Genomic DNA, 72,089 nt, shown 5'->3' on the forward strand with positions numbered 1-72,089 from the left:
GCAGCTTCCCTTAAACTAAATAAAACCTTTCTGTGCGCCTCCTTCCTCTTCGTGGGAACTCGGTTTGAGACAAACTGCTTACTCATGACCGATCTACCGCAGTGACCTGTCAGCCCCGCGGCATGCTGGGAGGCCTGCAGGCCCTCTGTGCTTCTTCATTTGTGAGCAGACATTTGGTCGCTCTGCATTCTAGTCTGCAGAACCAAAAAACCCAGAGAGCTGACTGTGGGAGGAGCCAGGTGAGGAGGCGGGGCTTGATTCAATTGAATTCAATTTTATTTCTGTAGCCCAATATTTACAACAAAGTCGACTCAATGGGCTTCATACTGGTAGTTGTGTAATAAACATGAATCACAAAGAACATAAAGTCATGGAATTCCATAGGGAGTGAATTAAACTAAACTAAACTGGTCATCCCTGTCCTCAGACCCTCCTCCTCTGTAAGGAAAAACTCCTGAAAAAAAGTAACAGATTCTGGGGAAAAAGAAGAAACCTCAGGGGTGTGGTGTCAATGCAGCACCTAAAGTATCGCGGTTTTGATTCTAAAACCTGTCGACACGTAAAAACAGCGTCACGTCAGTCAAGGGGAGGGGAGGCGGGACATGTCCGGCATCCAGAAGCTCATTGGCTACCGAATAACTTTGAGTCTTACGTCAACAGACCAGTTTAGAAGGCTAGTTTTTCAAATCTTTTATTATATCAAACGATCAAACTTGTACTTAATGTAACCGGAGGACGTCAGCACAGTCAGATGAGCTACAAACAGCAGCTGCTCGTGAAAAAAATGTTAGAAAGTAAGATGATGCATGAAAAACTATCGGCATTTGTTGTAAACAATGTTCTCCTGTGTTAGCCATGCTAGCTAGCTCAATGCTAGCGGCGTTTCCGGCTCATTTCAGGACTCTTACGGATTACACAACATCGATTTTTGACGACAGAGTCAGGATCGGTCATGTCAAATCTGGGAATAATTGCCCGTGAATTGTCATTAGGATTTGTCAAATATTTTTTTCAAGAAGTACATTAATGTATAACCTATAAGGGTTCTCAACATTTCCTTAGGGATTACAGAATCAGAGCAGAGAAAATTGTAGTAGACCAGCAAAAACATGCTTAGTATGATTTTATTCCACTTAAAATTATTCTACAAATAAACATCCATAGAAAGATTAGTTATTTTTAAATTAGGTGGTTAGGGTTAGCTTCTGCAACGTCCCTCCTCCCCTCCCCTTGACTGATGTGTCGCTGATTTTACGTGTCGACAAGTTTTTGAAATCAAAACCGCAAGAAACAAAAGTGCAACTTAAAACGACAATTTCAGAATGATGAAAAACAAATCAGCAGCTGAGAAATAGGATTATGCTTTGGGTTAGAGCTTCTGGTTGCAAATTCTGAGTTTTGGTTCTCAATTTATGCATTTTGATTCACGGATTTGGGGTTTTGATGCGTAATGCTTTAGGCGCTGCATTGACACCATACCTCAGGGGGGGTCCACATGAAGGAGGGATCCCCCCCCAGGACGGACAGGCCATGTACCAGATTTCCTAGAGAGGATTAGCTTATCTAACTCTACAACTACATGTTTGACGCCAACAGACTGAATAAACTCATTAGGAAAGCAGGGTCTGTCATTGGCCTCAAGCCTGCCAAGCTGGAAGAGGTGGTTGGGGACAGACTACTGGCTAAACTGGGGACCATCATGGACAATCCTTCCCATCCCCTCTTCAGGGAGGTGGACAACCTGAGAAGCAGTTTCAGTGGCAGGATCATACACCCTCGCTGTGCCAGAGAACGATACAGGAAGTCATTCCTGCCATCAGCCATTAGACTCCACAACTCATCTGGCAGACTCGGATGTACATGAAAATTCTAGTTTCTAGTCACAGACTACACTTTTCAAATTGTATTTTACTCAATTTTTGTCCTGTTCTACTCTCTGTATTTTTTGTGTCTGTGTTTGTCTTTACCCCCCCCCCCCCCCTTTCCTTAGTGCTGCTACTGCAACTAAATTTCCCTTCGGGGATTAATAAAGTTCTTCTTGAATTCTTGAATTCTTGAATTGAATAGTCCAGCAGACGATGGAATTGGGGGACAGCTGGGGGCTCCAGACAAGGCAGAGGGGGGGTCCACAGCCAGGTGTGGGAGCAGAGAGGAGGAACACGGTCAGGAACAGGAGCGGTTTTGATCTTTAGCAGAAGTGTGTTCTTGTCATCTCAGAGCGGTTAGCACAGAATTCTTCCTATGTGACCACAAATGGTCAGATGGGGGCGGGAACCGAAGCGGCCACGCATCTGTCCATTGATCCACCAAAGCTTCAAAAGAACAGGTCCAAAGATCGGCTGATGTCTTCTGTGGATCTGTGGTTCCTGGTGCTGGTACTGAGCCGCCATCAGGATTTGGTCCACGTGGGGGGGGGGGGGGGGGGGGGGGGGGGCTGGAACCTGGACAGGTTGGTGGTGAAGCGCAGACTTTGGCTTCGAGCTGGGTCAGCTCTTAAAGGTCCCACCAGTAGATAAATAGAACTTTTACTGATCTCATGACGGGACATCGAGGAACTCGATTCGTTACCGTAGCTCAAAACAAACAAACCGGTCGACCCATGATCGTAAGATTGCAGGTTCGATTCCCGCCTTGCACGCCCATGAGTTGAAGTGTCCTTGGGCAAGACACTGAACCCCACCTTGCCTCTGGTGGTAGGCAGGCGCCTGTGTTTGGCAGCAGAGCCACCACCAGTGTGTGAATGGGTCTGTGACTGTAAAGCGCCTTGTCCTTGTAGGAAGAAAGGCGCTATATAAGTATTCGCCATTTACCAAACAAAAACGAGACGACAATAAACAGCCCTACGTGTCCAGGGTCCATGCGGTGTTGCTTTAATCCGCTTTCTTCGGTCTGTGGATTAGCAGAACCTTTCAAGAACCCAGTCAGAGGATGATCAACAACCTACAAGGCCTGACGTGGTACTGGTTGGGTTCTGACAGGTCAAAGTCAAGCTTTCAACTCCAGAACCTCACCTTCCGGACGCAAACATGCTGCAGTTCCTGCATCCAAGGAGGCAGAAGAGCAGCAGAACCTCTGACGTTCCACGTGAAGAAACCAGGCCGGACCAACCAATGAGAGCCTGGAGAGCAAAATGTGGGTCGAAGAGTACAGAACTGAACCAGGGGTCAGGATTTCTCTTAAACTGCGCTTCAACATGGAAGTACACGGAGCCGTTAAAAGACAAACCGCAGAACTTTGCTCTTTTTCTTTTGCTTCCTCTTGTGGTTTTACACTTTTAGACGTTTAGCTGCTAAAAGTGTTTTATCTTTTATTTTGAAAAGAAACAAATTTCAAACTGAAATAATGAGGCAGTTCTGGAGGAGGAGGATGTGTTTCTCTGACAGAACCGTTTGGTCTTTGTGGGTTCTGGTTCGGAATGATGTTTGGTGATGTTTCTGGTCGACTAAAGGTCTCTTTGTTCTTTCTGTCGTGAACGTTGAATGGAGAATCGCTGACTCAGCGGTGACTCTGCTCCTCTTCATGAAGTGTGAATGATGACTTTGCACAACAAACCCCTCCTTCTAATGGTTCTCTCTGGTTCTCCTCCTCCTCCCTTTTCTCCAGTAAAAGCCTGGAGATCAAGGTTCTGAGGGCGTTAAACTTCAGCGCGCCTCCTGGCTGCTCCGCACTGTGACCTCGGAGGAGCAGGAGAGCACCTCCTCATGTGTGCGGGTGTGATTCCCACAGTTGTCTGATGTTCCTTCTTGGAAAACGTCGACTTTTGACTCTAAAATGAGTCACTTGCAGAGTTGACTCAGGGAGGGGCAATCATAAACTACCCCTGCTCCCCCAGCCATGTCTAGGTGAGTGCTCAGTGCCCCCGCTGTGTTTGTCTAAGCAGATCCAAAGCCAACAGAGGCTGTCAGGGGTGGGGGGTCAAGCAGGGAAGGGTCAGAGTCCAAGGGCTTCCCGGATGAACGACTATCTGGTTGTTTAAGCTCCGGACCTCTGGCGAATCACTGAGACAAAGACGGGAGGCGTGGCCAAACTGTGGGGGCACTTTAGGGTGGGGGGTGACTGTAACGGTTCGACCTCATGCAGCCGTTCAAAATCTGTTTTTTTACTTCAAACGACTTTTTTTTATCTTCCCTCAAAATCCAACGACTGAAAGAAAACGATTTTAAATGTACAAACTGTCACCACAGCAACCAGAAAAATGGACACAAATCACCCATGCTGGCAACATCTGCAGCTTCTGCAACTTCTGCAACATCTGCAGCTTGTGCAACTTCTGCAACATCTGTAACTTCTGTAGCATGTGCAACATCTGCAGCTTCTGCAACTTCTGCAACGTCTGCAGCTTCTGCAACTTCTGTAACATCTGCAATTTTTGCAACATCTGCAACTATTGCAGTGTCTGCATGGAAACATGCCAGCATGAGTGTGGCACAGCAAAGCGAGGTCTTACAGCAAAACATCAGAGGGTTAGTTAAAACTAATCATTCAATGGTCTGAAGATAGAAACGTCTGATTCGTGTTTTATCTCTGGTCTACCAGAAGCTGAAGCTGAAGCTGAATGATGAAGATTATTTACTTATCCCTTGTGCTATCATAGATTACCCCCCCCCCCCTTCCATTGAGGTGTTCTCCCTACCATGACAAAGGTGGATAAAGGTGGAAAGATTTCATGTAATCCATGGACACCAGTGAAGATCACAAATCACTGAAGAAAAAAGGTTCAGAGCACTGTCTAGTGGGTCTAGATGACCCAACTCCCAATGTTAAAGTGCATAGGATAATACAAGGGTTACAGAAACAGCAAATTAGCTGCAAATAAAGAAAAATTGGCAAACTCTGCGGCAAATAAAACAAAAAGGAGACTTAGTGCAAAGTTGCCTTAAACTGTGTTTTTAATACAACTGAGGACTTAGGAATGACTAAAATGCAGCAATAAGCTAAATCTGAAACACAGTCTTTAATAGAAACAGAATAGAAGCTTTGTTGTAATGACGTTTAAAAACAGTTCAGGCACATCAATAGAACCAGCAATTAGAAGCAGATATAGATGAACTAGATCAGCTCTGAGAGCAGAGAATGTGCAACACCAAAAATGAAGTGAATTCAAATCCTTTCCTCAAAGTTTGACTCGGCGCTCCGCTCCTAAAGTCATCTCTGTCACCGAATGTTTTTAGCTTTCCAGGAACTTAAAGATTCAGGAGAATTTACAGCTTTTTGTGTTCAGGTTTAATAAAAATTTAACAACTTAAACAAACTTAAGAAAACCCAAAACGGCCAAATGACCAGACAGAGGAAACCAGAACCGCTGAGGCAGCTGAAAGACTGTCAAACCATCAGAACCAGAAGATCAGAATCCTGTGACGGACACAGTCAGAGATGAAAAAAACTGTCAACGTGTCGTCTGTCTGTCGATATCTTTCCTGATTGACATCGGTGTGTTATTCTGGACAAACAGGAAGTGTTCCTGACCGGTGACGGTCCGGGTTTCCTGAACAGAATCACCAATCACCACGCCATCCTTCAGCTGTCCATCAGTGCGTGGCGTGCAGTGGCGTGAAAGTTCCATGAATGTGAAGCAGTCTTTCATGGCGGTGGAGCCTCAGTATGTTTGAAACGCCCTCTAGTGGTTTCCCGGTGAACTAACCTGGCTCCAGTTGGTTCCATTTTTAGAATCAGCCCTAAAATGAAAGGATAGGTTTCTCAGCGAAGCATGTTCATTTTTGGCTCATTGGAGGGACGAAAACGCCCACACTGCCACCTAGTGCTGGGAGTTTCAGGATTTTTTTCCTCGAAAACCAGCGGCTTGAGTTTCTGCAGGACATGTTTCACAGAGAGAAAGAGGTTGAAAGTCAGAGTCCTCCGGGACTCCGGGTTAGGAGGAAACACTTTAAAACTGCGTTTGGGTCGGATCCAAAGCGGGATCGCGGCTGACAGGTTGGACCTTTTCCCTCAGTCTGGACTTCCAGGGTTTGGGTGCAGCTTCGTTGCCTTCTGTCACCCTGCACGTCTTCCTTGCGAAGAGTTAACAGCAGTGAAGGCGCTGCTGCTCTGCGTACATGTGTGTTTGTGTGTCGACTGCTCTCCGCTGTGATTGATGGCATTGTTTAAAGCCAGGGAGGCTTTGGAAAGCTTTGCCATTGTTTCAGCTCTTGGCAGGGAGGCTTCTCAAGAAAAACAAAAGTGTGGAGGAGGAGGACGAGCGAATATCAAGAATTAGAAAGCAAAACAAAACTTGTCCTCACATTCTAGAGGCCAAGTCCGAGCCTGTGATGCTGAAAATGATCGTCGTCTGCTGAGACCAGACGGTGCAGAAACTAGACCCCCACGTCTCCTCATGCCGCCACCGACCAGACCACAGCTATCTGTGCCCACCCCACCCAGCCGGGGAAGAGACCGAGCAGGAGAAACAAAACACACACCAGGAATGTACCAACACACAAACATGGCGTCCGCCCAGGCCTGCACTGTTATTCTTTACAAGATGTTTGGGGCCCGGTTCTGGTCGCCTGGCCCGACACAAACCACAGGATTCCTGCCACAGAGCCTCAGGGAATGTTTTGTTGTGTTCTGTGTGTCCAGTACATGAACACATCAGGGGATGGGGAGTGGGGGCGGCCCCCGGAGGCCTCGTCAGCATCAGCCGAGCTGTTTCCTGCGCCTTCAGTTCCCTCAGGTGGATGAGTCCTGCCACCTGGCCCGCTTTCAAAGCCTGCAGTCATCTGCAGAACATGGCCTTCACTCTCCCAGAACCAACCGTGCAGCTGTGCCAAGAGTCTGCAGCAGCTGCGCCAGGCGTCTGCAGCAGCTGCGCCAGGCGTCTGCAGCAGCTGCGCCAAGAGTCTGCAGCAGCTGCGCCAGGCGTCTGCAGCAGCTGTGCCAGGGGTCTGCAGAAGCTGACATTTATGTATGTTTGTATATATATATATATATATAAATATATAAAACTATGACTAACCAGCCCCATTTCTAGCTATAAATAACTATAGTGAAGTACAACTACAACTTACCATAACTATTAGTTACCACAAAACTAATAACAAACTATGACTTTAACTAACCATAACAATTAAAAATCACAACTTGCATAACTATTGACAGTATCTGCCCTATCTACCCCAACTGACCACAACTACACCATACTATAGGTAACCATAACTAACTGTAAATAACTGTAACTAATCTCTTGAAAAGAAGATAAAGAAAAAAACGTAACAGCTTTAAAGAACCAATCAGAACAGCAGGTGAAATCGTGGCACAAACAGGAAATGGAAGAAGAGGATCTGTGTCACAGTCAGGCAGCAGTGATGATGCTCAGCCAGAACTGAACCCGGAGACTACTAACAACTGTGTGATCAGCTGAAGGACAAAACCCGGTTCTGGACTTCTTCATGGAGTCGTGTCTCTGAACCGGTTCAGGCTGCTGAACAACACGTCACGTCACTTTCACACAAACCTCTGCAGAGGACGGCATCTGTCAGAGGAGAAACCGGACCGGAGTGATTCAGTGAAGCTCTTCCTCCCCCAGATCCGTCCATGTGAGCGTTCGTGTGGCGAGCAGACGACCTAATTGGAGACAGGTGAATAATTGGTGGATTAAGGCACGCCCTCTGTCTGGATTGGCTGGGTGTGGAAGAACGAAGTTAAGTGTGATTACCTGCTCATTACGCTCACAAATCCCCCCGCGGTGTGTTTAGGCTTATCCCGGCTCGCTGAGCTTTATCCTGGATTCCTGCTGGTTCCCCACCGCCAGACAGCGCCACCGCCGTCGCTAGGAAACAAAACAGGAGGCTGGACCCCCCCCCCCCCAGATCCTCGGGTTGGATGCAAAAACACGACGGCCAACAGGAACCCCCTATCCTCCATCGCGGGGTACACCTGCTGGACAGCTGATCTTTGTCTGCAGGTAGATCCTGCTCTGCCGTCTGCAGATGCGACTCAGAACCGTGCAGTTTGTCACGTTTGCTTCTGATACCAGCAGAGGGTTTAACCCCCCCCCCCCCCCCCCATCAACAGTTTACATACATTACTGCAAACAGAAACAACTGACCTGAAGTAGAAACGCATCAGAAAATGAGGATCCTGTAAGGAACGTGTGAAGAATCATGTATGACAGATGATCCTGGAGGATCAACCATCTGCTGTGGATAAACGATGAACCTTTTCTGATGTGGTTATGAAATAGAAACACCTTCACGGTCACTCCAGCTTCAACATGGAGTCTGTGAGGACACGACACGTTCTGGAGTCCAAACATGAACCTAACGGTTTCATGTTCATGAAACAGAAGATCATCTGAACTCCAGACGAACACGCTGGAGATGATTGACGTTCATGGAGGATCATCGAATGGAACCAGGTGAAGAAAACGAGCAGAACGGAGAACCAACCAAAGACAGAACCCTCCAATAGAAAACACACGTGTGTTCAAACACACATGTAAATGATGTGTAAATTCTAACACACTCGGGTCACTGCGAAAGATCTTAGCACATCAAATTGAATCAGTTAGTTCAAAAGGGGCCCAAGTCCACAATCTTTCAAAATAGAGATATTATATATTCTATGGTCTTCAAGGGAAAAGCTATCTGATTATGTGCAAAAAAGTCCCAAGTCTGTTGTAATGTATTGACTATGCTTGACATTTAAAATGCATTAATGCTAAATTCCTGGTCTTGGGCCTCTCTTGCATGGGTTTAGCTTTATCCCATAGATGGCAGCACTAGTTATCCAATATGGCAGCACCCCTGTTTAATTCAAGAAGGGCCCAAGTCCAGAGACTTTAGTTTGCTAGCCCTCTGAAGTTATAAAAGTGAGGAGCTTCATATTATAGCATTTGGAAGCTATGAACTGGAGCTAAATCTGGGTAAAGTATGAATCATTTGGTGCAGCCTCCCTTTAAGCTATGCAATTAAAATCATTTCCTGGAAAAACAAACCTCTTGGACTTGGGCCCCTTTTGAACTAACCGATTCAATTGTAAAAAGGTGTGGAGGAGGAGAAGTCAGGTTTCATCCGTAACGGTTCTGACCCGTAGTCCAGTCCTGCAGAAACGCTCTGTGGTTGTTGTCGGATCGGCACACTGAACGTGGTCATGATATCAGAACTCTGAATATGGGATGGTTCAGTACGGACCCCCCCCATCACATCAGATGTTTAGTAAATTCTTGGTGGACTTGAACACCTTTTAGCCCCTCCCCTTCAGGGAGGATCAGGCTCTGACACGTGGCGGCGATCCTCTGAGGACGTGACTCGGGTCAGGTGACCGACAGATGTCTAAAGGTTTCGTGTTCAGAAGTGGGTTTCCTTCAGAGGGTCACCAGTTACGTAAAAAGCTTCACGCGACCCCCCCCCCCCCCCCCCCCCCCCCCGCCCCAAGTCGGGAGGATCCACAGAGTCCATTTCTGCTGATTATCGGTGAAAACTTTGTCCCGGGTTGAGTTTTCTGTGCCACCATCAGGCAGACCAGGACTCTGAGGGGAACATGTCAGCATCCACCGGTCAAAGGAAGCAACCACCCAGAAAACCATCATTACATCACAGATGTTTGCTCAATGGCACTACGACTGTGGAAAAAGGCAGTTTAACCCTAAATCCACAGATTAAAAACAGCTAACCAGAGCAGACTCTGGGCCCGCTTCATTTGTCAGACTGGCATCAGTGTTTCTCCAGACAAAAACACAGAAAACATCAGAGGTTCTGCTGGTTCTGCTGGTTCTGCTCAGGCGCACAGCAACAAGTAAACTGTAAACGCAGAACGTCTTGAAGTGGAGAAGAAGAACAACAGTTGAGTCTGGCGTCTGACGGACAGACAGACGAGGAATTCCTGCTTTTTCATTCCTGTTCTCACACAGACATAAACAAACATCACAGCAGAAACCACGACCCAAACCCGGCGAGGTTCTGACAGAGCAAGGCACCAACCTCACCTGATGTTTCAGCTCGTTAGGAGAACTGAAGACATCCCAGACTCCCATTGGATGAACGATGGACAATAATGGGAAACGCAGATAAATCCAGTCCTTTGTTTTTATTGTTGATATTTTTGCCTCACTCACTCAATGTGTTCCTCTCAGACCCAAACCAGTCCAGAAACCCCCGATTACCAAGTCTGGTTTGATTGAAAGTTCTTCCTAATGTCTTGGTTCTTAAAGCATTTTGGCATGATAGAAGTGTGTCAGCTGGTAATGGACCAGGACCAGACCTGGATCAGACCAGATCCAGACATGATTTAGACCAGGACCAGACCTGGATCAGACCAGAACCGGACATGATTTAAACCAGGACCAGACCTGGATCAGACCAGAACTGGACATGATTTAGACCAGAACCAGACCTGGATCAGACCAGATCCAGACATGATTTAGACCAGGACCAGACCTGGATCAGACCAGATCTAGACATGATTTAGACCAGGACCAGACCTGGATCAGACCAGATCCAGACATGATTTAGACCAGGACCAGACCTGGATCAGACCAGAACTGGACATGATTTAGACCAGGACCAGACCTGGATCAGACCAGATCCAGACATGATTTAGACCAGGACCAGACCTGGATCAGACCAAGTACCGGACATGATTTAAACCAGGACCAGACCTGGATCAGACCAGATCCAGACATGATTTAGACCAGGACCAGACCTGGATCAGACCAGATCCAGACATGATTTAGACCAGGACCAGACCTGGATCATACTAGAACCAAATCTTTGCGGTTGAATCCTTTCCTCCTGATGACGTTTCTCTGTTTTGTTGACAGAAATGGAATGAAACTACTTTGAAACTCCTTCGTTCTGTGATTGGTTCCGTTTGTTTACATTCTTTGGTACCATGATCATGAATTAGTCTGTTTTTAAACATGTTGCTGACCGTCTGAGCACAGCCGCAGTTTAGGATGTTTGAACTCTCGGTTTGCATCATTTCTAAAACCCAAAGTCCTGAATTTGGTGTGAAAACGAGATACAGGATTTCCAAAATGTTGCGACGGCGCAGTCCTGCAGAGTTAATCACAGCGCTTCATTCATCACACACCCACTGGCTGCACGCGGCGTGATGGGACAGGATCTGCCGCTGACAGGCTCACCTTTCAACACCCACACTGTTTACAGAGACACATCTAGAGAAGCGCTGCCACGGGCGCTGAACCCCTTCAACCGGTCTCCCCAGGACTGACCTCCTGAGCTGACTGGAGCTGCAGCCACAGCAAAGACACTCATCAACAAAGCCAGCAAAAGCTGGGGAAGCTCTTCAGGCTGTCCGTTCTCTCCCTGGGACCAACGGGGACACACTTCCTATTTGAAGCTGGTTTAAAAGCAAAACTGGAACCAAGTCCTGTCACTGTTTAACCACTAGGGAACATTTTACAAACTCAGACTGTTTTCATTTAAAGATCAAATGGTCTGAAGCTGACGGTCTGATTCTGAACGTTTTCATCTCCTGTTTTTCCTCGTCATCATTTTTTGTGATTAAAGTTTGGTCAAAATGGGGCGTAGCCTTATGACTAACATGTCACCGTGGAAACCTCACCTCTAAAGCGCCCTGGGTGGGCGTGTTCTAATGACTCACAGACATGTTTGGCACACCCATTAGCAGAAAAAGTAAAAGGTTTGGTGATGTCATTTCCTGTTGAAGTCAGGTCAAAACAAACTAAAGAGTGCTGTCACCTCTGTCCATGTACAGATCAAATCTGACAGGCATTTAACCCTTGTGCTATCTTAGATGACCCCCCCCCCCTCCATTGAGGTGTTCTCCCTACCATGACAAAGGTGGATAAAGGTGGAAAGATTTCATGTAATCCATGTACACCAGTGAAGATCACAAATCATTGAAGAAAAAAGGTTCAGAGCACTGTCTAGTGGGTCTAGATGACCCACTCCCAATGTTAAAGTGCCTAGGATAGCACAAGGGTTACCAGAAAACTTATTAAAGTAGTAGATTTAAAATTCAGTCAGAGGGATTCAGTCGATCACAGACAATCTACTGCTTCAATGGAATCAACCCGCATGAATACAAATCCACCCAACTGATAAAATAGTATAATTATTTCCTCAATTATCTTTAACTAAAGAATTTTAGGACTTTTTAACAAACGCATGTGTTGATTTTGTGCCATGGCCCTTTCAACCCCCCCATGGAGAAACCTCTAGAACAGAAACTGGGCTGCAGGTGGATCTGTGACAAAAAGAAAAACAACCAAAAACTGGACGTGCACGTCTACGGGGGTCGAACAGATGCTGATACGGCGGTTTTCAGCGCGGGATGCTGAGCTGATAACTGATGGTCAATACGCTGCACTTTAGCCTCGCAAATACTGGTGAGTTCTGGAGGGGGGGGCTCTGGAACGTGTCAGCGAGGAGTGCCGGTGAACAGGTACTGAGAGGAGGCGTGCCTGATACCCATTCCCCACATGCCTGTGGATGACAGCAGCTGGAGGCGGGGACTCCACTGAACCCAATCAATGTTTAGTTGTTAGTGTGTCTGTGTGTGTGTGTGTGTGCGCGTGTGTGACTCTTAAGGTCAGGAATGTTTCTGCCACGCCCACGCTAAGGTGTAAAGTGATACCTGGCAGGTTATTTTTTTACTACTAGTAGCAGTAGTGAAAATAGGATTTTATCAGGAAAAATAAAAAGTTAGGATTTGTGTTTCTTTGCAGATGATTTTGATCAATGTCACATGAGTTCATCAGGCTTAACTCCTGCTGAGTTACATTTCTAATCAAACAAAAACAATAAATGTCATGAAGATTTTCAGCTTCAAATGTTTTTTTCTTAACTATGTCAGTTATTTTCACTTTTGTCTGAGTTTCTTTTAAGCTTTTCTTTTTAGCAGATGTTGAAAATAATTCAGATCCTAATCGTTGATTGTCCAATAAACATTTCTTTTTCACTTTTAAGCATATCTTTTTCCTTATTTAGATAATGTTGCATCTAGCATTTCCTGCTTTTTACATGTAATCATTTAGTAGTCGTGTATTTTTGGTTTTCTGCACATCAGTGCTGAATTAAACGATAACACTTCATGGTTACAACAGATGTGATATGTGATTATGCATGTGTTGGATGAGAGGGATCAAGAGCTTCAGTTTTAAATTGTTTTTACCTCCATTAAAGAGCTTAACTGAGTAATTTGAAGCCCGTTGAGATGACTATTGTTGTAATATTGGGCTATATAAATGCAATTGAATTGAATAAATACTTGTGGCTCTTTTGGTTGAAGGCTGATTCACGGATGACACCTTTTCTTCAGGCTTCAGCTCTGCCAGCAGAAGACGAAGGACGTTTTTAGTGGTTAGCATTCACACGTGTGTGGAGGCCATGCAACAAACTGAAAACCTGTGGGTCAACCCTGTTTTTACCCTATAAGCAGGGACAGGCTCCAGCAAGCCCCAAGACTGCACAAGACTAAGCAGAAGTATGGCTATAGAGAACTGTAATCTCTTTGGCGATAATGTCTACATGTTTTTACCTAATTTCACCCAAACTCTGCCCATTTGCTGACCCCTGTCTTTTAGCTACACACCTGCAGAGACACACACTGAACAGGTTTATTCTCTGTGTTTCTGTCAAATGTTTTTCCTGTGGAAGTCAAGACGAAACTTTAGTTTTTCAGCCAGAGAACATCTGTGCCATTCCATACCATACCATTCAAAAATTATGCCTAACCTCTTCAATTGACCTTTTGATCAACCAGAGGTCACAGGCTTTGACCCCTGAAGTTACCCACTTAATGCCTAACTTAAGAAACTCTGATTCAAACTCAGGCAGCGCTTCAAAATCTTACAGCTTATTGAATCTGTGTAACCCTTGTGCTGTCCTAGGCACTTCAACATTGGGAGTTGGGTCATCTAGACCCACTAGACAGAGCTCTGAACCTTTTTTCTTCAATGATTTGTGATCTTCACTGGTGTCCATGGATTACATGAAATCTTTCCACCTTTATCCACCTTTGTCATGGTAGGGAGAACACGTCAATGGAAGGGGGGGGGGGGGGGTCATCTAAGATAGCACAAGGGTTACCCGATCTCTGATCAGCTCTGGTTTAAAGGTGATGCCTCAAATTTGAGCCACAACGTTGACACAGAGCATCATCATCAAAGAAAACCAACTCAACAGAAAAACTTGGACTTATCCACTGTGTTCAATATAATTCTTTCACCAATTCCAACAACTTTTGTCTTTCTTCAGTGAGAACTTCTATCAGATGCTTTTATCCAGAGTGTGAGTTTAGTTGTCATCTACAGGGACACCATGACCTTAATGATCTGAACCCTTAAGAATTGATTGACAGGCTGTTCAACCAACAAGCAGCAACCAGCTTCCCAGTAACTCGACTGACTGAACTGCGTTTGGCATCATGTACGTCAGCAGAATTTTGCTGTTTCTGAAAAGTCTGTGTGATTTCCTCAAAACCAGATACAAAAATGTTTCCCTTTGCTTCAGTGGACACTAAATTTACAGATATAAAGTAAATTCCCAGTTTCATCAACAACCCTAAAGAAACATATGTGCAAACTAATGTCTCTTCTTACACTTATTCTCTGTTCTTTTTTGTCAAAAAGTTTCACCAGTTTGAGAAAGAACCATAAATGTGACTTAAAAAGCAAAATAAAAGTCCTCATAACGGTTATCACTATCAATAGACCCCACAACTACACACAGACACACACATGCAAACACAGACATAGAGACTCACACACAGAGATCTACACACAGACACAAAACCCCCACAGTTGTTCCTAATAGGACAGACTCAGCTCTAACCCTCTGGTTGAAACGTAACCGTGATAAATTGATGAACCACAGTTGGGATTCGTCGATAATCCCAAATCTGACCAGGATTCCTTTGCATTAGGACTGCTGGTCTCCATTAAGAGTTTGGTTCTAGCGAAGTGATGATTTTACCAGATATGGGTCCCATCAAGGCATAAAAACAGGGATACACACTGACTTTGCAGTGGTGGCTCTGTCTGGACCCCGGACATCATGCGGTCCCCCGTCTGGCCCCTGATTGTGGCCGGTGTGGGCGTGTGGCGGTGTGTCATTTCCAGCGCTAACAGCGTGGTTGCATTGCCGTGGCATTGTTGTCAGTTTTCACTCTGCAGAGCCTGTAGTCGCTGTGTGGCCAAACCGCTGCAGATTTAGAGAATCAGTTAAAACAAGCTAAAAATAATTTGTAAAAATAGTGAAGCAGCTCGCAGTGAAAGCAGATGTTTGTGTTGGAGAGCAGTGTGGGATTGCTCTTGCTGGTCAGCTCTCCTACCCGCCCACGAGTGTGTGTGTGCGTGTGTGTGTGTGTGTGTGTGTGTGTGTGTGGCCGTGCAGGGTGAGTGGACATTCTTGAGGTGGAAATGATCACCATAAGCTTCTTGGTGGTTCTCACAATCACAGCTGAGGTTGGTTGAAGGAGTTGTTGGTGCATGATGGGAGGGGGAACCTGACAGGTAAGACATGTTTTAGCATAAAAACACTGGGGTGGATTATATGTCATCAGGGACTCATGTTAGCCCCAGTAAGGTGGGCAGGTAGCTCTGTGTTAGTATGTAGCCCATCCTCTACCCTCCATGATAAGAGGCTACCATGGCAACCAAACAAGTTCATGGAAAAAGGTGTTCCCAAGTATCAAAAAGGGGGGGAAAAGTCAAATTCTGAATGAGATTCCGCTAACACAAACAGCGCCACCATCAGGCAAAGGGTGGCATCACAGCTTAAAGCTATTATTACTGTCTTCTGTGTTTCTACAAACTGTGGAAACACAGAAATCGTGTTTCATACAACAAACTCCTCCCATTACAAATCCAACGCAGAACTGGCGTGTTTGTGAAGTGAGGAACCAGCATCTTCATGTTTCCATTGACTTTGACGGCTAAGACTCCTCCTGACCCCAGAGCAGGACAGACCGCCTTAGTGAACCGATGTAAAGATGCTCTCCTCCTGGGAAACGGAAGAGCTATGATGATCAGAAACGTAACCCTTGTGCTATCTTAGATGACCCCCCCTTCCATTGCCGTGTTCCCCCTACCATGACAAAGGTGCATAAAGGTGGAAAGATTTCATGTAATCCATGGACACCAGTGAAGATCACAAATCATTGAAGAAAAAAGGTTCAGAGCACTGTCTAGTGGGTCTAGATGACCCAACTCCCAATGTTAAAGTGCCTAGGATAGCACAAGGGTTAAGCTGCTGTGGTCCAGATGCTGGAGAAGTCCTGGACCCGAAAACAAACCAGGGTTTCTGAAAGCGTCCATCATCCGAGCAGAGTGGCTGCAGCTCTCCTCGGCCCAATGCTCGGCCGACGCTCCTCCCCGCTGCGTCGGCTGTAATCCGAGTGAAGCTGATGACACGACGGTCTGCGGTGGTGGAGCCAGAGGCCCGTTAGCGGCGTAGGAACTGCTGGAGTGTGTAAACTCTGAGGTTTGCTGAAACAACAGGCGCGGGTCTGCTGGGAGCCCGGAGTTTGACCGCAGGGAGGTTTTAATGATACTGTCCAGGAGACCATTCAAACCAGAGCCTGGGGGGGTTTCAGTGGGAGGAACAGCAGGTGGGGGGGCAGAGAAGGATGAGCTGAAGGCTCACGTGTAGCGTTCCAGTCAGGTGGAACCGTGATGGACTGGTCCAGCAGATCCTTCACCCGCTCCGTAGGAGTGCCTGGTTTGTGTTTCCGTCCCTGCTGGGATGCTCCGGGAGCTCTGCCATCAAACACACATTCAGCATTCCTCTGCATTTACACGAGTCCATACGAACCCCCCCGCGGGGTTTCAGCTCTTACATAACGGAGGAGATGAGGAGTAACGGAGGCGCATTCACCAGAAAGAGAGGACTCTTCATCACAGCTGGGAGCTTCAGATCCAAACCAGAGGAAACCTTCACTAAACTTCTGCTGAGTCAGCAGAAATCTGGTAACCATGACGACAAACAGCTCTTTTCTGTGCTTCTTTTGGACACGATGCATCTGTCTGTCCGTTGTGTCTGCAGAGTAACGGCTGCCTGTGAAAACACCATCAAGGTTTTCCTACGACCCTGAAGGGTGACCTTCTCCTGACCTTCACCGTTCAGGAGTCCAAACTGTGCTTCAATCTGCTGAGCGTTGGTTTGTTTCTACTGTGTTGATTTTCTTTGAACCATCCATCCATCTCCCTCCGCTTATCTGGGACCGGGTCACCGGGGCAGCAGTCTAAGCAAAGACGCCCAGACTTCCCTCGCTACGGCGTCTTTCTCCGGCTCCTCTGTGGGGACCCCGAGGCGTTCCCGGGGCGGTCCAGAGATTTAGTCTCTGCAGTGCGTCCTGGGTCTTCCCTGGAGCCTCCGTCCAGTGGAACATGCCCGGAACACCTCCCCAGGGAGGCGGGAGGCGTCCAGGAAGCATCCGGACAAGATGCCTGAGCCACCTTAACTGGCTTTTCAGGATGTGGAGGAGAAGCGGTTCTACAGCTCTCCGCAGGTGACTGAGCTCCTCCCCCTACCTCTAAGGGAGCTCCCAGCCCCCCTATGGAGGAAGCTCATTTCAGCCGCTTGTATTCAGGACCTGGTTCTCTGGGTCATGACCCAGAGCTCATGACCATAGGTGAGTATTGGAACGAAGATCGACCAGTAAATGTATAGCTTTGCTTTCTGGCTCGGCTCTCTCTTCACCACAACGGACCGATACAGCGACCGCAGAACTCCGGACGCCGCTCTGGGGGGTATTCCAGAAAGCAGGTTATGCTACCTCCCACGATAAGTTTGAGGCTAAGAAAGTTGATAACCTCAGCTTTCGGTTCCAGAAATGGAGGTATGTTTCAGGGTAGGTCAAGTTACCATGGCAACTCATGCTCTGAACATAACCTGGTCTGGAGCAGGTTTAGTTGAAGGTTAGTTTGTTTTCAGAGAGGTGAAGCAGCATGGTGTGTCCATTTGAAGATGATTTAGTGGATGAAGAAGCTCAGATAATACTTTTTCCACCATGAGAGGGTGATAAGACCATATATGGATGCTGGAAAGAGAAACTTTTTTACTTTGATCTAACGTAATTATTTGCTTCAGTTAAGATAAATCATTTTTTTTGTTAGAAATTTTTTTGTTAAAAATTACACGTAGTTTTCAGACAATTATTTTCCTTTCGTTCAAATTAATTCAATTAAGTAGGTGTAACTTTGATGCTGCTGTTAGATCGGCACCGCAAGGGATTCTGGGATATCATTCCCTTTGCCTGTCTGGACGGATTTGGGTTTAAGTGTGGGTTTTTTACAAAATGTGTTTAGTTGTATAGCTGTTTTACTGTGTTTCTTCGTGTTTGGCCGAGCTATTTTGTCCTACTATGCTTACGTCTCTGCACCATGAGTGAGAGTGAAGGATAGGATGATGAGTTTATTTAGCACCCCTACAGCTAAGTACTGTTATGACAGTGACGGGAAATTCTTTAGTGAGTTTTTGCACTCTGTGCATTTTTTTTCCGTTCTTTTTATTGTTATAAAAATGAGCATATCTGCCGGCTCAAACTTAGACATATGAAAGTTCAAGAAATATAAGTAATTAAGATGGAAAAAAGATTAATGGAGTAATGTGACATTTAGTTAGATAAATACGTAAATTTGAGTTGTATAAACAATTATTGAGTTTGAATTAATTTAACTAAATTATCTTTCAGCCGTGTTACTTTTTTGATGGACTTATAATTTCTTTTTTTTTTTTTTTTTTTTTTTTTTTCCAACAGCTAGGCAAACAGATGAGAGCTGAGGGCCTCTTGTGTTGGACATATTTTATTTTAACAAGAGGGGTTATTCATCTTCAGACAAACCAAAGGTATGTCTGAATAAACCCCTTTTGTAATTGAGGCCAAAATTTATTAATTTCAATCATGTTTGAAAATCTTTGGTGTTGGACCGGACGGAAAAGGAAAGAGGGGAAGAAGAGAGAGGGACGTTAGAGAGAGGGGGGGGTAGGAGGGTGATAATAGGAGGGGAAGGGGGGTAAGACCATGAAGCAGCATAAAGCAACAAGTTTACTGGTTGTTTATCGTTACGGTACGGTTCAAATGTAGTACAAAAAGGGCGGGGCCTGTTCACACACACTCAAATATTATCAACACACCTGCTAGCCGCAAAAATGTCCACATGTCAACATGCACACAAAACAGATAGTGTTCACGAACGCATACCTATGCCTTTAAACCAACTAGTGTGAAATCTTTCATTCATTCAATCATGCAAACTATTAGTGCAAAGGTGAGCTAACACCTGTGCTCAGGTGAGTGTTTATAGTCTTCTAAAATGGATGGTGGAATGTGAAAAGAAGGAGGAGGAGCGCCCAGCCACCCCCACACCCATACCCCCGCCGCAGCAGCAGCGGCAGCCGGAATTCCCCCAACGCCACACGGGAACAGGCAGGGAACAACCGCCCCCCGGGCGACCAAGACCGCCACCCAGGCCAGGGCCAGCCGGACCGCCGCGAGGCCCCCAGAGCCAGAGAGCAGGGAGGCGCAGAGGGAAAGAGAGCGCCGCCCCAGCCCAGCCAGGAAAGCAGCCCCCCGCCGCGCCGGAAGAGCCCAACGCAGGGCCCCACCGGAGAGGGACAGCCACAGCCCCAGACGAGCACCCCACCACCACCCAGGAGTTCCGGGCATCCCCCCGCCCCGACCCCAGGTACGAGCCAGGACCCCCCAAGGGAGACCCGCTCCGCACTCCAGGCAGCCACCCACCCGGCCCACGGTTGGTCCAGGTAGGAGCAAGGCAGGGGCCCGCCGCCCCCGCCCAGGAGGGGGGAACCCCGGGGAAAAAAGGGCGGCCCACAAGGGATGTTATAAATATGGCCCGACCAGGCTCGGCCATGTTGGAAGTTTGGCGGGGCCCAGCGCCCAGGGGCAAGGACCAGGACCCACCCCCCAGGGACACGAACACCCCCGGCTCAGGTGTAATATGAACCCCCCCACCGTGCGGAGAGAGCACCGCCGGGCCCAGGGAGCCGGCACCCAAGGGACACGGCCGCCATCGCCAAGGGGCCCGCACCCCCCACCAGGGAAGGGGTAGGGGACAGATGGACCCAGGTCCCACCTTCCTTGTAAAAACGTGTGTGCGTGTATGGGTGTTTGAGAGGGTGTTTGTGTGCATGTGTGTGTGTTTATGTTTGAATGTATATATTGAAGGGGGAGGGGTGTGTGTACTAAGGGGGGTGCAGTTAAAATTGGCGAGTAGGGCACTAAGGGGACATCTCCTGATTACTCACAGTGATGTCCCCTCACCCTCCACACCAAGGGGCCCTAAATGTCTAAGGTACGGTTAAAATTGGCGGGTAGGGTGCCAGGAGGACATCTGCTGCTTGCTTGCAGTGATATCCAAGCACCCCCCCTACCAAGGACCCTACATGTCTAAGGTGCAAATAAAACCGAAAGAGGGGGGGCCCACTCCATACGGCAACCATAGGAGGGGGGCCACTCCCAAGTAGCCCCCCCCCAAGGCGCATCGCAGGCTAGACCCCCCACCCCCTCACCCTAATATGAGGTTATATAAGGAAGGGGGTAAGTTGGGGACAGCTGGTAGACTGTCCCCCGGTGGTCAAACAGCCGTCCCCCAGCCCACCCCCAGCAAAGGGGCCAGGGCCACCCAGCCCAGGGGCCCACCCCCGGAGGCGCCGACACCCCAGGCCCGGCACCACCCACCCCACACAGAGAGAGAGGAGCCAGAAAGCGTCGCCCCCCCCCGGAGCAAGCCCAGGCCCCCACCCCCAGACGCCGGCCCTAGAAGAGCTCTGGTCAGGCCTCGACGGGACCGAGGAGGCCAACCGGCCGAGGCAACCACTGATTGCCTCAGCGGAGACCCCGACCCGCTAGCCCCCCCGACCCGTACTAATAATGGGCCCCCCCTCCCCCCCAGAACGCCCCCCCACAGGACAGGGCCGACAAGCCCCCCACCCCACCCCACCCCAGACCCCGCAGCCGAAGCCGGTGACACCCAGAGCGACCGGGGGCCCCGAGAGGGTTGTCCCGTCCCGTCCCAGAGCCAGGGAAGGGCCGATCCCAGCCCCAGGTGCAGATGGGCAGCCCATCCGGCGCCGCTGGGCCCCCCCCACCCGAGCAGGGCCCCCCGCCAACCCCCCCCAGCACAGGCAAAGGGACCACCCCCCCAAGCCAAGCCAGACCACCACCCCACCCCCCCACCACGCACCCCCACACCCAAGCCCAGAGGACCACGCAGCGCCCCAGCCCGCCCCACCCAGGCACCGGACCCGACCCCCCGACCAACGGAGCCCCCCACCGCCCCCGCCAGGCACCGGAAGCCCCGACCCCCACCCCAAACCACGGCAGAAGGGCAAGGAGCAGCGACGACCAAGCCCCCCACCCCCTAAGTCATGGAGTCAACCACAGGAGACCAGAGAGACTGAATTCTTTCAAAGTTACTTGAGCTTTGGGCTGACATTTTTTCCAAGCTGATATGATCAAACAGCAGATTTCTGTGTTGACTTATGTTTATATTTTTCTTGTTTTTCCAATTTATTGAAATAGTTTTTTTGGCAATACAAAGAGTTATGAAAATGATAGATGTTAATCCTTCTTCTATATCGATGGCACTCATGTCACCAAGCACACAAAGTGACGGTGAGGCAGTGATTGAAACCTTAAGCCAGACTGATAGATCGGCACATACCTGCTGCCAGAGAGCCTGGACAGGCGTGCAGAACCATAGTGCATGCATGTAATTGTCGGGTAGATTATTATCACAGTGCTCGCAAATGTCTGAGTTACTGAGACCCATCTTGAACATCCTCTGTCCAGTGTAGTAAATTCTGTGAAGAGTTTTGAGATGGATTAGCTGCAGATTTGGACTTTTTGTCAGTTTAAAGGTGTTTAGACAAAGTTCTGACCAGAAGCTTTCATCTGTGCTGATGCTCAAATCTGCATCCCATTTTTTTGTTGGAAGGGCAATATTGTTATCTAAATTACATAAAAGTTTGTATATTTTGGAGAGAGTTCTATTCATTGAAAAATTAATCAGAGTGGTAACTACATCTGGTAGCTTTAAATCGTCGTCTTTAATTTTATACTTTTTAGTAATACTTGATTTAAGTTGCTGATATTCCAAGAAGTTATTTATTCCATGTTTGTCTTGAAGTTCCTGGGGAGTTATGAATCTTCTATCAATAATTACGTGCTCTAGTTGTTTTATGCCCCCTGCTTGCCAAGCTGGGAAGTGAATCATTTTTTTGTTAATAAGGATGTCCGGGTTGTTCCAGAGCGGTGTCATTTTGCACGGTTGAATTGATGATTTTGATATTTTGAGAAATTCCCACCAGGCTGTTAAGGTGGCATTTATATTAATGCTTTTGAAACAATCCTGTTTTTTAACTGTTTGGCTAATAAATGGAAGATCTGACAGGTTGATCTTTCCACATAACGCCTGTTCCAAGTCTAACCATGAGTTGGTTTCTGGATTATTTTTTAACCATTTTAAGATGTATTGTAATCTATTTGCAAGAAAGTATTTGTGGAAGTTAGGTAATTCTAATCCTCCACAGTTTTTTGCAGATTTTAAAGTTTTTAGACTAATTCTTGCAGGTTTGTTGTTCCATAGAAAGCTTGATATGGATGAGTCTAATGTTTTGAACCATTTTAATGGCGGTTGTGTGGGAATCATTGAGAAGAGATAATTAACCTTGGGTAAGATTTTCATTTTAACCGTGGCTACCTTGCCCGTAAGGGACAGAGGCAGTTTGGTCCAGCGTGTTAGATCGTCCTGTATGCTTTTCAGTAATGGGGTGTGGTTTAGCTGCACCAGTTCTGATAGTTTGGGGGAAAAGTAGATACCCAGATATTTGATATTTCCTGTTTTAACTGGAATTGTGAGTCTTTGTTCCATATTCCTGTTGAGTGGTAATAAAACAGACTTATTCCAATTAATGGAATAGTCTGATATGGAGGAGAATTCATTTATGATCATTGCTGTTTCATTTACAGAATGTAAATTCCTTAAAAACAGTAATATGTCATCCGCATAAAGACTAATTTTATGATGGCTGTGTTTGGTTTTTATTCCTATAATGCTCTCATTCTGTCTTATTGCTGCAGCTAAAGGCTCAATGAATATAGCAAAAAGAGAAGGAGAGAGTGGGCAGCCCTGTCTGGTTCCTCTTCCAAGAAAAAACCTGTTTGAAGTCTGTTTATTAGTTCTAACTGATGCATTGGGGTTGTGATATAATATTTTGATCCAATTGATGAATGCTTCTCCAAAACCAAACTTCTGGAGGGCAGCAATAAGGAACTTCCAATTAACTCTGTCAAAGGCTTTTTCAGCATCCAGCGATAGTACCGTCATTTCCTGGTTTTTAATGGTGGCAAAGTCTATTATATTAACTAGTCTACGGACATTATCATCCGAGTGTCTGCCTTTGATGAATCCAGTCTGGTCGAAGTGAATTATGTGAGGAGTGATTTTTTTCTATTCTCTGTGCTAGTGCTTTGCAGATAATTTTTACATCTGCATTGATTAGAGAAATAGGGCGATAGCTTGAAGGACTAGTGGGATCTTTGTCTGGTTTTAGAAGAAGAATTATGTTGGCTGAGTTCATGTTAGGTGGCATTGATTGGCTCTCATTAATAGATGTGACAGTTTTATAAAACGTTGGTGCCAGTTGTTCCCAGAATTCTTTATAAAACTCAGCAGGAAAGCCGTCAGGCCCTGGTGCTTTACCATTGGGCATAAGTAACAGAGCTTCATGAAGTTCAGACGGCGAGAGCGGAGAATCTAAGTTTGTGATTTGATCCTCATTTAGCCTGGGTAGGTTTACATTATTAAGAAATGAGTCAATACTTTGCTCTGACGGATTGATCTGCGGTGTGTACAGGTTTTTATAAAAGTTTTCAAATGCGTTATTAATTTTGACCGGGTCATGGGTGACATTTCCTGTTTGGTCCATAATAGAGGTGATTGATGATTTTTCTCTGTTAATTTTAAGCTGATTAGCCAGAAATTTGCCAGATTTATTAGAGTTTTCAAATCTTTCAAGTCGTAGCCTTTGTATTTGAAATTGTGTTTGTTTATTAATGATGTCATTTAACTGCAGCTTTAAATTTTTCAGATCTCCCAGAATGTGTTCCTGTGCAGAAGCAGCATAAGCAGTCTCCAGGGTTTTGATTTTATTTTCTAATTCTAATAAATCTGCTTTCTCTTTGCGTTTTTTGTGCGTTGAATAAGAAATGATTTTCCCTCTCATGACTGCCTTTGCTGTTTCCCAAAGAACGCACGGTGGGATGTCTGGAGTATTGTTGAAGTCTAAGAAGGTTGCCCACTCTTTTTTAAAGAATTCAAGAAATTCCTGGTCCTTTAACAGAGACGTATTAAACCTCCAGGTTGTACCAGAGGAGGACTTATAATTTCTATCCGCCGTCATTAAAATCCCAGACTCCGTCTCACTTCCGTCTCAAGTGTCGCGCTTTCTTTTTTTTTCTCCACGCGTTTCCATGGTGACTCCAGAAATCGGCGATCTATTGAGAATGTCTTTATGTACCGTGCATTAACCCAGGGTTACCAAGTCGAGCGTAATTACGCCAACTCATATCCGGTCTTTTGGAACCGACATACCCAGAGTAAGCAAGTCAGGCTAGTTTAAACATGCTTCCTGGAATACCCCCCTGATCTGTCTGTCAATCTCACTCATGAACAAGACCCCACGGTATTTAAACTCCTCCACCTGGGGCAGACACAGTCCACCCATCGAGAGATGGCAAACTCTTTGAAACAAACATCAACAATAATAATTCTTCTCCTGCTTTCAATTCAGCTGTGGGAGGGGTTGAGTCACTGCTGCAGAAACAGTCTATTAACCCTCTAACTCTTTGAATTAGCATAGCACTTTGTGGGTCTAACATTTCGTTACGTTCATTGCTTTAACGGTTGAAGAGTTAGGGTTGGAGCTACTTCCTGTCACTGGAGACAGCTCAGTTATTGAAGGGTGAATGAGGAGAGATGTTCTAAAAAGAACCTGAGATCGGTGAGAGAAGAAAAAAAGATCATCTGTAGCTTCAGAGAAAAAACATTCAAACATTGCAGATCTCTCTGTGCAATCATCCTAAAACTTCTCACTGCCAGGAAGTGTTTTCTTCCCCCAAAATCAATGTTTTTTGGTTTATGTTGGTCCAAAAAGGAGAGAACACTTTCACTTCCTGCTTGAAGCTGGTTGTATAAGAAAACAAGATCATCTCAGCCAGGGGTGCAATAACCTAATTTCATAGGGGTATGCGGCCATGTAAAAAGCCCCCCACACACACACAAACACACACAGACACAAATGCACAAAATAAAATGTCACATCCACCCCTCCTTAAGCTACGTAAACATCCACACAACACCTTTATTGTGTAACCCTTGTGCTATCCTAGGCACTTTAACGTTGGGAGTTGGACTATCTAGACCCACTAGACCGGGGGTCGGCAACCCACGGCTCTTTAGCGCTGCCCTAGTGGCTCCCTGGAGCATTTTCAAAAATGTTTGAAAATGTTAAAAGATGGCGGAGAGAAATATATTTTCTGTTTTAAAATGGTTTCTGCAGAAGGAAAAACAAGACACAAACAGTCTTAACGTTTTCCAATGCTGTAAGAATGTGTGGAATAAATATTGTAACACCCAGCAGGTACGTCACTTGCAGCGGGAAATACAGGAGCCAAGCTGTCAACGAGTTGAGCTGTCAATCAACTGGTTGCTCCGGAGAACTGTCCGTGTCCCAAACACCGCACGACTACGAACAGTCTCAGAGAGGAGGAGGCAGAAAGAGAAGCTGAGAGCGCAGTCACATTTCTGGCATAATAAGCCCATTTATTTTGAACACACACCACATTGAACATTGCACAGAGGTCATCAACCCCTCCCCCTCCCACACTCAAGGTGAAACGTAACCCCTGTTCTATCCTAGGCACTTTAACATTGGGATTGGGTCATCTAGACCCACTAGACAGTGCTCTGAACCTTTTTTCTTCAATGATTTGTGATCTTCACTGGTGTCCATGGATTACATGAAATCTTTCCACCTTTGTCCACCTTTGTCATGGTAGGGAGAACACGTCAATGTAAGGGGGGGTCACCTAAGATAGCACAAGGGTTAAAAATGACTGACTTGGTCTGAACTGTCTTTGTCCTGAACGTCCACCGTCAGACCAGCCTGTTTCTTTCCTCCTTCTGTCCTGATTCTTTTTCTCTTCTCGTCTTTCTCTCCATCCTCACATCTGTGTGATACTGACTTTGTGTTAGGAAGATTTTCAAAGAATACAGAGACTAAACTATATGTAAAAATAGACATATTTTTAATGTTAAATTACATTTGTGTTGGATATCAGTTAGTGGTGTAATAGAATAGACTAGATTTCTTTATTGTTGTCAAACTTCTCCAAATGTTCAACTAAATTCCAAAATGTTGTTCGGCCAAAGTGAAAGTTAAAAGCAAAAGGCTGTAAACTAACTTTGTCCTTTTGCGTTTTCTGTTTTGACCCCCGATTGTTTTTTCTTTTACCGTTCCATTTAGAGCGTGTTGTCATCAGATGATCACACAATTCAAATAAAAGCAATCAGACGCGCGCGAGGCTCCGCGAGAGCACGTCTGACAAGACCCGAGGGAGGGAGGGAGGAGCGGCTGTGGCGGGGGGGGGGGGCACTATCAGTTACGATGTGCTTCTGTTACTGATCATATCATGGAAAATGGTAAAGGGCGTATACTTATAGAGCGCTTTTCTACCTACAAGGCCCAAAGCGCTTTACAGTCACACACCCATTCACACACACAAACACGCACAGACCCACACAAACACGCACAGACCCACACACACACACACACACACACATAGTTGTGTGATGGTCGAAATGGTCTCCCTCATCTTTTGCACATCTTTCTACCTGCACTGTTCTGTAAATAGCTTTTTAAATTATAAAACCTTGATGTCTGTATTTATGCTACATTTTCTTGTTCTTGCTTTTTTTTTTAACTTAATTCTAAGTCTTTTTTCCCCTCTGCTGTCAGTTGCTATGGTGACAAACAAATTTCCCACGTGTGGGATCAATAAAGTATCTCTGATTCTGATTCTGATTTCAGTTTCTGTGGTTCATCAAGAGTTTAGCGCTCAGGTGAAGCTCCGCCCCTCAGCTTTCATCCCCCCCTGTTTATCTCTCAGCAGTTCTGTCAGAATCCAGAACCGCTTCATGATCTTACAGCAGAACCAGACACAGAACTGTTTCCAGTTTCCAGAGAACCTCGGAGGTCCACTCAGCACCAAGCTCCCCTTAGGACCGAGGTTCTGTGCATTCAGAGCTCCAAATCCAGATCCTGCTGGATGAAACCGGGTTTAGATCTTTCCTCCAACATTTGCAGCCGGACGCCGTGCACGTTCCCCAGCAGCTCAGAACCTCTTCTTTAGAACCTGTTCATCAGCGTTGGCGAGGGTTTGTATTTGTCTGAGCGTACGACAGCAAACGCCGTATAAATGCACGGACACGCGCTGGAATGTGAGCGTGCACGTGTGTAGATGCATGCATGTTTGCGCATCCGCATGCAGCAGGATGAGGCGATGCAGATGGGAATGTTTGTCAGACTCCTGAGAAAGTGCTGACGCTGAAACATCTGCCTCCTTTCACTTCTGGTTTTCACCATCTGCCAGGCTCAGACTCGCACGGCATTGTGGGATGTGGACGGTGGTTTGCAAGTCAGCAGAAAGCGAGCGAGCGGTGAGTAACGCTTTCTAATGATGCGCCCAGGGGTCACGGCTGCTGGTGTGCAGCCTGGATCAGCCTCTGGGCCCAGAGGAGAACCGTGGAACCAACAGAACCTTTCTGGAAACTCCTCCATGTGTTGGGGGTGCACAGGTGTGGGCGGGGCTAAAAACACCAGTTCTGCACAGATTTGACAAACCTGTTTGTCATAAAGATCTCATTCTGGAGAGCAAAGTGGCTGGTCCTTAAATAATTCCATCTTCTGACGGTTGATGGACCTGAGGAGGATTTTCTGCTGAGTCACAGGATTCTGTCCTCATGAAAGGAACCAGCAGCAAGGTTCTGAAATTCTGAAGCTCCACTGAAGAAGACTCTGGATGAAGGTGTTAAAAGATCCCGGCAACATTAAGCTGCGTTAGCATTAGTTCGTGGATGATCCTTAGTTCCATGGTTCTCTTCAGTCTGTAACTGAAGTCAGAACTCGATGCTGAGTCATGAAACGTGACCTCAGCGGTTGGCGCCGGCTAAGCTAACCGCTAGTCTTCAGAACAGAGGATGCTGACGGCACGTCGCCACATCTTCATCCAGTCCGCCGAAGTTTTGCTTTGACTCCATCAGAGAGCCAAACTCTGCAAAGGTTCAAAACAAAAACAGGAGAAAAGGGGCGGAGCTACGTGGGGGGAACTGAGAGTCTCATTTCGTGTCAGCGCCTCTTTTTTTCCTCTTCCTCTGGGTGTCAGCCGCCATGTTCGCTGAAGGCCGGGTTAGTGAAGGACATCTTCCTGTCACCTCTGTCGCTGCTGTTAAAACTGGCGGCGTTGTCATAGCAACATTTGAAAAATGGGCGGAGTTAAGAGAATGCAGCATCATTTAAGGGTCAAACTGCAGTTTTCAGGAAAAATGAGCGAGTGGCGGAGATGCTGCTGATGTGCAGCTGATCTGCAGCCAGCATGACTCAGCGCTTTGGGAGGACGCAGACGTGCGTCTGCATCGTCTGCAGCCTGTTTACAGTGAAGGCTGCAGACTATTTAAAGTCCTGCTGTATTTGTGTCAGGCGTACACAGAGCGCAGGAGCCGGCGGGGCCCCGGCCGCCGCTGCGGTTCTGTCCGGGTCACGTCAGGTTACAGGAGTTTGCTGGAAGAAGAAAACAATAACAGGTCGGGCTGCGGCATCATCAGCGACCAGAGCCGAGCGGAGTCTGACCCGGGACGACCGCAGAGGCTCCATCCATCACAGCTTCGGTTCAGCTCAGGGACAAAAGGCCGAGGAGCAAAGACACCGCTGAAGGTCTCGGTGTCGAGTCTGTCGCAAAACGTACAAAAAGAAAACCATCATGACAATAACGCAGCGTCTGCTCCTCGCGGTCAGAGCAGCGTTGATGGTTGGATTTCTAAATCTTTTTCAGCTCCTTTGAAACGTCGCCGTGCGTTTCTGCGTGCGTTTCCCTCAAAACGCTGCTGATCTTCAGGAAGTTCCTGCTTGTTCCGTTGGTTTTGGTCACTTTCACTGTTCTTGAAGCATCAAACTGTTGAACATCCACTGAAAATGAAGGAAGAAGCTTCTTTTGGCTCCAAAGATCAACAGTCTGTGGCAAATACTTGGCCTTTAAAGGGGAGCATTTAGGTAATTATTTGATATAATTATTGTTGCCACCTTACAAAGTTCAGGGCAAAACATGTCTGTCACTCAGGACTGATGTGGAGCAGAAAAGCTTTGACAGGAAGGAGCTGAAGTCTGAGTCTGATAGCCATCCATCATGACGTGCACGCTCAGAATGTGCACGCTCTGAGTGTGCACGCTCAGAATGTGCACGCTCTGAGTGTGCACACTCAGAATGTGCACGCTCTGAGTGTGCACGCTCTGAGTGTGCACGCTCAGAATGTGCACGTTCTGCTGCAGCTTCCCTCTGAGCTCAGCTGGAACAGAACCCCGGCGCCGCGTTTGTTCCATTCATCCTTCGGACAGACTTTTACATAAGAGCAGCTCAAAGGGCCGAGGTAGAGCCTGAGCAGGGCAAGGTCCAAACTACCCCAGCAAGCAGGATTTATCAGAACAGACTTTAAACTGCCCCGTTACTGATCAACCTGCAGCAGCCGCCGCTGCACGGACGCTGCAGCACGCTGACGCCACCTCTGAACCCACCAGACTGGGAGCTGCCAGAACGCCACGGCGACCCGGTTTTTCAGCCAATGACCACGGCGTCAAACCCGGTCGGGCCCAAAACATTCGGGCATTCTTGGCTGCATTTGATCCGCTGGTTCACTTTCTCAGCCTCCATTTGAATGAAGGGAGAAAATCCCAAATTCTTCAAGCTTGCTCAGCGGTTCAGAGATCCAAACTTTGTCCTGGAGGAACCGGGTGCCGGAACCAGAGCCGGACTGAACAGAAGAGCCATGAAAACATGGATTCAGCTTTTTCACATCCTGTCAGTTTCACGATTTAAAGATTCAGGTTCATGTTTTGGAAATAAAATGATCTGTTTTCCGCCGTTTGCTTTGTACAATCTGGATGTTCAGCCTTTATTTCACAGGTCAAGAACTTAACATCTTTAGTTTCCATCACAACCGTTTCTGTTTACTGTCAAACTAGTTTTACTCCAAACAGGAAAGTCAGAATTTTCCACTTTTTCTATTAAAATCTGTACTTTTGCTTTATGCTTTTGATCTGGAACTTTTATTTTAGAATTCTGTGATGAAGTCTAACTTCACATTAACGAGCGTTCACAACATTCAACTTTTTCTCTTCTATTTCATTTCTTTTAGGCCACCATCAAAATCCTCTAAGAATTAATGTAGCTCCTCCCACATATGCCCCGCCCCCTTGCAGCATACACCTCAGGTGTGCCACAGCTGCTAGTCTTTGGTTTTGGTGTGTTTTGATTGATGCTCTGTTTCTAGTTCGAGGATTTTTCTAACTCTTTGTGTTTTCCGTGTTTTTGGAGTTTCTTCACACTGTGTGACGACTTTTTGTCTTCACATCTTCTGGACCTACGTCCATCTAGACTCACTGAGATCACCCACATCTCAGCTGGTGGAGTACAAAGTGCTGGACGGGGTGGTAGGACGGTCAGCTGTCAGACCTCCGATCTTCTCTGATTGGTCGTATTTCACCGTCTGAGTAAAACTGGAATAATGTGTGACCATGAAGGAGAACTTTCTCTCCTCTGCTGCTGGTCACAGAGTCGCAGCAGAGCCACAAATCATTAACCGAGGTGACGCTAAAAACGTCCCAGAGAAGAATAGGAGCCGGTTTTTGTTGGGCCGGTCAGAGGATGGAAATTTACAGCAGAGCTGAAGATCTCATGACATTCAAGAACATTTTTACCAAGGTTTGCTTTCCTTTATTCCTGGATGTTCTTGGTGTTTCTGTAACAAATATTTTACTTTCTTTAATGGATTATAAACTAAAGCTACATTATTGTTATATTGATTTGTTTGACCATAATTAAAAAACACTAATGTAGCCCTGAGGGGGCCCAAGCCAGGGGGTAACGGTGCCGGTCCCCAGCCCGGATAAATCCGGAGGGTTGTGTCAGGAAGGGCGTCTGACGTCAAATCTTTGCCAAACCAAATATGCAAATCCGACGTATGATGTCCCTACTGGGTCAGTCAAAGTTAACAACGACCGCCATCGGTGCTGTTCACCCACAGGGGGCCGGTGGGAAACTGGTGGAAGAAGGAGGGGAGGAAGACATGCTGGTAGGAAGAGAGAGAAGAGTCATGAGTGTTGGACTGAGACTATGCGCTCTGACGGTTGGAACTATGACAGGTGAAGGTAGAGCCGGCGTCCAGAGCCGACGCCGCTCTGGGGTTGAATGAGCGTAACTCTCCGATCACTCTACGCGTCCAATGATGAAGCAGCTTTTCTCTCTACAATTCTCTGGAATGATTAATGGTCGAAGAGTTACAGTAATTCATAGGCTGTGTCCGAAATCCCTCACTACACGCTGAACTACATCGGCCATTTTTTCCGATCTCCACCACATCGTGACCCTAACAAAGGAAAGAGGACATAAGGATCACTGACCGTCTTTTCCTCCATTCCCCACATAATGACATGAAGCAGCAGAGCCACAACCATTAAAGGAAGCTGTCGGTCAACTTCCATGTACAGATATCTGCAGATCTACATGACGGTCTGACGTCTCTGAAGGTCAGCGGGACATTTAAGACAGTAACTGTGAAAGTCCACGAGGGATTCCACCTTCCGAGCTCTGATGGTGAAGACATGACGGCATCAAAGCACCGAGCTTTTTTCAAAAGTACCAGTTCTGTTTGAAGCCTAAAGACTCTCAAACTGAATTTGCTGTGTTTTCATTGAAACAGTCAAAGTTAATGTCCTTCGTATTGAAACTGTTTTGTAATTAAAGGAGTTTTAACCATTGATCCAATTATCCAACCAGGTCCATCTGTCTGAGGTACAATCAAATTGAATCAACCTGAACCATTTAACCCATGTTCTATCCAAGGCACTTTACCATTGGGAGTTGGGTCATCTAGACCCACTAGACAGTGCGCTGAACCTTTTTTCTTCAATGATTTGTGATCTTCACTGGTGTACATGGATTACATGAAATCTTTCCACCTTTATCCACCTTTGTCATGGTAGGGAGAACACCTCAATGGAAGAATGGGGTCATCTTGACCCCATAGGATAGCACAAGGGTTAAGAAATGGTTTCAAAATTAGATCAATCCATGATCGATATTAAAAAACATTTGGATTGAGACACGGTGGCTTCATTTAACCACCACACCGGTGAAGTTTGGGCTAAAGATGTCCTGGATGTGTCTTAGGTCAGCGAATCGGACCAATGGTAAAAAGAATCGTTACATCACTAGTGAGGAATTATGTCTTATGTGTCAACATGAAGTAACAGCAGGTTTGCATTTCTTATGCATGAAAATTATGAAATTATAAATTATGTTCGAATTTGACAAAAACAATGGAGAACAACTTGAGTTTAATGAGTTTTTCTTAAATTATGTCACTAAAACAAACTTTCCCCTTTGTGGGCGGGACTGTTGGCATAGACCCCGCCCACCTTCCCATTGCCGAAAGCCCAGAGTATTTTTTTTTGGTCATATATACGATTTTTTTGTCTGCTCCTGATTCACAGCTATTTGAATAAAGAAGATCTCAGAAATGCACATTTTTTCATAAATGTCCTCCATCATCGAAAAGAAAAGGCTACAAGAAGACGTTAGAAACAGGATTTGGGTCTTAACGTGGGTCTTCAAGGATCCGATCTTTAGAAATGATTTACAAAACTTTCTTTAACTGGTTACATTTGTGACTGTTTAGTCAGCGTAGAGCTCAGAGTTTCCGCTCCTTGCACGAAGGTGGGTGACTGTCAATCTTAATAATATAAAATGCAGCTGTAGGGACAATATCAGCTGTAGACGGGACTGTGTGTGTTGTCAAATTTAACGTTTTTTTCATGTGAGAGAGTCCCCGGTGGTCACTGCAGGAACTGCAGGCTGGTGGCTGCAGCAGCAGACAAACCAACGGATCCTTTGAGCTGCAGCTTGTTGAAAGGTGATGTTCTTATGTAAGACAGATAACAGCTACGTAAGCCAGACTGACAGGAGGTGAAACCGCCATCACATCCGACCTTCAGTTACACGGCCACTCTTCCTCCTCACCTCAGCTTGGATACCACCGAGCTGCGGTTTCCTGCTGAGCGTCTGCAGGCGCCGATAACATCAACCTATCTGCAGGACTTCCCACAGACTCACAAACGATGAAGATGTGTCATCAGATGCAGTGATGAGGAAGAGGCAGCACGATCAGGGATGATCCTGGACTCAGGAGTCCTTCAGGAAGTCTGCAGAGCTCCTCTGAAGATAAAGAATCTAAAACGAGCACAGAGTGAACGCTGGAAAAGAAGAACCAGAAGAGGAGATTCAGAAGCAGAAACTCTCACTGAGGTGAAGTGTCTGAGAGTCCTGCAGGTCCCGAAGGTTCTGAGGGGTCAAGTCCTGCTGACTCTGAGCTGCTCTGATCGGACCCGTCTCCTCAGTTCTTCTGCAGAACAGTTCCCAGTTCTGATGATCATCAGAACATCAGCGGTTCTCCTAGGGTTCTCTTCAAAACAACCTTGTGAGGAGTACTGCAGGGAGGATCTTCAGGCAGGAGCCAGTGACTGGGCCTGAAGGTCAGAGGTCACGCTTCCCATCTCCACGAGTGGAAGCTGCGTTTAGTTTTCAGTTTTCGTTTGAATGTTGTTAAGTTTCCTTCATCTGGACTTTAGGTTCAGATTCTGGATTCTGGAGATGAGAAACTGCTGCTCTGGCGGTACGTCTCAGCAGCAGCTCGCCCGTCCAGCTCCTCACGCCGCTGAACGGCGCCGCACACCGACGGTGAAGCGCCACGCTCTGTCCCCATTTTAACGGCAATGTTTCACTCAGAACTGAAATGAAGGTTCTGAGCCGACACCAGGGCGTCCCTGTGAGAGTTTCTGCACCACTGAGTCGGCCTCCTGCGGGCCCTCACGGTTTCCCAGAATGCCGTCCTGATAGAAGAATGTTTGTTGTTGCAGCAGAGAAGCACAAGAGGCCTGAACGGCAGCAGTTGCTTCACTCGCCACAGGAGCTCTCTGAGAGCGCCAGGGATTCAGCGCGACAAAGCCGCAGCTTTGAGGAGGTTAGCGCCTGCAGGCGGGTGGGTGGCACGGCGCCGCGGCCACATAAGTCCGGGATTGTCGCCGAGGCCTCAGCAAACACCGCAGAGAGTTATCAGCGTCTGGAAGGTGTGTGCTGCTGTGTGGGCGAGTCACGCAGGGATTAGCGGTGAGTCTGCCGCAGCGTCGGCCCTGCTGCTAGGAGACGGGAGCGGGGGCGGCGCCGTGTCTGAACCCCCCAGCACAAAAGGACAGTCAGGAGCAGAAGTGGAGCATCGGCTCATCCGGTTTCCAAACGAAGCCTGAAGGCAACATCCAGGAACCCTGAGGAAGGTTCTGTTCTGATTCTGCTGCAGGTCCACACGACCCAGAACGTTTCCCCCAAATCTGACTTCTGCTGTTTTAAGACGCAAAAGCTGCAGTTTCTGAACATGAATCCAGTTTCAACTTCTGTTTTTGTTTACTAAAAAAACAGAAGATCAGGAATCAACAGAAATCAAACTTTTCATTCAAACTGCAGAGACATAGAAAAAAGTCTTTTCATTTCTTTGAAAAGGCAGAATTTGGATTTTTTTCTGTGTTTGTTCAAATAAATCCAAGAACTGTGTTACTTTTTAGTCTTCCTAAGGCAGGAGTCACCAACCTGAACCTCTAAAGAGACGTTTGGATCAGTGTCCCACTGAGATGAAAGCACAGGGAGCCGCAACACTAGATGTGTTAGAGAAAAGGTTTTTGCCGACATATTGCGATAGTCCGTTCGGCAATACTTGTATGGATTCAAAACGCTGTCAGGATATTTCTGTAATTTAATTATTTTTATTCTTTATGAGGGTGATGTTTCCTTTGATCTTTAGTCCATTTTCTGTCTGTCAAACACCAGAGTTAAGATGATGGAAACAGATTCACTTTGATGCAGACTCCTTTTTCTTTAAATTCCATAAACCCAATAAATTATATTAATTTCATGGATGACAAAGCCCCGCCCCCACCTCTCTACCTGTTTGTTGTTTTCCCCCGTGTGCAACCTCCCCCCCCCCAGCGTGTTCTACACAGACAACATACGGTCATCGTAGCAGCAAGGTGACAGGATAGTGGGGGCCCCTGACGCAAATTTAATTCTATTTACCTGAAAATGGGTGGTCTTAGTCTAGGGGGATAAAAAGGCTTTTTGAGGGGGGGGGCGTTCATGTGTCCCCTACCAGATCGCCACTGACTGTCTTTCCATAAAAACCTTCCATCCCATTACAGACTCTGGTCACATTCACAGCTGCTCTCTCGCTCCTGCTCGCTCGCCCTACCTGACGGCGTTAAAGGAACCACCACAATCAGAGAACATGATGGTTATGTCACTAAACCACAGAGCCGCTGCTCAGGGAGGAAAGAGCCGCATGCCGCTCCTGTCAGTTGGTTTACGTGTTCTTTGCGTGGTTTGTTCGTACTTCTTCCATAGTTTTATCGTGGTTCATTCGTGATACATATGTGGAAATTTCACGCAGAGACCACTACTTTTCTCACTTTTCCAGCTAGAATCACATCTCTGCAACATGTGCTAAATACATATAGTGGCTGCGTGACACGGCCTTAGGAGACATAATAATAATAATAATGGATTAGATTTATCTGGTCTTTTCCAGACGCTCAAAGCGCTTACAGTGTGTCCATTATTCATTCACTCCTCATTCATACTTGGTGATGGCAGCTGCTGATGTACCACAGCTGCCCTGGGGCAGACTGACAGAGGCGTGGCTGCCCGTTGGTGCCTACGGCCCCTCTGACCATCACCGGGATCATTCATACACATCCACACACCAGTGGAGTCACACTGGAGGCAAGGAGGGTGAAGTGTCTTGCCCAAGGACACAATGACAGTTGGCTGGGGGGAGCGGGGAATCGAACTGCCTACCCTTCGATTATTATTATTATTATTCGATTATTATAGCTGTTTGTTTCAAACAGTTTCTGTTTTTTCAGCAGACTCCTGGGGGGTATTCCAGAAGTCATGTTTAAACTAGCCTGACTTTAAGCCTGAACTCTGGCTGAAATCCGCCTGAACTTGTTTACTCTGGGTATGTCGGTTCCAACAGACCGGATATTACCGTTAGCGTAATTACGCTCCACTTGGTAACCCTGGGTTAACGCACGTGCACAGCAGGTACATAAAGACATTCTCAATGAATCGCACATTTCTGGAGTCACCATGGAAACGCGTGGAGAAAAAAAGAAAGAGGGCGCTATACTTCAGTAAGACGGACTCTGAGATTTTAATGACGGCGTATGAAGATTATACGTCCATCAAAAAAGTAACACGGCTGCATCATCAGTAAAAGAAAGAGTTTCTGCTTGTAGTAGAAGAACAGACAAAGTAAACGCACGAGTTTTTGATCTCATTTCTATTTTCATTGTGTTGCATATATATATATATATATATATATATATATATATATATATATATAACTAAACTAAACTAAACCTCGAACTTAAACTCTCATCTGTTTAAGTTAGAGGCTGCAGATTTTCTCATTTTTATAAAATTAAAATAAATGATACAGTGTGGATTTACAATATATACTATGACTCTGACTGTAACCTCAGTTTTTAATCCGTGCTGTTGCACTAGTGGTGCCATATAAACTCATCTTCCTCTCCCTCACTCTCACTCATGGTGCAGAAAGAATTAAACATAACAGGACAAAACAACTAGACAAAACACAGTAAAACAGCTAAACAACTAAACACATTTGGTCAAAAAGCCACACTTAAACCCAAATCCATCCAGACAGGCAAAGGGAATGGTATCCCACAATTCCTTGCGGTGCGGATCTAACAGCAGCATCAAAGTTACACCGACTTAATTGAATTAATTTGAATGAAAGTAAAATAACTGTCTGATAACTATGTGTTATTTTTAAACTGACTTAACTAAAAATGATTTATCTTAACTGAAGCAAATAATTAAGTTAGATCAAAGTATAAAGTTTCTCTTTCCAACATCCATATGTGGTCTTATCACCCTCTCATGGTGGAAAAAGTATTATCTGAGCTTCTTCATCCACTAAATCATCTTCAAATGGACACGCCATGCTGCTTCACCTCTCTGAAATCAAACTAACCTTCAACTAAACCTGGGGGGTATTCCAGAAAGCAGGTTATGCTAGCTCCCACGATAAGTTTGAGGCTAAGAAAGTTGATAACCTCAGCTTTCGGTTCCAGAAATGGAGGTATGTTTCAGGGTAGGTCAAGTTACCATGGCAACTCATGCTCTGAACATAACCTGGTCCGGAGCAGGTTTAGTTGAAGGTTAGTTTGTTTTCAGAGAGGTGCAGCAGCATGGCGTGTCCATTTGAAGATGATTAGTGGATGAAGAAGCTCAGATAATACTTATTCTTGTATAAACAATTATTGAGTTTGAATAAATTTAACTAAATTATTTAAATTATTTTTTAGCCGTGTTACTTTTTTGATGGACTTATAATTTTTAACCGCCGTCATTAAAATCTCAGACTCCGTCTCACTTTCGTCTCAAGTGTCGCGCTTTCTTTTTTTTTCTCGACGCGTTTCCATGGTGACTCCAGAAATTGGCGATCTATTGAGAATGTCTTTATGTACCGTGCGTTAACCCAGGGTTACCAAGTCGACCGTAATTACGCCAACTCATATCCGGTCTTTTGGAACCGACATCCCCAGAGTAAACAAGTTCAGGCGGATTTCAACCAGAGTTCAGGCTCAAAGTCAGGCTAGTTTAAACATGCTTCCTGGAATACCCCCCTGCTCCAGACCAGGTTATGTTCAGAGCATGAGTTGCTATGGCAACTAGCATACCCTGAAACATACCTACATTTCTGGAACAGAAAGCTGAGGTTATCAACTTACTTTGCCTCAAACTTACCGTGGGAGCTAGCATAACCTGCTTTCTGGAATACCCCCCTGGCCAGTCCATGGATGGCATTATTTAAACAGTAGCCACGCCCCCTTTCTATTATCAAACTGAGACCATGGAGTAAAACTGTCATGTGATGCCTTTAAGGCCCCCACTCTGACCCTTGGGTTTCAGTGGGACACCAAATTGTGCAGAAAATTTAGAAACACAGGCCTACATTTCAGTTAAAGTCAGTTTGATGCTTGTTTTGTCGAGTTAGAAGTCAGAAGAGAGCCCCCCCCCACACACACACACACATCAATGCACTAGAAAATGTGGATCACAACACTTTTGAGCAGGAAATTAACATACGTAATAATAATTAGACCTATAGAATTATTAGAAATGTTCAAAGACTGTGAAGAGAAACCTTATTATTGTTGAGGTCAACCTTGTGACTGCCCCCCGAGCACGGTGCTCCCCCTCAGAGGGGCGATAACCTTCACTTGTGCTGAGCGTCTCTGTGTCTTTATCAGCCTGTAGGATCAGACTGTGAACATTTCTGGGGGGCTGGAGTGTTGAACTTGGCTCGTACCTGCAGCTCTCGGACTAAATGTTTGCTGGGAATAAAGCTGGAGTGGAGCCACAGCGGGAGGGGGGTGAACACCCACTCAGTCCTGCCTGCATGAAGCCGAGCTCACGGATCTGCAGCCGCTCTGATTCATGAAGGAAGACTGGATCTAGTTCCCTTACGGAGGAAAACAAGCCAGCTTTGCTGAAGAACAAACGTCTGCATACCTGTCACACGCTAACTTCTGAACCGCCCTATCTGACAGGCCCCACCCCCACAAACCAGGAAGTAGGAAATGGTGCCCTTTCTTCAGTGACCACTGGAGGCTGGTTTAAGACGAGAGCGGTTTTCGGTTCACTCCCACAGGGGGTGTGGGGGTGTGGTGTTCAGTTGTGGGGGTGTGGGATGTGGGAGTGTGGGGTTGTGGGGACGTGGGGTGTGTGGTGTGGGGTGTGGGGGTGTGTTAATCAGACATTTCGATTTCATCGGAGCTCAAATTTCTGCAGTATTTCAGTTAGTTTCATTGCTCGCCATGACCCCAGAAACGTTCTCATGGCGCGTCCTCTGCAGCTTCTTCATGGATCAGGTGTGCAGGTGAACCAGCAGGTCGGAGTTCACCTGCACACAGCAGGGCCTGAATGCACAGTGAAGGGAGCCTCACCAGCATGGAGGTGGACCACCTTCAGCCAGTGACATGTTTGTGTGTCCTGGGTCAGTGGGTGGAGGGTCAGGGGTAAAGTGTGACCCAGAATCAGCTCTGATCAAACACACACGACCTTCAACCCAGTCAGTCTGCAGGACAGCTCCACACCTCCATCCATCATGAAAGTCACTGATAAAGGACAGCAACTGCAGAAAACCAGGCTCCACAAATTCACCATGTCCCTGTCTGAAACAGACCAACCAGGAGAAGTGAAAAACCCATGAGACCAGCTGAGGGGGGTTCACCATTTCACAGAAAGCAGCTGTGAAGAAGACAAACTGAAAGGAAGCAATTTAGTCACTCTTAAAGTCCAACAGAACATCTGCCACTCAGGTTCTCCAGAACCACTCAGGACTGGATATGAAAGACTGAACGAATGTGTCAACAAACATCCCAAATTGTTGGTTTCATCAGGAAAAGTCTTCCCACTTATTCAAGAGTTCCTCTTCACAGCAGCACCGAGGTTTCCTAAACTCCTCATACAGGAGTGTCCGTCTGCAGCTCCTAATGCAGCGCTGCATCTGCATACGCACCTGCATCCACATCTGCACCTGCATCCGCATCTGCACCTGTACCCGCACCTGCACCCGCACCTGCACCTGCATACGCACCTGCATCCGCATCCGCATCTGCACCTGCACCCACACCTGAACCCGCACCTGCATCCGCATCAGCATCCGCATCTGCACCCACATCCGCACCTGCATCCACACCTGCATCCGCACCTGCACCCGCACCTGCACCCGCACCTGCACCCACACCCGCACCTGCATCCGCATCTGTTGCAATGATCCATCTGCACACAGCTGTGTCATGTCTGAATGGATCCAGCGGCGGATCATTTTCTGAACCTGTCTGGGTTCTTGAGAGTTGGCATTTCTATTATTTGACAGAACTTCAGATTTTAGAGTTTGGTTCTTTGTTACGTTGACTTTGTTCTTCTGTAAATTCTAGACCACATCAAGAACCAGATGACAATCTCTATTGGTTTGTTCCTGATGAGCTTTTTGTGCGGCTGTCACGAGAAGTGAAATCATGACCAAAAAAACCAACTGAACCAGAACCAACCAGAAACCTGAAACGCAGAGAACCACAGCAGAAACCGAACAACCAAGAACTTCTATCAAACCAACATTTTTCTGCATTTGTTTGAGGTTTTGAGTGAAACTGAACACATTTCTGTAAATCCTCCAAAGATCACGACACAAACATCCTCTTCTGCTCGGTTTCATCACCGATTGCAAAATGCGCTAAAAGAACTGAAAACATCCACAACGTTTGGAGATCAAACTCCTCTCTGGACTCCTTGCTCCTCTTTGCTATCGGGGAGGTGAACTGCCAGACTTTCACCCACGGAGGTGAAATCACGCTGATGTTTATTGATTTATTTTTATTTTACGAATGAACAATTTTTTGCTTTTACTTTTTTACTTTGTAAATATCAAGTGAGTTAGTGTTATTCTCATAAAATGATAACTGAAGATTTCAACTGTTCAAATCAATGTTAAAGGTTTTTAAAATAATCTCCCTTCCCACTAAAACCAAACAAAGCGGTTTTGAAAAACCCATCATTAATTCCCCATTACACACACAGACACACACGCACGCACGCACATGCACACACACAAACACCCACACACACCCACACACACACACACGCACACACACACGCACACACACACACACACACACACACGCACACACACCCGCACACACACACACACACACACACACACACACACGCACACACACCCGCACACACACACACCCACACACACACACACACCCACACACACACACCCACGCACACACACACACACACACGCCCACACACACGCACACACACACGCACACACACACACACACACACACAGAGCTGTGACCAGGCCTACATTTCAGCTATATCAGCAGTTGGTTCCCAAGTAGAACCCAAATGTGGTTCCGCTGCTGCTGAAACTCTGAGGGCTTCTTTCTTCCCCGTGAAGATGTTGGACCCACACGGTTCTGTCTGAGCTCCTGGCTGAGTTCTCGAGCGGGTTTGGACATTCTAACTTTATAAACGAACCAGAACCCGTCAATTCAGACTTCCAGGGACACAAGTTTTTTTTTATTGGAGTTTAAGTGTTCAAGTCTCTCCAGATCCTAAAGTGTGAGCACCAGTTTCGTTTCAAGGACACATTCCAGTTTATTTTAATGATTTTCACAATAATAGATTCGACATTTTTGTAATTAACTTCAAAAACGTGAAAGATTTTGATGACGTGCTCTGAGCATTGAAGTAAAATAAAGACAAGCAGATACGCAGATGACACCAGTTTGTCTCTGAAGGAACTGCCTGCTGCATTCAAAGATTGGGTTACTCTATTTACAAATAAATATAAGTCGTGTACTGTTTATTTATTTATGTTTTAGTTTGTTTATTTATTCATCCGTTAGCATCAGCTTACTTTAGAAAAAAGGCTAAACATGTCTGCTCATTCTCTACTTTCGGATTGCACATGAAAAATAAAAACTCACTTTTTCTACCAATTGGGGCGGCTAACCTCTGATCTCAATGTTGCAGGCCCAATTCCTGCCTTGCCCGCCCATGTGTTGAAGTATCCTTGAGACTGAACCCCACCTTCCCCTGGTGGTTATAGGTTGGCGCCAGCGTTCAGGAGCGGAGCCGCTGTCAGTGTGTGAACGGACGGGACTGTGACTGTAAAACCCCCTGGGCCTTTGAGGACGGTAGAAAAGTTCTAAGTTCTGTTTTCTAAATGAGATCTTAAAAGTCTTCGGATGGTGAGATCATTTATTTTAAGTGTTTATAAATGTTACAGCAGTTCCAGCACCTCTGCAATACAGAATATGGATGAATGGTCTTTATTTTATTCTGGAAACTGTTCTGTTGCTGAATGATCCAAACTTGAAACTCAGTCTGCAGAAATCGCCTGTTCAGACAGATTAACGAGAGAGGAACTCTGTCGGGTAGACATGAAATTATTATCAGACCCAAAGAGTCTGCTGGAACCAGAACCAGAACCCTCAGCAAATCTATCAGGAACATTTACGACAGCAGACTGAGTCAGTTGTTGCAAAAAGCGTGTTGTTGGTCTTTTTAAATCAAGAAGTTGTAGAAGTTGTTGACATGTGGCCATCCCATGGAAAGGCCAGGGGACAGGCATGATGCCTTTCTCTAAATGTAGCATTTCATCAACGTTGCAGCACGTGCAAAAACCTTAAATGTGAGTTAATGACTTCCGTGATGCCGTCGGAACCGAATAAAATCACTTTTGAAAGTTTGAGTCTTGTTTTTGGTCCTGAACCATGATGCAGCTGGTCGATTCAAACAGCAAACAGACCTAAAAATGTGGATTCTTTGATCCAACTTCACACTAATGTTGTGGAAAGGTCGTGACCTCATAAAAACCACCCATGTTTGTGCAAAATTTAGCTTCTTGGCAAATTAACGGGACTAAAACTAAATCAGAAACTTTTCAAAACATTCTGAAGAATATTTATCTTCATAAATTTAGATTTACTGTTTGAGTTGTTTCCACGCTGGCAAAAGTAATCAGATTACAGCAGGAGGATCCTCTAACCTGTGGCTGCACATGCTGACCAAGCCCCCACAGGTTACTATGGCAACAACACGACTGCATGACAACCATCTTCATCAGGACTCCCACCTGCCGTGACGGATGTGAGGTGGAGCAGTTGGAGAAGTTCATCAGGGTCATTGATAAGGCTGATTGGACTTGATCAGCTGAGTCAGAAGCTTCCTCCTGCAGCAGGAAGCAGCAGCAGGAAGCAGCAGGAAGCAGCAGGAAGCAGCAGGAAGCAGCAGGAAGTAGCCGTCACTGCGAGCTTCAGATTATGTCACACCCAGAAACACCTGAGGAACAAGAACACTTTAGGGATGAAGATGTGTTGAAACAAAACAGCAGATCTGAAACCCTCTGAAGACATTCAAGAGTCAAAAATGCTCAGAAGCGCATGCAGTCGTGCATGCACACATGCCACGCCCACCTGCCTCACCTTTGACCTGTCAACAAAAGAAAATGAGAAGCTGTCTTTGTGTGGGCCAACATTCTGCTTCTCCTCAACCTCCTCCACCCAGAGGAAGATGCTGCAAGAAAACTTTTTACCAACGATTAACGGCCAACCACCGTGCACGGCCACACATGCACACACGCACGTGCACCTATGAACAGCTGGGGAGTATTTTTAACCCGAAGCCGGACCGAGAAGAAGGAACGTGCTGCCGATCTGAGCAGCAGCAGATGTGCTCAGAGATAAGATCTGACCTCAGATCAGCGCCGCCGCTGTTATTTAAGCTGCGGCTGCACCCGGCTGAAGCAGCCACAAAGCTGGGGGGGGACAGCTGTAGCTGTTGGGAGCCCATCATGCTGGGAGCGCACCCCCCCAGCTGTGAGGATGGCCACAGGAAGCACGAAGCCTGCAGGAGCGCTACAGCACACTTCCTCTTTCTGGTGGTTTCACACACTTACATAAGCAGCACTTCATAATGTCTGCATGTGTGCTCTGCACTTCCACTTCAGAGCGCGTGCACGCCACCGGTCCATGCGCGTGCACGCCACCGGTCCATGGCGTGCATGCTGGTGCCATCAGTGATGGCACCAGGACACTGGTTCAATCAAACTGACAGTGGAACTATGGTGCCACACCCAACTTTTGTGTCGCTCTTTGGTTACTCTTCTTCACTCTTCGTCACTCTTCAGCGTTGTGGTCACTCTACGTCAGTCTTCGCCACTCTGTGTCTCCTACATCTAACTGCGTTTCGGACAAACATCCGTGGGGCTTCAGAAAGCTCCAGAGTCCGGAGAAGACCCTCGTTAAAGCTGGAACTGGCATCACATCAAAGCTGACTCAGCAGAAACCTGCCTGGGACGCAGAGGACCACGCAAACCTTCTGCAGGCTGGAGAAGTCTGCAGTATTGGACACAAGTGTTCATAAACCTCCATGTTCTGCAGAGTTCCTCAGGGTTCCATTCTTGGATCTCTGATGTTCAGCCTGTCCATGTGATCCGTGGGCGGCTCTCAGGGTGTGAATGCGTCTATGGGTGACTGTGACTGTAAAGCGCTGGACGAGTACACACCATGTACCATCCCTCTGGATGAGGGATGTCTGACCCAGAGGGACAGTGGTACATGGTCCATCCCTCTGGATGGTCCAGACAACCCTCCATGAAGCTCCAAACCACAGATCTTACAGTCAGTTTAGATCAATGACTCTGCATGAACGTCCTCAACAATCCTTTTTTGCTCACAGACTTTGTCACAAACAGAGCAGCTGTCTGCAGGTCGAGGCAGAGCCCCGCCCCTCGCCTCAGCGCTGATGTCCGACCGCGTCCGTCTGTGTTTGTGCGCCCGTAAACACGCCTTGTGTGTTTGGGAGCTCTTGTAAATATTGTGGTGAGCTCCTCACTGGCAGAAGAGAGGAACCTGGCTCCATCTGTCCCTCCTCTTCATCAGTCTGCTCTCCTCGTCAAAACAACGTCCCGTCAGCCGCAGGTTCGAGTCCTGATCCAGCAAGTCAGCAGTTTCTCAGTTTGTTTAAAAAGAAAAAGGAGAAAAAACTATTCAGATCCTCTGGAAGCGACTCCGTTTTTAGTTTGAAGCCATTTCAAACTTGAGAGTTTAAAACAGGAAACTGGGCTTTGACTTTCGAGTCATATATATTGGCTTACTTTATTTTTTCATTTGTTTCAGGTTTTCAAACAAGAATTAGAGGATCTGAAGGTCTAAAACCTGGAGAAAAGATCAGGTTCAGGGTCTGAGGTGGACTTTTACCCCTTTAAGGACAATCAACACAAAGAATCTGCTGCTCAGCCACTGAAGAAGAAAATCCAACAATAGAACCAAAGAACCCTGGAAGCACCGATCGTCAGACACAAGAACACGATTGAACAAGAGCTTTAGTCCAAATGAAATCAAATAAGTAAATCTTTCCCATTTTGCCTTTTTGTTTTGTTTTATATTCATTTAAATTCTATAATGAATGAAAATGTCATTTAATGTGTTTCTTTAAGTTTGTTTGATTCTAAACAGTAGGATAAGAGGAATAGCTATCTAACCGGAAGAAAATTGATGAATTTACATCAGAGACCATAGAGATAAGTTGTGGTGTCCCACAAGGATCAACTCTGTGCCCACTGCTATTCAATATTTACATTATTGATATATTCAATGTTACAAAGCTTATGAAACTCATGTTATTTGCTGATGACACATAGATATTCTCTTCCACAGACAATCACAGGTTAACCAAAACAAAATCATGGATGGATTACAACAAATGATCTTTAAACCTAGATAAAACCAAAGTGATGTTTTTTGGTAACTACAATGCAAATAAAGAGCTCTCAACTGAAATAAATAATATTGTCTCAATTGAAAGTGTGACAGAAATCAAATTCTTGGTTTTTTTTACCGATGACAAACTAAGTTAAAGCCTCACATCAGACACATTCAAACTAAAGTCTCAAAAAGTATTTCAATCATATATCAGAATACAAGAGTAGATATTTATTGTACTGCTCCTTCATATTACCATATTTCACCTACTGTATAGAAATTTAGGGGAATCATTCAAGAAGTTCTCTACATCCTCTCTGTTTATCAGAATTGTACATAAAGCCGGATATCCTGATCATACAAACAATTTATTTGATCAATCCAGACTTTTAAACTGTCTGACCTTGTGGATTTTTACACCAACAGCTTCTATCCAGAGTCAGTGGGAAATCGTTCCCATTCAATATCCAGACACAGTTCTTAGAAAATGAAGGAGGAACAAACTGACGGGATGTAGGAACTTCAAGATCAAACTGATAAGAACCACAAAGAAAGGTTTCTGTGTGTCGGTGTGTGGCTCTAAACTCTGGAACGGGTTCAGTAATGAGCTCAAACAATGTTCAGATATTCAAATATTCATGACAATGTAGACAGAAACTGAAGATAAGAGTTAAGGATCAACAGGTTATTGAATAATTCTAATTCCATGTGTGAACTTGACTGTGGTGAAATAATCAAAGCTCTTTTAATGAAAATCAATTAGTTTTACATTGTAATGCACATTAATGATTACTGAAATGTTTTAATTACATTCAATAACTTTTGATTTTCTCTATTGATCTGCAATGTGTAGCAATAATTACTGGTTATTTTGTTCTACTAATAATCAATGATTATTACATATTGGTTACTGTTTACTGAAAGCATGAATGAATGTTTTCTGAAGATAATCAATCATTAAAAGGGAATTGGATTTAGTAACTTAAAAAGAATCTATCGGGCTGCTGCTGCGGCGGGGGTCTGGGTGTGGGGGTGGCTGGGCACTCTCCCTCCTTCTTTTCACGTTCCACCATCCATTTTAGAAGAACATAAACACTCACCTGAGCACAGGTGTTAGCTCACCTTTGCACTAACAGTTTGCATGATTGAATGAATGAAAGATTTCACACTAGTTGGTTATCAGGCATAAGTATGCGTGTGAACACTATCTGTTTTGTGTACATGTCGACAGGTGGACATTTTTGCAGCTAGCAGGTGTGTTTATAACATTTGAGTGTGTGTGGACGGGCCCCGCCCTTTTTGTACTACATTTGAACCTTACCATAATGATAAACAACCAGTAAACTTGTTGCTTTATGCTGCTTCATGGTCTTATCCCCCCCCCCCCCTCCCGTCCTATTATCACCCCCTACCCCCCCCTCTCTCTAACATCCCTCTCTCTTCTTCCCCTCTTTCCTTTTCCGTCCGGTCCAACACCAAAGATTTTCAAACATGATTGAAATTAATAAAGTTTGGCCTCAATTACAAAAGGGGTTTATTCAGACATACCTCTGGTTTGTCTGAAGATTAATAACCCCTCTTGTTAAAGCAAAATATGTCCAACACAAGAGGCCCTCAGCTCTCATCTGTCTGTCCAGCTGTTGGACAGGACAAGTTAAAAAAAAAAAAAAAAAAAAAAAAGAATCTATCGGATCAGAACCGGATTACATACTATGTAAAACTATCAAATGAATGAACTCAGTAGGGGGGGGGTTATATAAACTCACTTCTTCCCGCTCCTTTTCAAGCAATAAATCAAACTCTACTTGACTTTCGTTAATTATCTCTATATTTATTTAAGTAAATTTGATTGAAGTGACTTTTTGTTTTATTTTCTTTTTTTAATTTATACATTTTCTCATTTCTGTAATGCGTTTGATAAATGTGTGTAAATTCTTTATTGCCTTGACTACAATGCTATAAATCAATCAATCAATCAATCAATCAATCAATCACAGACACGCATGTCTGCTCTAACCTGTTGTCTGTTCTTTTGCTGTAGCTGGAGCTGATGCAGCACGGTTGGTGTTAACGTCACTATTTTCACTATCCATGTTTTGCTCTACAGAGTGGGGGTGGACTGAGTTCTGGTTGGTGCAGAAGAACGGGTCAGTGAGCCGGACCTGCCTTTGCAGAGCTTTTGACTCTTTTTAGCTCCGAGCTTCTATTTTTGTCGTCCTTGTGACCATCCGCCTGAACATCAGAGGACGCAGGACCACCGCTGACGTTCTCCACCAAAAGCTTCATCAGCTTCTGGAGCCGCACAAAGCCTGAGCTTTTCTTAAAGTTAGCATAAGGAAGTGCTCATCAGAACAAGGTCATGGCTGGAGGCGGGACTTTCCTCGCAGCAGAATTGCGACAGACGTTGTGGTTTTCTTTCGAGGTACATGTGTTCCCCTGAGGGATGCCAGGACACTGCTGGGCGCCGGTTCACGTTGTGCAACCTTTGGGACTTTTCAGTCACGTTAGTGGATGAAGATCCTGAGAACGGACCCTGTGACGGCGGCGGGTGTATCCCAGAATGGCGCAGGAGCACACAGAACCCGGCCTGACTCACACACTTACATCACAGCTCATCCTGTTTGCTGCAGCATCATGGAGGCAGAGGAGCACAGCGCCACCTACGGTCAGCCGCAGCACCGCCACAGGAACGTCCAGGATCTTCTCTGGACCTGCTTGGAACCACAGAACCTGCAGAGCAGCTTCTGCTCCTTCATCTGTGATGCAGAAGCCTCACGTAGCACAGATGATGCAGTGAGGCGCCGTGCACTTAACAGGAATTATAGTTACTCCGTCATCTAAAAGTAACAGAGTAAGAATTACTGGATGAGAAAAGTAGAAAACTAATTTATCTTCATTACAACAGAAATTAAAATCTAACAAGGTCAGACAACTGGAAAGTAAACGACCAGAACCTTCAAGTATTTAGTTAACTCACCACTTTTTTTAAAGGGTCACACAAGATCGTGTTTTTAAGTGTTTCATAATGTTCATTCCCACAAAAGATCCGTTCACACATCTCTGAGTATTCCTCTAAAAACCCGCCCCCCAAATCCATCAGAACAAGCGGGTCCTCACATTGTGATGTCACGCTGCCGAGACCGGATCTAGTGTGACATCATGACATGGGCAGCACCCACACGGAGAGAAAGGCGGAACCTCTGAGTTTGAGTTGTCCTACTTCCGTGTAGGAAAATGGGCTGTGAAGATAAGTAATATATCATTAAAAAATGTGTTCTTTAGTGTGTCAGAAGTAATCATATATATATGGTCAACCACGAAAGGCTTAAGAATAGCATGATGTTCTAGAGTCTTTAACGGCAAATATGACATCACAGATTTCCCAAACTAAAAGTCTAACAAACAAACATTTAAGAAGACTATCCATGAATCTACAGCATTCTGAAGATGAAAAGTTGGAGGATTTAAAAAAAACAAGTTTAGATACATTTTTTTCCAGATAGAAAAATCATTCAATCCCAATGCATTGTGGTCTATATCTGGCAATCGCAGAGACTTCTGGGAAATTTCCAGGGTGCTGGATTTTGGATTCAGACACAATAGCAAATGAGTCAGACGGTGAAGAATTTGGACACAACCCTAAAATCAGACAACAACCCAAGTTCACTAAGCATGCTAATGCTAATGCTAATGCTAGCAGAGAAAGCAGGGTTGTTGTTTTTTTCATAGTTTTACGCTTTATTAAAGTTGTTGAAAGAGCTTTTCCTTAAAACAGTCATATTGTACTTTCAGCTGAAGTTTGAAATAAAAAGAGGAAGAGAAGGAATGAAATGTGTCCTTTCCAGGGACGAGAGATTTCTAGAGAGAACAAGACTAAATCGCCATTTGTGGGTCTCAGTGTGTGTTTGGGGGGAGGGGGGGACTTGCGGGAAGGAAGGAGCAAGAAAGAAGGAAGTTTGAGTGACGGGAAAGACATGAGAACAGAACAAACCACGACAGGACAGTTACACACACCTCCACATCCTTCATCAGCCTGTTGACACAAAATCTGATTCAAAGAATACTTTCTGGTCTTTTATCAAACACCTGAAAACAAGCTACACACAAATATGAAAACTGGGATTTGGCAGATTTTTACTAAATCACTAAATGTTTGACAGCTATAGACACTTTTTTCTTGCCCTAGCTGGTAGAGGATGACTTAGATGTAGAAAAGAAGGGAAGAGTGGTGAGTCATCAGCTCAGAAACATGGAACAGGTGAGAAAAGGGGGGGGCTGCAGACCAGGACCCTGTGGAACACCGGAGAAAAGGGGGGGGGGGGGGCTGCAGACCAGGACCCTGTGGAACACCGGAAAAAAGGGGGGGGGGCTGCAGACCAGGACCTTGTGAACACCGGAGAAAAGGGGGGGGGGGGCTGCAGACCAGGACCCTGTGGAACACCGGAGAAAAAGGGGGGGGGGGGGCTGCAGACCAGGACCCTGTGGAACACCGGAAAAAAGGGGGGGGGGCTGCAGACCAGGACCCTGTGGAACACCGGAGAAAAGGGGGGGGGGGGGGGGGCTGCAGACCAGGACCCTGTGGAACACCGGAGAAAAAGGGGGGGGGGGGGGGGGGGCTGCAGACCAGGACCCTGTGGAACACCGGAGAAAAGGGGGGGGGGGGGGGGGCTGCAGACCAGGACCCTGTGGAACACCGGAGAAAAGGGGGGGGGGGGGGCTGCAGACCAGGACCCTGTGGAACACCGGAGAAAAGGGGGGGGGGCTGCAGACCAGGACCCTGTGGAACACCGGAGAAAAGGTGGCAGAGTTCTTGCAGTTCTAACAGGCTTCAGCCCTTCAGTATCAAAAGCTCTGATATCAAACCACAATCTGAAAGTGTGAAGGAGGATAGTCCTCCATGGGCGGGGGTGGGGGGGGGGTCTAATTTACATTGCATATCTGTAATCAGATTACTCCAGAAACCCAACTGTAATCTGATAACGGAAATGCATTTTATCTGCTGAGTTCATCCAGGAATTCCTGTCAAGCTGATTCTGTTAATCAATGGCAGCTGGATGTACCGCTCCACCACAGCCACGGAGCCACCACAGCGTTCCATCAGGCATGGTGTTTTTCAGAGGAGGAACCGACATCGATGAGGAATCCCATCAGCTCACGCCACAGAAACGCATCAGCATTCCTGACGGGTCCGATTTTGATTAAGGAACATCCCGATGTTCTGGAATCAACCGCCGCTCCGCTGGTTCTGCCTCGGAGGGGCGATGGCACAAATCCCAGAGGAGAAACTAACCCACCACAGCCAGCCGACAGGATCCTCTTCAGGTGTCCAAAACCTGTCTGTGCCGCCCAGAGTTCTGCTGGAACCTTAGGGACCGTTCTTCAGTCCCGGTTCCCGGTTAAAGCAAAGATGCCAGCGGATCTCTGCAGCCGCAGAAATGCTTTAATGAGTCTCAGCAGGAGGCGGCGGCGGCACCAAACGCCGTAAATCACACCCCAGAATGAAACTGTACTTTTTGCTCCGGCCTCCTCTTCTGCCCTTCATCACCGCCAGGAGGACAGAAGCCCCGATACCTGCCCCGCATTCTACAGCCTTTACCCAAATATGGTCATATCCTGAAAAACGGCAAAAGGACACGCCCATAAAACGTGCTCCTTTTTTAGAACGTGGAGGATGTTGAAACACAGACATGGAAACATGTTTGACATCTGAAGGGGTCCAAACGGCACTTTGCTCCGCCCACTTCGAAGAGTTCCTCAAGGAGATGTTGGGTCCACGCAGAGGCCAAAAAGATGTGGCTAAAAATGAGAACATTTGAGTCCTAATAAGATTAAAAAGTACCCCCCCACCCCCCTCAGAGAACAATGAATATAAAACCCAATCTGATCTTTCTGGTGGGATTCAGACAGAACCTCTTCTGGCTCCAACCTCTGGTGGTCTGTTGAGGAACTGCAACTTTTGCTTCAAACTCGGGAACAGAAGGTGGGGGGGCTCGGTCACGGATGAAAAACAACGAGTGGCGCTATGACATCATCGATGCTGGTGGTGTTTTACACTGACTGGGACCTTACACCTGTGACACGCCTGTGACACACCTGTGACACACCTGTGATACACCTGTGACACACCTGTGACACACCTGTGACACACCTGTGACACGCCTGTGACACACCTGTGACACACCTGTGACACAACTGTGACACACCTGTGACACACCTGTGACACACCTGTGACACACCTGTGACACACCTGTGACACGCCTATGACACATGTGGACACCGGTGGAGCCGTTGACATTTGGTGATCCACTGATTGGTCTTTGTGGTTTGGTGTTGAGGGGCTTGTCCCCAGACCAGAGGACCTCCGTCTTGACAGGAAGTTGTTCCCACAGATGTTTCTCGTGTGGCGGTAAAGCGGCGTGAAGCTGAGATGCTGTGGACCGTCTGCAGAAGATCAGAGAACATCCATCAGGTCATGCTGACCGAAGGTCCTCCATGCTGGAGGCTACGACCAACATCTGCAGATTATTCTAAATAACTCAAACTTTTTCTGACATCAAAGTGAATCTGGAGCAACGAGGACGCCGGCGTGAGTCCGACAACGCCGGCGCCGGAGCAGAAGAACACGGCGTTCAGCAGGGAACCCCCTCTGATGCAAAGGCAGACTTTACAAACCGTCTGATGAAAGCGTGTCACTCACTTCCTGTCACCATCACGGATTAGAAGGTTCTGCTGCGGTCCCAGAAACAAACGGAGAAAAAAACGACTTCCTAATCCTGAAACAAACAAACAGACTATGAACATGAACTGCAACAAAAGAACAGCGAGTCCTGCATAAACTCTGACCGGGACTTGAACTGGACTCATGAGAAGATCAAAGAAATGCTGCATTTAAAGGACGATGTTTATTTGAGGTTTACGTCATAAAATTATGAATTATTTGACAAATTCTAAATGTGCAGAAAAGGTCAATAAAGCTTGAAAAAGGAGCTAATGCGTTAAAACGGGGGGGAGGGGGGTCAGAAACTAAAGCTTGAAACTTTAAAATGACAAAACCATAAAGTAGTGAGAGCTCGTCTGCTGACAGGAAGAACGAGGATCTTTGATTTCTTTAAACTCATCCTTGGATTTTTCATTTTCCAGATAAATTCTCACAGAAAACATTTGAACGAGAAAAATGATGAAAACAATAAAAAAAAGTACAAAGTTAGAAAAATCAAATGTTTTAGAATCAGAAAATGCTTTCCTGATAGTGGGGAGGGGTCTGGGCCGACCCAGGCCCGGGTCTGGGGCTGCAGCTAGCCATGCTGCTTTTAAAGGTGCATGGAGTCAGGCCCAGAACCAGCCAGAACAACCGCAGGGCCCGGTCTGCTGCAGAACCGGAGAAACCACAGGGCACGGTCTGCAGAACCAGAGAAACCACAGGGCCCAGTCTGCAGAACCGCAGGGCCCGGTCTGCTGCAGAACCGGAGAACCGCAGGGCCCGGTCTGCTGCAGAACCGGAGAACCGCAGGGCCCGGTCTGCTGCAGAACCGGAGAAACCACAGGGCCCGGTCTGCAGAACCAGAGAAACCACAGGGCCCAGTCTGCAGAACCGCAGGGCCCGGTCTGCAGCAGAACCGGAGAACCGCAGGGCCGGTCTGCCTCAGAATCAGAGAACCGCAGGGCCCGGTCTGCTGCAGAACCAGAGAAACCACAGGGCCCAGTCTGCAGAACCGCAGGGCCCGGTCTGCTGCAGAACCGGAGAACCGCAGGGCCCGGTCTGCTGCAGAACCGGAAAACCGCAGGGCCCGGTCTGCTGCAGAACCGGAGAACCGCAGGGCCCGGTCTGCCTCAGAATCAGAGAACCGCAGTGCCCGGTCTGCAGAACCGCAGGGCCCGGTCTGTAGCAGAACCGGAAAACCGCAGGGCCCGGTCTTCTGCAGAACCGGAGAACCGCAGGCCCGGTCTGCCTCAGAATCAGAGAACCGCAGTGCCCGGTCTGCAGAACCGCAGAACTGCAGGGCCCGGTCTGCAGAACCAGAGAAACCACAGGGCCCAGTCTGCAGAACCGCAGGGCCCGGTCTGCAGCAGAACCGGAGAACCGCAGGGCCGGTCTGCCTCAGAATCAGAGAACCGCAGTGCACGGTCTGCAGAACCGCAGAACTGCAGGGCCCGGTCTGCAGAACCAGAGAAACCACAGGGCCCAGTCTGCAGAACCGCAGAACTGCAGGGCCCGGTCTGCAGAACCAGAGAAACCACAGGGCCCAGTCTGCAGAACCGCAGGGCCCGGTCTGCAGCAGAACCGGAGAACCGCAGGGCCCAGTCTGCAGAACCGCAGGGCCCGGTCTGCTGCAGAACCGGAGAACCGCAGGGCCCGGTCTGCCTCAGAATCAGAGAACCGCAGTGCCCGGTCTGCAGAACCGCAGGGCCCGGTCTGCAGCAGAACCGGAGAACCGCAGGGCCGGTCTGCCTCAGAATCAGAGAACCGCAGTGCACGGTCTGCAGAACCGCAGAACTGCAGGGCCCGGTCTGCAGAACCAGAGAAACCACAGGGCCCAGTCTGCAGAACCGCAGAACTGCAGGGCCCAGTCTGCAGAACCAGAGAAACCACAGGGCCCAGTCTGCAGAACCGCAGGGCCCGGTCTGCAGCAGAACCGGAGAACCACAGGGCCCAGTCTGCAGAACCGCAGGGCCCGGTCTGCTGCAGAACCGGAGAACCGCAGGGCCCGGTCTGCTGCAGAACCGGAGAAACCACAGGGCCCAGTCTGCAGAACCGCAGGGCCCGGTCTGCTGCAGAACCGGAGAACCGCAGGGCCCGGTCTGCTGCAGAACCGGAAAACCGCAGGGCCCGGTCTGCTGCAGAACCGGAGAACCGCAGGGCCCGGTCTGCCTCAGAATCAGAGAACCGCAGTGCCCGGTCTGCAGAACCGCAGGGCCCGGTCTGTAGCAGAACCGGAAAACCGCAGGGCCCGGTCTTCTGCAGAACCGGAGAACCGCAGGCCCGATCTGCCTCAGAATCAGAGAACCGCAGTGCCCGGTCTGCAGAACCGCAGAACTGCAGGGCCCGGTCTGCAGAACCAGAGAAACCACAGGGCCCAGTCTGCAGAACCGCAGGGCCCGGTCTGCAGCAGAACCGGAGAACCGCAGGGCCGGTCTGCCTCAGAATCAGAGAACCGCAGTGCACGGTCTGCAGAACCGCAGAACTGCAGGGCCCGGTCTGCAGAACCAGAGAAACCACATGGCCCAGTCTGCAGAACCGCAGGGCCTGGTCTGCAGCAGAACCGGAGAACCACAGGGCCGGTCTGCCTCAGAATCAGAGAACCGCAGTGCACGGTCTGCAGAACCGCAGAACTGCAGGGCCCGGTCTGCAGAACCAGAGAAACCACAGGGCCCAGTCTGCAGAACCGCAGAACTGCAGGGCCCGGTCTGCAGAACCAGAGAAACCACAGGGCCCAGTCTGCAGAACCGCAGGGCCGGTCTGCTGCAGAACCGGAGAACCGCAGGGCCCGGTCTGCTGCAGAACCGGAGAAACCACAGGGCCCAGTCTGCAGAACCGCAGGGCCCGGTCTGCAGCAGAACCGGAGAACCGCAGGGCCGGTCTGCCTCAGAATCAGAGAACTGCAGGGCCCAGTCTGCAGAACCAGAGAAACCACAGGGCCCAGTCTGCAGAACCGCAGGGCCCGGTCTGCTGCAGAACCGGAGAACCGCAGGGCCCGGTCTGCTGCAGAACCGGAGAAACCACAGGGCCCAGTCTGCAGAACCGCAGGGCCCGGTCTGCAGCAGAACCGGAGAACCGCAGGGCCGGTCTGCCTCAGAATCAGAGAACTGCAGGGCCCGGTCTGCAGAACCAGAGAAACCACAGGGCCCAGTCTGCAGAACCGCAGGGCCCGGTCTGCTGCAGAACCGGAGAACCGCAGGGCCCGGTCTGCTGCAGAACCGGAGAAACCACAGGGCCCAGTCTGCACAACCGCAGGGCCCGGTCTGCTGCAGAACCGGAGAACCGCAGGGCCCGGTCTGCTGCAGAACCGGAGAACCGCAGGGCCCGGTCTGCCTCAGAATCAGAGAACCGCAGTGCCCGGTCTGCAGAACCGCAGGGCCCGGTCTGTAGCAGAACCGGAAAACCGCAGGGCCCGGTCTTCTGCAGAACCGGAGAACCGCAGGCCCGGTCTGCCTCAGAATCAGAGAACCGCAGTGCCCGGTCTGCAGAACCGCAGAACTGCAGGGCCCGGTCTGCAGAACCAGAGAAACCACAGGGCCCAGTCTGCAGAACCGCAGGGCCCGGTCTGCAGCAGAACCGGAGAACCGCAGGGCCGGTCTGCCTCAGAATCAGAGAACCGCAGTGCACGGTCTGCAGAACCGCAGAACTGCAGGGCCCGGTCTGCAGAACCAGAGAAACCACAGGGCCCAGTCTGCAGAACCGCAGGGGCCGGTCTGCAGCAGAACCGGAGAACCGCAGGGCCGGTCTGCCTCAGAATCAGAGAACTGCAGGGCCCAGTCTGCAGAACCAGAGAAACCACAGGGCCCAGTCTGCAGAACCGCAGGGCCCGGTCTGCTGCAGAACCGGAGAACCGCAGGGCCCGGTCTGCTGCAGAACCGGAGAAACCACAGGGCCCAGTCTGCAGAACCGCAGGGCCCGGTCTGCTGCAGAACCGGAGAACCGCAGGGCCCGGTCTGCTGCAGAACCGGAGAACCGCAGGGCCCGGTCTGCCTCAGAATCAGAGAACCGCAGTGCCCGGTCTGCAGAACCGCAGGGCCCGGTCTGTATCAGAACCGGAAAACCGCAGGGCCCGGTCTTCTGCAGAACCGGAGAACCGCAGGCCCGGTCTGCCTCAGAATCAGAGAACCGCAGTGCCCGGTCTGCAGAACCGCAGAACTGCAGGGCCCGGTCTGCAGAACCAGAGAAACCACAGGGCCCAGTCTGCAGAACCGCAGGGCCCGGTCTGCAGCAGAACCGGAGAACCGCAGGGCCGGTCTGCCTCAGAATCAGAGAACCGCAGTGCACGGTCTGCAGAACCGCAGAACTGCAGGGCCCGGTCTGCAGAACCAGAGAAACCACAGGGCCCAGTCTGCAGAACCGCAGGGCCCGGTCTGCAGCAGAACCGGAGAACCGCAGGGCCGGTCTGCCTCAGAATCAGAGAACCGCAGTGCACGGTCTGCAGAACCGCAGAACTGCAGGGCCCGGTCTGCAGAACCAGAGAAACCACAGGGCCCAGTCTGCAGAACCGCAGAACTGCAGGGCCCGGTCTGCAGAACCAGAGAAACCACAGGGCCCAGTCTGCAGAACCGCAGGGCCCGGTCTGCAGCAGAACCGGAGAACCGCAGGGCCCAGTCTGCAGAACCGCAGGGCCCGGTCTGCAGCAGAACTGGAGAACCCCACGGCCCGGTCTGCAGATCCAGACGCTGCCTGTCAGAACTCAGACGGGACAGTCTGAGGTTTGTATGGGGGGGCTGGAGAGGATCTCTGAAACCCGGGTCCTGGAGGGGGTTCTGGATCAGCACCAGGCTGAATTATGGGTAACTGAACTCAGAGCTGGAGCAGATTTTCTGTTCTCTGCTGCCTGAAGCTGCAGATGAGAAGCTGCTGTGGACGAAGACGCTTTTCTCCTGTGGGATGAAGATGTTCAGGTTCTTGAAAACCTGGAAGAGCAGATGATCCCTGAGGAACGGGACGTCCTACGGTTCCCTCTGTCTTCAGGACGAAGCTGTGCTGAAGGAACGGAGGATGAGGAGGAGGATGGGTGAGTCATGATGAAACTGAGGCTCCACGCTCCTCTCCCCCATTGAGGAGGCCTTCTGGAGAAAAGGAGAAGTGAAAAGGGCTGACAGAGAAAAGCAGGACGCTCCTCGTTTTCCTGTTTGTGTCTTTTTGGACGTGAAAATGCAGCAGACGCACAAAAACACACACAACTGTTGGGGTGGAGGCCTGTTTTTCCAACCTGTTTGATGCTCTAAGGCCTGGGGGGCGCGGGTCTGGATCTGGATCAGCAGGACTCCAGAAAGGGCTGGAGGGTCGGGAGTCAGGTGACCCGCTGACTGTGATAGGCCACGCCTCCTTCTGGATTTCTGCTGCAAAGTGATTTCATTGATTTTCATCCCTGAAACTCTTTCATTCATGGCGGCGTTCAGGACTCTGTTGGAACGAATCAGGAGGTCATCGAGGTCGATTTCTCCGTTTCTGGTCTACTTCCTTTATCTGGTGGTCCGGATGAACGCTGGATCCTGATTGGCTCAAAGGTGTCCTTAGCCTGGAGGTTCTTGTTGTTGCTCTGGCCTGAACACCAGTAAGTAACCGTAGCAACGGAAACTCATGTTCATAAACACATCTATGACTAACAGATTAAATGAATATTTTGTTTATTGATCCACATTTATTGATCAGTTATTGGTGGATGTTTCTTCAATCAAAGTGATCCAGGAAACTTAGTTTCTTCATCTTCTGGACAGAAACCGGCGGGAAGAGGACGACTTTCCTCGTTTAGCGGACAAACTACTTTCCTCCGCTGGTCCATCCTCATTCAGCAGCTGCAGCCAGAGGCCGGTTACCATGACAACGTCCATTCCTTTCTGCCTTCATTGCTGACACGTCTGAGGGAAGTTGTGTGTTACCCGTTTTCTTCCAGGTTGTCTCAAGTTTAATGATAACGAGTTGGTTGGTTTTTCTGTTGAATCAAGTGGGCGGAGTCACGGCTGAATCACCACTTTGGTTTTTTGTTTTCATTTTTTTTCTGTTGCTTTAAGCTTCCTAAACACTTTATACAACTTTTTTTTATTTAATAAGTAAAACAAATGTGAACAGAAAAACATCGTCTTTCACTCTCGGCTTCTCCCATCAGGGGTCGCCACAGCGGAACAACCCTCCCTCGAGGATGGGTCGCATGCTAGACTTGGCAGTGGTTTTACGCCGGATGCCCTTCCTGATGCAACCCTCTCAATCCAACCGGGCTTTGGACCGGCACAGCAAAGGAGAAGGGAACAGGGAGCAGCCCGGATTTGAACCCTGGTTTCACGGACGGAAGGGGCCGCAAACCAGCACGAGCTAAACCGGCCCCCCGTGAACAGAAAAACACCAAAAGTCTACCAACAGGGGGCGATGCTTCTTTAAAAACAGAGAACACATGCTGCATTTTTCCAGGTTTTCATTTACGTGTCTTCAATCGGTCTCATCGTCTTATGCTGCTGCTGTCTGCTCACAGGAACAACCAAACTGAAGGGAAAGACCGTTTTTTGGTTTAAATGATCGCATTTACGTTTGTTCAAAGAAGGTGGGCGAATCTTTGGAGCCAACCTTCTCTCTCTGTTTGGGTGAGGCGGTCTGACTCGCCATCTTCGCTCTACGTTTGGACCGTGGAGCCACATTCCTTCCATCTGCACTAAAAGGACAGCAGTCCCAAACCACAACACTCCCTCCACCAAACTGCACACTTTGCCCAAAATAGAAGTGTTGCTGTGGCAACTCCACACCCAGACTGTGTCCCTGATCCCGGATGGAGGGTGAGATTCTTCAGTCCAGAGAAAATCTGACACCATCTAGTCAGGACCATCAATATTTGGACAGAGACACATTCTTTCTAGTTTAGTTTCTGTACATTACCACAGTGAATTTGAAATAAAACATCTCAGATGCCATTAAAGTTCAGACTTTCAGCTTTTAATCCATGGTTTGAACAAAAAGATTACATAAAAATGTGAAAAACTAAAGCATTTTTAAACACAATCTCTTCATTTCATGGGCTGGTAAGTAATTGGACAAATGAAATAACTGCAAACCAAATGGTCATTCCTAATATTTGGTTGAAAAGCCTTTGTTGGCAATGACAGCCTGAAGTCTTGAACTCATGGACATCACCAGATGCTGGTTTTCTCCTTCTGAATGCTCTGCCAGGCCTTTACTGCAGCGGCAAACAGTTGCTGTTTGTTTGTGGGCCTTTCTGTCTGAAGTTTAGTCTTCAACAAGTGAAATGCTGCTCAATGGGTTCAGATCAGGTGACTGACTTGGCCATTCTAGAATGTTCCACTTCTTTGCTTTAATAAACTCCTGAGTTGCTTTGGCTGGATGTTTTGGGTCGTTGTCCATCTGGATTATGAAACAGTTTGGCTGCATTCACCTGGATCTGCGCAGACAGGGCTGCATTCACCTGGATCTGCGCAGTCTGTCTCATAACACCCAAAATTCATTGGGCTGCTTCTGTCCTGTGTCACGTCATCAATAAACACTAGTGTCCCAGTGCCACTAGCAGCCATGCACGCCCAGACCATCACACTGCCTCCACCGTGTTTTACTGATGATGTAGTGGTCTTTGGATCAGGAGCTTCTCCACGCCTTCTCCATACTTTTCTCTTGCCATCATTCTGGTAGAGGTTGGTTTTGGTTTTATCTGTCCATAGAATGTTTTTCCAGGACTTTTTTTAGATGTTTTTTAGCAAAGTCCAATCTAGCCTTCCTATTCTTGAGGCTTCTGAGTGGCTTGCATCTTGCAGTGTTCCCTCTGGATCTACTTTCATGCAGTCTTCTTTTGATGGTAGACTTGGATATTGATCCGCCTACCTCCTGGAGAGTGTTGTTCACTTGGTCGGCTGTTGTGAACGGGTTCCTCTTCACCATGAAATGATTCTGCCATCATCCACCACTGTTGTCTTCCGTGGACGTCCAGGTCTTTTTGCGTTGCTGAGTTCACCAGTGCTTTCTTTCTTTCTTTCTCAGGATGGACCACACTGTTGATTTTGCCACTCCTAATACTGTAGCAGTTTCTGGTTTCATGTTTTTTTTCTGTTTTCTCAGCTTAATGATGGCTCCTTTCACCTGCATGGAGAGCTCCTTTGACCGCATGGTGTCTGTTCACAGCAAAATCTTCCAAATGCAGCACGAGTCCTCTAATCAACTCCTTTCATCTGCTTCACTCATAATGACATAACAAGGGAATTGTCCACACCTGCCCATGCAATAGCATGGAAGTCAATTGTCCAATTACTGATGAGCCCATGAAATGAAGGGATTGTGTTTAAAAATTCTTTAGTTTTTCACATTTTTATGCAAACTTTTTGTTCAACCCATGGAATAAAAGCTGAAAGTCTGCACTTTATTGGCATCTGAGTTGTTTTATTTCAAATTCACTGTGATAATGTACAGAAACTAAATTAGAAAGAATGCGTCTCTGTCCAAATATTGATGGTCCTGACTGTAAATGATGGGGATTTTTAACTCCTGACACTGTGGAAGTGGACCGGACCACCTGGGTTCAGGCATTGGGGTGGCAGGCGGGGGGCAAATACTTTGGTAGCTCAGTGTTTTTCCATGTCTTATGTATGAATAATCTAATATTTACAAATATTGTAATAATGCACTATATAGCATGGTGGTGTAGTGGTCAGCACTCACAGAACGTCCAGGTTCAAATCCCAGCTTCCATGTGGAGTTTGGATGTTCTCCTTGGTGTTCACCGGATTCCTTCAAGAGTCCAAAAATAGAATCATATGTTCTTTGGTAAATGTGTGTGTAGATGTTTGTCCTCGCCCGCAAGCAGCTGGGATAGGCCCCAGCAACGCCATGACCCTGAAAGGCATTTTTTAGGTTTAGATGGACTGAGGGGAAAAAATAGAAGCGTTGCTAAATGAAACAGTCCCGTGGCCGACGGTTTTCAGTCGGTTTCCAGTTTTTGTGCAGACGTTTCTGACTAACTTCATTCTTTATTATTTTGGATCATAAATTGTTGGTTTTTATTTACATGGACATCACATTGATCATTTTTATGCTGCGTCATCAACGTCTCCAGAGGTTAAATGAGGTGAAATGAGTGAAATGAACTGGAATGAACTTTGCTACGTTGGATCCTAATTGGCTTTGTTGGCTTTGGTTGTCATGGTAACCGTGAGTCATTAGCTGTTCTGCATGCGTAAAGTCTACTTCTGTTCTGAAATGTGAAGCTCTACCCACCCTGATCATCAGCTCTCAGCTGCTTCAGGGCTTCGCCTCACTCGTGCATTTGAGTGACAGTTGAGGAAAAGTCACAGTTTTTTTTCCTTTTCACTTTAGAACTGACAGCGGGGACTTAGAAGAGCTTAAAGACAACAAAAGGCAGTTTGAGGTAACAGAAAACGGCAGAAATGAAACTGTTGAGAAAACAGCAAATCGTAGGCGTTAAGGTGATTTGATCACATGATGCATCCATAACCAAACGCTGTTACGGCGCCGGTCTGAGCCTCAACCATAGACTGTATATGAGACTGGACTGAGGGGTCCCACAGACTTCTATAGAGATAAACAGCTGTTCCGCATCCTATTGGTCAGAAGAACCGTTCTGGATCTGATACCTTTTTAACATTTTCTTGATAAAACTCATTTTTGAAATATTTTTTCTGTAGTTCTAAACTGACCAATCAGATGCCTCAGTAAAAGTAGGTGGAGCCTGCTGCCCCCCACGCCCAACCTTTAGAATGTTTGTCAAACAAGCTCACTCCTGATTGGCCAGACTGGTCACCATAGAAACGATGACTCAGGTTGACTCGGATCAATCAGTGTTGGCTGACGCTTTCTGCTTCCAGCATGGCGACGGCCGTATCACGGAGGGAAATGGCGGGAAATGGCGACTGCCTTCATTTGGTTGGAACCGAAAGAGTCATGTTCACTGGGGGGTGGGGGAGGGGTCCACATCTCTTGACCATCACTGAGCGTGTGTAAGATTTTCAGTTCCAAATGTTTTCAAAACACAGAAAAGTTAGAAGGTTTTTGGATGTCGGTTCTAAAATCTCGTTAAACCCAAAACTTTGACTTTTTTTGTAAAAGAGTTTAAATTTGAACAGTTTGCTGTGATCAACGGGACGATGCTGCCGTTTTTTTCCTGACCTGGACTCTGATGGATGGACTCTCAAAGTTTGGGGGGGCACTTGGTGATCTGAGGAAAGTCTTTACTTACTGCCCCCCCCCCCCCCCCCCCCCCCGACCATCGTCTGACTGATTGGCTGCTTGGTGGAGGAGCTGCCATATTTGTGGTTTGTGGACTAAAAAGGGATGAAGAATCATGACGAGATAAAAGGATGCTTAGTCTCTGTCTTCTGCTCCCACAGTTTTCATTTTGGTGTCACCACAAACCTCCTCCTCCTCCTCCTCCTTTATTAACTTTACTGTGAAGCTCTTTTTCAATAATTAGAGATGAGACAGGAGGCGTTTCTGGAACCGTCCTCACAAACAAACAAGAAGATTACAAGAAGGAAATCATCAGAAAGGGTTTCAGGGCAGGTCCTGCATCTTCAGAGGCTTTAGTTGACCCAGAATCTGTCAAACAATGACTGAGTATGGGACCATACAGCTGTCTATGGGATTTTGGCTTCTTAGAGGCGTTGGGTACTTCCTGTTTGGAACACCGGGGGGGGGCACTCAGTCCAGTTCTAATCTACAGTCAATGGTCCAAACATCTGAGTGGATGGGAGGCTGGGGGGAGGGGAGGGAGCATGACTGACAGGAACCTTTTCATCTAAAGACCTTAACCCACCTAAACGTTCTTCACAGACGGTCCTTCCAGCCTGTGGCTGATGTTGGGTTCCCCTCGATCCGCCATCCCCCACAGGTGCCTGGGGGGGCCCTGGCTGCCACTGCTGCCTCACCTTCAGCGGGGGGCTCGGTGGCTCTTTTTACATCCCATCATCCACCGCAGTGGAACACAAGGCTGGAGGCCTTTTCATCTGTCGAATGATAAATGTCTAGATTTGACACGTTCAGGTAAACGGATGGGACTGAATGCAGTCAACACAAAGTTACAGCGGGTACCAAAACATGGCTGATGGAAGCATGTGAGACGGAAAGACACGCAACACACTGTCACACACACAAGTGATGATTGACACTGAAAAACCATTTTATGATGAAGCTGCACAGACACCAACATGTAGAACAAAGAGAGATGACATCATCAACACACCTGTAACAGGTTCTGCCATGTTCACACGCCCCTGCTTCCCAGACGGGCTGACGGCCGGAAACATTCCCATAATCTCTGCCTCCTGCTTCCTTGGAATTCTGCTGCCTGAGAACTTCCCTGCAGAACCCGCCTTAATCAGCCCAAAGTCAGAACCGGGTCACCAAAGCATCCAAGTTCATCCAGATCCAGGAAGTTTGCCCCGTTCAGAGGAAGTGCCGAGTTTTTCCCGTGTGAGGGGACGCGGTACGAAGGAGGTCCGACGTAAAACTGAAGACAAACCAAAAACTGCATCACAGGGGTTGGAGGAGGACCAGGTGACCGTCAGAACCAACCCTCAAGACGATCACCATGATCACCATGAGCGCAGACGATCTGCTCTGGTTAAGGTTAGGGTTAGCGGATAGAATTAGGGTTAGCAGGTAGCGGTTAGGGTTAGCGGGTTGCGGTTAGCGGGTAGCGGTCGCCAACAGCTGGGGTGGATTTCCCTTTCCTTTGTTTTCATGTACAGGAAGGTTATCTGGAGGCAAAGAACCTAAAATAAGAGACTGGTTAGAAGAAGATGGAATAATCCTTCTAGTAATAGCATTTCACAAACTGTGTCCCTAACGGGAGAATTGCTGTCAGTTTCCCCGTTTTTTATCGTGTGGTTTATTCCAAAAACCTGCAGAGGTTCATGTTCTGCGTTCCTGTTCTCTTCATCCAGAACCGCTCAAACTCTCAAGTGGAAAACGGACGAGTCCGTTTTCCAGTGGGAGGAGCTGAAAGCAGAACAGCGTGGTCACCGTCAGGTTCTTTGGAAAACGTCACGGGTGTGGAGCGGGCACGCTCCTCCTTTTGATCTGGCAGCCGCGGGAGGCGCGTCCCAGGAGTGTGTTGGAGGAGGTGGAGGAGCTGCAGCTGATTGCATCAGAAGATGATGCAACCAGGAACGCTACACCGCTTTAGAATCCTCTCAGTTCAGAAGGAGTCTAACCTGCAGCTTCATCATGATGATGATGATGATGATGGATGTGTTCCTCTGCTGACGTTCCACACAGAACCGCAAAGCAGGAACCGGCTCCTCTTCATTCCATAAAATGAAAAGTGGTGGAGTGGTCAGCACGCTTCTCACCAGGAGATGGAGAGAAAGTCCGGATGGACCTGGACCAAAAATAAGGTCAACTTAGGCCTAATGCCCCCCCACCCCCTCCCAACACTGAGAGAAGAACAGCCACAGGAAAAACAAACCAACACGGTTCTACAGTTTGGTGCTGCAGCTTCACAGAAAAAACCTGATTTCCTGTAAAAGGTAGAGCTGGAAACATCAGCTGACTCCAAGATCTGCTCCCATGATTGAGGAAGAAGGTCGTTCAGTTGTGACATGGAAAACGATGCGTGTTCGGGTTCAGGGCTTGGTTCCCACTGAACGCTCCGCCATCAGGACTCCATCTCTCAGTATGTGCTGGAACTAATGCCGTGATGAAGATCAGCTCCTAAAGCTTTGAAGACGATGTGAGCCACTCCATGAACAGCAGAGCTCTGATGAGTAACACATGCCGTTTATGGGGGGGGGGTCTTCTCTGGTGCCAGAGCGCCAACGAGTGTCGGGAACGCCCCCCCACCAGTCCACCATCGTTCTCTGACCGTCACCGGCCCGGAAACTCTGAACTTCCACCTTCAGCCACACCCCCATTTGAAGCTCAGCGCTCCGTCCCACCGCCCTCGGAAACACGCCTCCAAGCGAGAAAGGTCAAGGTAGACGCGTGTTTCAGGCTTCCATGTTCAAAACGTGTCGCTACGCATGTTTTGGTCCATTTTTGGGATCCACGTACAAAACATGCGGCCACTGAACGCACCTCAACCGTTTAACACGGCTGAACTTTTCTTTAGACGTGTTCGCGGACAAACCAAAACCTGCAGATGAAATCATTGACTTTCATGTCAAAATATCAGCAAGTATATCAAAAAACAGACAGTCAATATTTCAAATGTTCACAAACCTTTTATAAATGTTAAAAGACAAGATTTCAAAGTGCCAGCGTCAGCAGCAGCTTCCTGTCGTCACGGTGACGACAGGAAGTGAGAAAAGTGTTTGTTATGTTGGACCCGACCAACGGAAAATGAAATAAAACGGTTCACCGCTGAGGCCATAGCACCCTGACGGGATTCTGCCTCTCTTTACGGTCCTCATTAGGGTCCGATCTACTTCAACACGGTCGGACTCTAATGTGGGACGTAGAACATTTTTAAGAGATGTCGACCAATCAGGGACCTCAGATTTGGAAGTGGCGTAAAGATGGCGTCCCCTTTAACTCCTCCCAAACATTCCCAATGTGTTTGCTCAGAAACAGTTTCAGATTTTGGAAGACTTCAGAGCGTTTCTCCACGGAAAACTGGGTCAAAGGATGATGACATCACAGCAGCAGAACCGAAGGAGAATTCTGTAATCTGCCCGGCAACCGGATCAAAGCAGTTTCTGCAGTTTTCCTCTTTTTTGTTTCAATTTTTACTCAAAAATGTTTTCAGCAAACTGACCTTTTCCTCAATAACTGAAGGCTTTCTAAACTATTTCATCTTCTGAATGTCTGTCAGTCCCACAGCGTGATTAATATTAAAATTAAATTAAATCCCTAAATCTTTGTTCTTGCATTTGCCCCCCTCCCCTGGGGGAGCAGTGAGCTGCAGACACAGCCGCGTTTGGGAATCATTTGGTGGATTTAGCCCCCCCAATCCAACCCTCTTAATGCTGAGTGTCAAGCATTGGGTCCCATTTTTAAAGTCTTTGGTGTGACTCGGCCTGGATTTGAACCCACGGAGGACACTCTACCACAGTCTCTCAGTGTTCAGAACATCTCAAAACTCACCTTTTTGTCATCCATTCAGCTCAAAATAGTTAAATTGCTGTTTTTAACTGTTAACTGATTTTGGGTTTTGAGTTTTATCGTTGTATTTTTTTACTGTGAGGCGACCTTGAGTGTCTAGAAAGGCGCCATATAAATAACATTTATTATTATTAACTAGATCCAGGGGCGGCCTTGGCATTAGGGAAAGGTAGGCTATCGCCTGGGGCCCCCACCTCTCTAGGGACCCTGAGCTGAACACTTGATAAAAATGTCTAAGATACATTTTACATCCATCATTATTTAAGTCTGTTATTTAAAAAAACAACCAAATCAATGAACTGGCATAAGATTGATCATGTAAAAGTGTTTGGTCCTCCCCCGCCCTGCAGCAATGGTATATTCCAAAGAGTCCAGAGACTCGTAAGTTAGCTAGCTAAATTTAATTAGCATATGCTAAGAATGTAAAGCTTATTATTATTATTTACATCCTAGACCTTTTATTCCAGATCTGTGTTTGATCTGTGGTTTCTCTTCAGATCTGACATGAAGCTGCACTGAAAGACACAATAAGCAGAAAAACAACACAACTTTGTGACATTAATATTAACAATATTAGTTTTATGAAGGCATTTATACGTTTTTGAGACGATGTTTACTGTCGGTCTGAAATTCATTTTAATACACAACTAGAAAAACAAAAAGTACTTTTTTGTGTCACTTCAGGTGATATTTGATTTTTTTCTTAATGTTTTATTTGTCAAGAATAGATTTACAAAAATCAAACTCCTCTTTATGACGTGTCACAAGAACATTTGCTTTTATTTTATCTCTCATAAATGACTGAAAAGTAAAAGTACAAAAACTATTTCCACTTTTGTTTGTGGTAGTCTAAAGTTAAACTAGAACTCCTGTAGTGTTTAAATATTTGTGTTTTTTCTTTACTTTCCTTTATTTATTGTTCTTAATATTTGAGCCGCACAGCAGTGGTTGTTAGTAAAGTTCAACAAGATGATAATTATTTCCCGTTTTTCTGTGACTGACTGCAAACATGGATGTAAAATCATTCAAAGTTCAAGTTTCAGGACTTTCAATCAAATCAGGAATAAATAATTACTGATAATTTATCACTGTTTAACATTTGGGGGGGGGGGTTGTTGGTCTGGTGGTCTTTAGACTTTTAGGCTGAAAACCACGACTATCTGGCAACACCGGCAGAGATCAAATAAAATAAAACAGGAAAAAGAAGAATAGAATAAAAAAACCTAAAAACTCAGTTTCTTCAGTCGTCTTTAGTAAAACCTGACAAATGAAAGAAAGACAGAAAATCATCATTTGTTCCTTCTAGGAAGTGAGGGATGAACAAATGTATAAAAGTTTTCATATTTTTCAAAGTTCAAGGATTTGAAGGAACAAAGGTCACAGCTGGAACCCGACCTTACCTCTGGTGGGAGGCAGGCGCCAGTGTTCAGCAGCGGAGCCGCCACTAGTGTGTGTCTGTGTGTGAGTGTGTGAGTGTGTGAGTGTGTGAGTGTGTGAGTGTGTGAAAGTGTGTGTGAGTGTAAAGCGCTTTGGGCCTTGTAGGTAGAAAAGCACTATATAAGTATATAAGCATACACCATTTAGCTGGAAAAAGCTGAAAGAGCTGAACATTTGAATAGTTGAATGGTTGAAACAGATGAAAGATTGTGGGAGGAGTTAAGAGACCAAACATGGAGGAAGAGACTAGAACACAGAGAAACAGGAAAACAATGAAGGATTTATAGCATCAGCCCATTAACACAACCGCTGCAGAGGCCCCAAACTGCTGAGTCCATCACTGCCTGGATCAGCTTTCAGGCTCTCAAAGGTGTGGGTTGGGCGGGGGGGGGGGGTCCTGGCATAAAGGTGATGCAAACCCTGAGAAAGTCAGAAGCTGAGTCAGCGATTCTCCATAAAAGCCGCTGATGCCTGGAGCAGCGTTTACTGTCAGTCTGATCTGAACTGACTGGATGTTTTCTGGAGGACCCCCCCCCCGAGGTTTCCTCTGTTCTTCTGGAATCCGTTTTTTAGGAGTTTTTCCTTAGAAGGAGGGTCTAAGGGCAGGGATGTTGGTTTAGTAATCAGTTGTTGTATTTTCTGGTGTAATATTGGGCTGTATAAATCAAACTGAGTGGAATTAATCACGGGTGGGATTTCAGTGGTCTGTGGGGTTGGGGGTGGGGGTAACTATCAGAAACATGTCTGTTCAAAACCAGGAACAAGGACAGACACATTTCAATCAGCTGGAGGCGCTGTGGTTCAACCCCCCCCCCCCCCCCCCCCCCCAGCTCCAAAACCTTTAGTTACTATTTTCAGTGACTAAACCGTCATTTTGAACAAATGAGGATTTTTCTGACTGTGTTGGTCGATAAGACGTTTCAAACCTCCTCCCTCTGGTTCTCCTCCTCTCTTTGGTTGTCCTCCTCTCTATAAAAGGACGTCTGCGTCACTGAAGCGAACCGCACCAGGGTTCACCTGCAGAACAGAGACCATGGTTCTCGGGGAACCGGGATCCTCCCGTTCCTCAACGGCTGCAGATGATCCAGTTCTCAGACTGATCAGAGCCTTGGAGGCCGTCGCTCACAAACTCTCAGAGAACCGCTGACTCAGACGATCGGCTGCCAGGGAATCGACCAACCGTTTTTCCTCCAACAAAACAACAACAAGATGCTGCCTGTTTGTTTACTTGGATGGCGGCCTGGAGCACCTGAGCTCATGAGGACGTTTTCAACGGAAAAGTGCCAGAAGAAACGATGTCAACACAGCAGGTCCCTCTGCAGAGGAAAACATCACCAACATGAAGAGGACCCCGACCCGCCGGGCCTGGAGGACCCCGACCCGCCGGGCTTGGAGGACCCCGACCCGCCGGGCCTGGAGGACCCCGACCCGCCGGGGCTGGAGTTTGACTCTTGTGGGAAACGGTGTGAGGAGGGGGTGAAGCTGGCAGACTGATGTGAAGAAATGAAGTTTCATCAACAAGAGTCTTTTCTACAAATGAATCTGGAGTTCAGAAAGCTGTCATTAATGTCTGACGAAGAAAAAACTAAAGACGCCTTAGAGAAAACAGAGAGAAAGGCGGAAAAAAGGAAAAGAACAAACGAGGAAAAGTGGAGGTCATTGCTTCCCGGTGTGGTGCCGTCAGCTGAGCGGCGGCCGTCCAGCTCGCCGACCCTGAGCGCTAAAACACGCCCATCTCCCACCAGCAGCAGCTTTCCTCCGGTAGCTGATCGTCTCCCAGAAGCCTCATGAAAAGGATTCAGCAGCTTGGAGGAAGAGCGCTGCCTGAGAATACTTCAGGGACGGCTGGGAAAGTCGTGTTCTGGATTTCAGCCTCTGTCATCATCTGAGGTGCTGCCCAGGCAGGCAGAGACCCCCCCCCACCAGCCTGTCTGTGTGTGGGGGGGGCCTCCACGGCGGCGATGGTCCATAAAAACCGTCACGCTTCCTCAGACACTGAAGAAGGAACGCTGCATGTGCTCGTCTGCCATGATTGAAGTTGAGCAGCATGACATTCAACGTTTCCACACGGTTCCCTCATTCAAAGACAAAACCAGGTTTTGGGGTTTTTAACGTCTTCTTGACGCATTTTTCTGATGATGGACGACACTGATGAAAACAATTCAGCCAAAAATGACATCTCTGAGTTTTTCTTTATTCAAATCATCGCGAATCAGGAGCACAGAAGAAAATGCTGTTTGAGAAAGATCGTAATGTGACATAGAAAGTACAATGGGCGGGGCCACAGTCTCCTTGCTCCGCCCCAATCTGATCATCTACTGTCAGACAAATAGATCCATGAACGTCTTTGATTTTCTGGTCTGAGCTGGAATCTGGATCAGAGCTGGACGGATGGATGGACCTTTTTTTAACTTGTCCTGTCCAACAGCTGGGCAGACAGATGAGAGCTGAGGGGCTCTTGTGTTGGACAGATTTTACTTTAACAAGAGGGGTTATTAATCTTCAGATAAACCAGAGGTATGAAGAGCACCTCATTACCACCCAGGAGTTCTGGGCATTCCCCCACCCCAACCCCATGAACGAGCCAGGACCCCCCAAGGGAGACCCACTCCATGCTCCAGGCAGCCACCCACCCAGCCCATGGTTGGTCCAGGAGACAGCAAGGCAGGGGCCAGCCGCCCCCGCCCAGGAGGAGGACCCCCAGGGGTCCACAGGAAGTGTTGTAAACATGGCCCCACCAGGCTCATAGATCTGATGTTGCTGCCATTTTTGTTCCACAGGTAATGTAAGCTTGGGGGGGGGGGGGGGGGGGGCTGCAAGCTAGTGGGTGAGTGTAAACAGAGGGATGATGGGAAATGAGGGCAGGATTGATTTCTTAGTTCTCCCGTTACCAGACACGGTTGTGTTTTCCCATGTTTTTACGCCCTTTGATGTCCGTTTTCTGCTGGAGGGTGTTGCTCCAGGTGTGAGAGTGCAGGAAGGCCCCCCCATCCCGGTTCATGGAAGTGTGGGCTCGTTGTCGGATTGCACTGAGTGCAGGATTACTCCGACAGCCCCGCCCACAATACAGAGGTACATTTCGGATGTCCTAGAAAAGGACACAGGTTTTTAGAAACAGCATCATCATCATCAAAAGACCACAGGGAACGCTTTGGAAACAGATCAGATGATCAGAGCAGGACTAAAGTTCAATGTTAAGGAACGCTTAGTCCAGAAAAAACATCGACACCGTGAAGAGAAATCTGGCGAGGGAACGCTTCACGCTGGATGCGTCTGGTTTGGATCAGTCCTTCAGCTCTGACTGGATTACCTCTGTGAGGAACCATGGCGACCGTCATCTCCATGGCACGGATCTTTAAATGATGAGACCTTTTCCATACTTTTTGATCCACATTGGAGTCCAGATGGCGGTTTTTTGGTGCGATGTTCTTGGATGTGGATGGAGTGGTGAGCAGCGTTCTGATTGGTGCGTTGCCTACAGGTTTCAGCAGGAGGCGCAGAACGGAACGCTGCACACGCGTGTTTCATGTCTGTAACGTCGGTTCTCTTTGGTTTGGTTGAGCCGACGCAGATCTCCGGCTCATTTGGTTCTGGAACAAACAGTCGGAACGTTTTTTCCTGAGCGACACTCTGCTGATCCGTAAAAGCCAAGTTTGATGTGACTGAATAATTCTGTCAACACTGCCCCCTGCTGGCCGTGTGGATATCTCCCCAACGTGTGGCGCTAACGTCTGACAGTCCGTGCAGAGACGCATTCAGACGCTTTTAGCTCTGGCATGTTTGGACAAGATCTGGATGATTGTAACAGCATCCAAGAAACAACATGACAGACGATGAAATACCTGCTGCTGTGGCGTTTGAATGTGTGACCTCAGTTTGTCTGGAAGGAGCTCCACAGCTCAAACGCAGATAAGATCATTTGGCTGAAGCTCGTTTTATCTGACAGCTTTTTTTTGGAGACGTGAACTTGTTGTTTCACGTTCTTCTTGTGTTGTGGAGACGCAGCTGTGCATGTGGAATCCTCCTGAATGATCAGCGTTCTGTCCCGATATCTGCCAGAATGAAATGCAAACCACACCTGCAGCTGTTGTGCTCTGCTCAGAGTTATTAGGTTTGCTTAATTAAGTTTAAAAATTCAACACCAAGTGTGTGAGGAGGGCAAACGCCTCCTGCAGCAGGAGCGTCTCCTCAGATGAACT

The 72,089-nt window shown here is 47.4% G+C and overlaps 3 long non-coding RNA genes across 4 annotated transcripts in view; 1 reads left to right on the forward strand and 2 right to left on the reverse strand.

Annotated features, from left to right (window-relative positions):
- The window catches only part of LOC110014667 (uncharacterized), a 24,330-nt gene extending 16,334 nt beyond the window's left edge, over positions 1-7,996 (reverse strand). The window contains exons 1-3 of one of the 2 annotated variants that reach the window (XR_002289653.3): positions 7,652-7,996; positions 7,451-7,560; positions 4,758-5,675 (exon numbers count right to left, since the gene is read on the reverse strand). This is a non-coding gene — a long non-coding RNA (uncharacterized LOC110014667). Of the gene's footprint in view, positions 1-4,757; positions 5,676-7,450; positions 7,561-7,651 lie in introns of those variants that run through there. The other variant, XR_013654978.1, reaches the window with a different exon arrangement.
- Positions 7,997-28,724: 20,728 nt separating this feature from the next.
- LOC110014666 (uncharacterized) lies at positions 28,725-32,038 on the forward strand. The gene is made up of 2 exons (XR_002289652.3): positions 28,725-30,981; positions 31,304-32,038. It is a non-coding gene; the product is annotated as an uncharacterized LOC110014666 (long non-coding RNA).
- A 15,073-nt stretch (positions 32,039-47,111) lies between these two features.
- Positions 47,112-52,970, reverse strand: LOC144991225 (uncharacterized). The gene is made up of 3 exons (XR_013655207.1): positions 51,949-52,970; positions 48,819-48,940; positions 47,112-48,538 (listed from the first exon to the last, which is right to left on the reverse strand). It is a non-coding gene; the product is annotated as an uncharacterized LOC144991225 (long non-coding RNA).
- Between the last annotated feature and the right edge of the window lie 19,119 nt (positions 52,971-72,089).

Source organism: Oryzias latipes, chromosome 3 (genome assembly GCF_053564925.1).
Source record: "Oryzias latipes strain Hd-rR chromosome 3, Olatipes_Hd-rR_3.1".
Classification (NCBI taxonomy): Eukaryota; Metazoa; Chordata; class Actinopteri; order Beloniformes; family Adrianichthyidae; genus Oryzias; species Oryzias latipes.